General features: G+C 36.4%; 9 protein-coding genes across 14 annotated transcripts; 6 read left to right on the top strand and 3 right to left on the bottom strand.

Moving 5' to 3' along the window:
• Positions 1-13,051: 13,051 nt before the first annotated feature.
• LOC108757675 (alpha-2-macroglobulin-like protein 1) lies at positions 13,052-28,996 on the top strand. 2 transcript variants are annotated; one of them, XM_018502167.1, is made up of 25 exons: positions 13,052-13,299; positions 14,001-14,173; positions 16,625-16,866; positions 17,448-17,564; positions 17,640-17,806; positions 17,882-17,990; positions 18,361-18,594; positions 18,961-19,203; positions 19,978-20,309; positions 20,471-20,832; positions 20,990-21,141; positions 21,227-21,383; positions 21,632-21,776; positions 22,012-22,240; positions 22,509-22,714; positions 23,533-23,882; positions 23,962-24,206; positions 24,276-24,527; positions 24,899-25,291; positions 25,451-25,685; positions 25,767-25,939; positions 26,195-26,381; positions 26,868-27,212; positions 27,740-27,964; positions 28,052-28,996. In XM_018502167.1, exons 1-25 carry the CDS (start codon positions 13,211-13,213, stop codon positions 28,249-28,251), a joined length of 5,562 nt encoding a protein of 1,853 aa, XP_018357669.1. In that variant the 5' UTR covers positions 13,052-13,210; the 3' UTR covers positions 28,252-28,996. The 2 variants fall into 2 exon arrangements, with proteins under 2 accessions (XP_018357669.1, XP_018357667.1); XM_018502165.1 differs by having other exon boundaries at positions 13,211-13,299; positions 26,195-26,573.
• An 89-nt stretch (positions 28,997-29,085) lies between these two features.
• Positions 29,086-37,206, bottom strand: LOC108757677 (MTSS1-like protein). 4 transcript variants are annotated; one of them, XM_018502170.1, is made up of 13 exons: positions 36,483-37,206; positions 35,421-35,482; positions 35,098-35,171; positions 34,847-34,931; positions 34,650-34,741; positions 34,279-34,565; positions 33,881-34,180; positions 33,515-33,643; positions 32,985-33,141; positions 32,600-32,899; positions 32,385-32,524; positions 31,798-32,156; positions 29,086-31,642 (listed from the first exon to the last, which is right to left on the bottom strand). In XM_018502170.1, exons 1-13 carry the CDS (start codon positions 36,552-36,554, stop codon positions 30,937-30,939), a joined length of 2,763 nt encoding a protein of 920 aa, XP_018357672.1. In that variant the 5' UTR covers positions 36,555-37,206; the 3' UTR covers positions 29,086-30,936. The 4 variants fall into 4 exon arrangements, with proteins under 4 accessions (XP_018357672.1, XP_018357673.1, XP_018357674.1 ...); XM_018502171.1 differs by having other exon boundaries at positions 32,985-33,054; XM_018502172.1 differs by lacking the exon at positions 33,515-33,643.
• A 599-nt stretch (positions 37,207-37,805) lies between these two features.
• Positions 37,806-47,984, bottom strand: kz (putative ATP-dependent RNA helicase kurz). Of its 2 annotated transcripts, none has more exons than XM_018502563.1 (18): positions 47,818-47,984; positions 43,317-43,455; positions 42,973-43,152; positions 42,617-42,901; positions 42,169-42,547; positions 41,802-42,037; positions 41,316-41,667; positions 40,977-41,229; positions 40,718-40,901; positions 40,357-40,589; positions 39,788-40,011; positions 39,364-39,609; positions 39,103-39,292; positions 38,789-38,929; positions 38,516-38,719; positions 38,191-38,409; positions 38,016-38,113; positions 37,806-37,897 (listed from the first exon to the last, which is right to left on the bottom strand). In XM_018502563.1, exons 2-18 carry the CDS (start codon positions 43,389-43,391, stop codon positions 37,821-37,823), a joined length of 3,576 nt encoding a protein of 1,191 aa, XP_018358065.1. In that variant the 5' UTR covers positions 43,392-43,455; positions 47,818-47,984; the 3' UTR covers positions 37,806-37,820. The 2 variants fall into 2 exon arrangements, with proteins under 2 accessions (XP_018358065.1, XP_018358066.1); XM_018502564.1 differs by lacking the exon at positions 47,818-47,984 and adding an exon at positions 47,417-47,538 and having other exon boundaries at positions 43,317-43,423.
• Positions 44,883-46,268, top strand: LOC108757881 (uncharacterized). Its single transcript, XM_018502565.1, has 3 exons — positions 44,883-45,412; positions 45,508-45,865; positions 45,932-46,268. The coding sequence occupies exons 1-3, from the start codon at positions 45,026-45,028 to the stop codon at positions 46,108-46,110; spliced, it is 924 nt and encodes a 307-aa protein (XP_018358067.1). The 5' UTR covers positions 44,883-45,025; the 3' UTR covers positions 46,111-46,268.
• A 1,511-nt stretch (positions 47,985-49,495) lies between the features above and the next one.
• GatC (glutamyl-tRNA(Gln) amidotransferase subunit C, mitochondrial) lies at positions 49,496-50,421 on the top strand. Its single transcript, XM_018502571.1, has 2 exons — positions 49,496-49,595; positions 49,689-50,421. Exon 2 carries the CDS (start codon positions 49,894-49,896, stop codon positions 50,404-50,406), a length of 513 nt encoding a protein of 170 aa, XP_018358073.1. The 5' UTR covers positions 49,496-49,595; positions 49,689-49,893; the 3' UTR covers positions 50,407-50,421.
• Positions 50,387-51,481, top strand: DNApol-gamma35 (DNA polymerase subunit gamma-2, mitochondrial). Its single transcript, XM_018502569.1, has 2 exons — positions 50,387-50,948; positions 51,030-51,481. The coding sequence occupies exons 1-2, from the start codon at positions 50,409-50,411 to the stop codon at positions 51,462-51,464; spliced, it is 975 nt and encodes a 324-aa protein (XP_018358071.1). The 5' UTR covers positions 50,387-50,408; the 3' UTR covers positions 51,465-51,481.
• A 472-nt stretch (positions 51,482-51,953) lies between these two features.
• KdelR (ER lumen protein-retaining receptor) lies at positions 51,954-53,849 on the bottom strand. The gene is made up of 3 exons (XM_018502570.1): positions 53,556-53,849; positions 53,231-53,420; positions 51,954-52,331 (listed from the first exon to the last, which is right to left on the bottom strand). Exons 1-3 carry the CDS (start codon positions 53,644-53,646, stop codon positions 51,974-51,976), a joined length of 639 nt encoding a protein of 212 aa, XP_018358072.1. The 5' UTR covers positions 53,647-53,849; the 3' UTR covers positions 51,954-51,973.
• Positions 53,850-55,348: 1,499 nt separating this feature from the next.
• Positions 55,349-63,736, top strand: RpII215 (RNA polymerase II subunit RpII215). Its single transcript, XM_018502380.1, has 7 exons — positions 55,349-55,426; positions 56,599-56,868; positions 57,171-60,701; positions 60,833-61,221; positions 61,337-61,455; positions 61,652-61,843; positions 61,939-63,736. The coding sequence occupies exons 1-7, from the start codon at positions 55,349-55,351 to the stop codon at positions 63,078-63,080; spliced, it is 5,721 nt and encodes a 1,906-aa protein (XP_018357882.1). The 3' UTR covers positions 63,081-63,736.
• Positions 63,737-64,315: 579 nt separating this feature from the next.
• Positions 64,316-67,797, top strand: mah (solute carrier family member mahogany). The gene is made up of 9 exons (XM_018502382.1): positions 64,316-64,791; positions 65,260-65,380; positions 65,472-65,584; positions 65,796-65,928; positions 66,000-66,134; positions 66,287-66,396; positions 66,651-66,857; positions 66,940-67,255; positions 67,404-67,797. Exons 1-9 carry the CDS (start codon positions 64,659-64,661, stop codon positions 67,795-67,797), a joined length of 1,662 nt encoding a protein of 553 aa, XP_018357884.1. The 5' UTR covers positions 64,316-64,658.
• The last annotated feature ends 1,913 nt before the right edge of the window (positions 67,798-69,710 follow it).

Raw genomic sequence — 69,710 nt, 5'->3', positions numbered from 1 at the left:
CAGCATTTTTTTTTTATAGTAAAAGATTAAAATTGAAAATATGGTGTGCTAACTTTGTGAATTTAGCACACGACACTTTCCCTCTAAAGTACAAGAAGAGAAAAATATTTTCACTTTTGGCTACGGTTCTCGTTAGTACTATTCGAGTTGAATACCAATATATACAATTTAAAAACAATTTGGAACAGTTGCTAATTTTGATATACTTGAAATGTAAAAGAAATCACATTTTGAAAAAAGTGTCATGCTGACAATTTATCGCAATTCCAGCGACATTTTTCGTTAATCCTTGCAGAATTTTTTGTTCTGCAATCATTTTTAAATAAAGTTCCAGCTGCTACTTTTTTAATTTTGATTTTTTAGTATAAAATTTTTTTTATTTTTTTAAAGAACTCTAGAACTATGAAATGTGCTACTGGAACTGTCATTGTTTTTAAAAACTAATAAAATGTTGTGCTAACTTCACAAATATACAACAACGCTGACAAGAGAAAATAAAAGCGGCAGGAATTAATTTCGAATACCATGATTTAACGATATTGTCGTCTCCGTTTTCCTTTCCCTTTGACTTTCTATCTCCCAATTTTCTTCCATTACGTTTCAGAAACTACGTCACGCAAAAGGTAAGTCTCTGCAGAACTTTTCAGTGAAATTAAAGGTATATATATCTAAAATGATAATTTTCTTATTTTGGAAACTTTGGAAAACACTATTGATTCGGAGAAAATGTAATGTAATGCAGTTTTCAATAACCAAAATATTTAAGAAAGTAAAAAATAATTGGGAAAAAAATTGGACGCTCCCCGACACGAGACGAACATTCGAGCGTTCCGTTTTCAGCGGCTCACCCGGTATTGCCGGATTATCGCGCGAAAAAAAGGAAGTCAGCCAAGGGTTTCCGGGGGAATCGCGTCTCGCTTGCGGTTTGCGCGAAGGCGACGTGACGAAATCGAACTTGCGAACCTCTAGCCGTTCCGGCCTCGACCCAGCGGGATGAAATTGCATATTTAAAGGCTGCAGTTGCGAAACGTCGACAACTCTTGTACGATTTCCTCGTGCAAATTCGTATCCTCTTTCCTCCCCCTCCCGCCACCCCCCCTCCTCCTGTTCTATCCGCTTGTCTTTCCTCGGGGAGGTCGAATTATATGACCGCGGCGTTCTCTCCGCTCATTCTTTTCGCTAATGATCGCTATTCAACCGTCCTTGCGGAAACGCAACGTGGCGAATACTGCGCGTGGCTCGCAGTTTCGCGAAAATTTATTGTAAGCATTTCGCGGACGGCAAAATATTCCTGCGCAGGAATATTTTAGGGGAGCGCGAACGTAGTATTCCCGTAAACGCGAAATCAACCTGAAATATAAATGTGTATCAAGAGAAGAAGATGAAAAGGCACAGATTTTTTTTGTAAACACGTATACAGTGAGAGCAAAAAGTATTCGTACAGCGAAATTTTTTATTAAAAAAAGTCTTATTTGTAGAAAATAAACATTAATTAGCAATTTTATACAATGAATACATTCTGTTCTAATATATAACATACAAATGAGCTTCGCATGCATTTCTGATTTTATAAGCTGAATTCCTCGACTACGAATACTTTTTGAGCAACCAAACAATGGAATTTTTAATTTTCGCTTATTTTTCAGATGATATATTTTTTATAATTAATACACATCTTTTTGGTATATATAATTTTAAGAAACATACAATCTATTTTATACTTTATGAATAAATTGTTAATTACCCAGCAAAAAATGATTATCAATTAAACGTCGAATCGACGTCGAATTAGTGTTGAAATCATCGTATCGATATCGATTCGACATCAATTCGATGACTCATTTCTAGCTGGATAATATTTAATTTTTAAAAAATATGGTTTTTTTAAAAAATACTTTCTCTGTACGAATACTTTTTGTACTCACTGTATGTATTCTGTATACGCATCAGATGTTTTCGCAACTAGTCGATTATGAGGCATTTTCGTGAAAAACTTTGGTTTTCATAATTAAATAAGTCTGCTATAAGACTCTAATGAGTACAAATCTAAATACTAAATATCGATTATTCGAGTCGCATTAGGTATCTTTTTATAAACAAAGTTAATAAATAAAATTAATTGATTCGACTGTTAATGTGGTCATCGTCAATGATATAAACTAAATACGAATAATTGATGGACTATTTAAATCGAGACAATATATATTATTACACACAAAACCGAGTGCACGGTAGTTCCTCTTTATGCATTGTGTATTCAGTAGTTCATACAAAATATATAATGTGCAAACCAGCAAAAAGTCTCTTGATGTACAAATCGTCCCACTTCAAAATGTATGACTTCAAAACCATTCAATTTTAATATTTTCTGTGGCGCAATTCGCATTATTACATGATATCTTGCTAATTTGACGTATATTAATCCCCGTACGTGATGTATATTAACCATTTTTACTTCGTCCGTCTGCAATCTGGCCTTTTTCCAGTCCAAGCTTTATTTTTATTATTCTAGGCTTTCAAAAAAATTCACGGTTACTTTTCAACAACTCTGTTACTTTACAAACTCGAATGTTAAAGTCTTTATTGAATAAAAGTTAATTTGAGTAGAAACGAGAGCGAGAGTTAATTTGAGAGTTAAATTTCACTCTCAATTTTATGTATATGAAAAAAGATGCAGATTGCAAAAAAACGGAGGAATAATGTAACAATACGTATTTACACGGGATTATCGAACGCGCGTGAATTTCGGCGAGGTCTCGCGATCGGTTTCGCCCATGTGATCGGGAGGAGTCGCGATATGGACCGGGCGATGTGATGCAACGCAACGCGATGCACAGCACGTGCGCGTGCTCTCGAGCTCTCACGACACCATCGATCGTCGTCTCTCTCTCTCTCCTTAAAGGCGAAAGAAGGCACCATTCGATTGCATCTTCAAGTGCAAGGCGAGGTGGTCGTCGCTCACCAGCCACGGCCGGGCCGCGTGCAGAGGCGAGCATATAAATCAATACGAGAACAGCCAATGTCACTCCCGTGAGGCTCAAAAGCAGCCGAAAGAGGAGACGTTATTATACGGGGTGTCCCGCGGTAACCGCATGTCCCCTCTCGGTCAGACACACTTCCGAGTCTGCATCGGAATATCGAATTTCGCCGGGATTGAGCGAGCTTTGAAAAAAAAAACTTGCCCGTTCCGTTCGATATTAATCGTCGGAAAAAATTGCGTCGTCGCGAAGAGAGTATAATGGATTGAAATTGTTTTATTAAAAGTTTATTATATCCAAGTTAAAATGAAGTACATATTTTTGTTGCATCTATAAAAATACTGACACTATATGTATATAAAAGAATAAAGGTTATAAACAAACAAATTAAAAAATTCCAATAGAGCCCAGAACTGACATAGGATGAACGTGTGCAGAAAGAATTATTCGACGTTAAATACAGATGTTTTCGACCTCCAGTTTGGGTCTTCTTCAATATAACGCTGTTATAGCTAAATAGCAATTTCGCTCTACAGTAAACCACTAAAATTGTCAAACTGAATAATTACAAAACGGCCTTTATTGGAATTTATTGGAATTTAAAAAAGAATAACTGATATGATACAATACATATAATGTTGTAGACACAAAGAGTATATATATATTTTTTTAAAAATAAAATCAATATTAATTCTTCTTTATTATTTTCATTGAGGAAAATTTACATAGCATTTACTTTTTTTTTAACTGAAATATCGCTTCGATATAGCAGATTTATGTTTCTGGCTACCTTTCGTGGATTTTCAAGCCCGTCCTTGCCCGATCGCGAACAATACGCTAATAAGAAGCTCCACGCGTTGTTAGATGATTTATGTTAATATCGTTGACCGAGTGTTGTAAAATACAAGGTGTCCCAGAACTCGTGACCTTAATTTCAATGACAAATTTCTCGACCGATCCGACACCGATTCTTCTTTACGCGGAAAATTCCGTCGCTCGTGTCGAAGCTTGTTTGTCCCGCGAGAGTAAAGTCCATATATGAATAAACTTGAATGGATTTAAAAAAAGATATTTCGTGTTCTTTAATTACAATCTTTAGTCGATAACTGTGGAACGTCGTGCTGGAACTTTCCGTGCTTCGACGAGTTGAGGAAAAATTGCTTGTAAATCATTCGGATCAGATTCAATGATGAAGATAAGCCCAGGGGTTCTCTGCGACACTCCGTGCGTACGTCAGCACGCGCGTCATTGCAATTGATTCGACGTAAGCGGGCATAAAAGGTGCGACTAAGATACTCGCTCGAGTTACGACGACGACGACGACGACGACGACGACGACGCGATGATAAGCCAGCGCAAGATAATTGCCCAAGCGAGGCTATTCTTTACAACGATTTGTTAGAAATCCTAGAATAGCCCGTTTAATTGCCTCCCGTATAGCTGATCCTTACGGTCTGCGACTTCGCCGGCAACCGACAGCCCGGAGCTATTTCGCGTAAATAATTACGTCAATCCATCTTTGTTTTATCGACGGTTCTTTAATCGAAGCGAGAACGCGGTGATTTTATAAAATGCATATAGAGATTTGACAAGTCGCTGCGAACGTGGTGCGTATTTCTAAGAAAGTTTTGCAAAATTGTTTGTTGAGGATGGAAAGGTTTTTATCGCGATAAGATATTTTTATCACATTGTTCTCATAATTAATGATTTCGTATTAGTACGTCATTCATTCTACGAGACAGAACATTATTTTTGCAATCGTATGACTTTCAGAATATTTCCCTAACGTCACACACGTTCTCATAAATCATATACCATCAGCGAGAGATATCGTGTACTCGTAATAATATACAATTTTGTGAGCATTACTAGTAGTAGGTAAATTAATATGTAATAACGCATGATATACGAGAAATACATCAATGGGAATATATACGATACGAATATCAAGCGACAAGTGAATTTTAATAGTAATTAACGTGCTTTGGAATTAGTTTTGCGCAAGCGTTCTATTTTTACGTGCTATTATATACCCGCATAGGCTATATTATTTCACGTACTGCGAAATATTTCGTTGAGAACGTAAAACAAAGAAGAAAGCGCCGAGAGACGTGCCGAAAACGATTGCGCATGTTTAGTAATTAATAGAAGTGCATATATACTGCTGGATATTGTTTGATATCCAACGGTCTATATGTACTTTGATAATGCTTCATTAAGTAATAGTAATCCGATCTCGAGTTAAATAACAGTTTGTTATTTTTAACTTTCATCTGTTGTGTCAAAATGTAAATTAATCCATCTCTGCGGTTAGTTCAAAGTAAACATCATGCATATTAACATACGCACTTAGTATAAGTAATAAACTAAATTTGCACAATGACTTGATGATTTAATTTATTGTGACAATTTGTCCTACTTTTTTACTACGCTGGTAAAAGCTAGAAAGTGACCGAAACCACGTGTTTTATCATGTGACGAAATTAATTTTTATTATATAACCAAATGTTAAACATTTTAAACGTCGGTTAAATATAGGTTTTTGTAATAATATTTAGCACCCTGATAACAGCGCCAATTCCTAGTAGCTCTAATTTCTTCATTGTATAAATTTTGTTAAAATTAAATTTAAATTAAAAATATATTTCTTTTTAATTAAATTGATTAACTCCATTATTTTAGTCAAACTAATGTTGGGTAGGAGTAGTGGCGACCTAAAGAAGTGATTGAAAATAACTCAAATTGAGTGCAATTTGACGTTATGAATTTAATAGTGTACGAGGTAATTACGTTTTTCACCGTTGAGCGGCGTTCACCTTTGACCTTGCGCAGAGTTTTATATATATACATATATATATATATATATTTATTTATTTATATTTATATGTAGAGTACAACAGCCGGTCGGAAAAGCACGCGAATTTTCTCCAGCATATTTCCTCGGAAAATATTTTCCTCGCGTCGCCGACGTCGATGGAATTATTCTCGTGCGCGTCGCTTTGCGACTGTCCGTCAATTCTTTTTGTCTTGCTTTTTCCGCGAAAATCACGTCGCGACGCGTTAACGCGACGGGAAATCCTGATACGCGATAAGTGGCAGGAAAACGTGCGGTTTTCGAGCCGACGAGTTATTGGGTTAGCTCGTTCCGCGTGGAATTTTTCCCCGACGACGAATTTGCGACGAGGACCCTCGATAGCGAATCACGATATGAAAGACGCCGGCGTGATTTGGGCAGTGGGCTCCCCATGCTCGCCCACAATGGCATCCCGCACGAGGGATTTCACGGTCGACGAAACGTTTTTCAAGCGGCTCTATTTCCAGTGTGGCCCAGGGCCACGGCCAATGGCGGGGGTCTAGAAATATTTCGACTCGAGTATCCGCCTCTATTGGTTAAAAGCCACGGAGGACGCTTGGTGAATCTCAATGGAGATTCGATGTTCTCGAGCTCCTCACGCCGCTCTTTTTCAAAGACGCTTAACGCCGAGCCTCGGAAACGTTTCACAATAGCACGGAATTATATCTTAGTAAACCCAGATAGCAGAGAATTCAAAAAGAACTCGAAAAGAATTCAGTCATTAATTCTGAGTTCACTTTCAGATGCAAAAAAATTCTTTTTGTGAAAACTTCTGAAAAGAATTCTTTTTACATCTGAAAATGAATTCAGAATTGATGACAAATGAACTCTTTTGAACTCTCTACGTTATTTGAAAAAGATAATGTGTCAATAAAAGTAAACGTAAATTAATTTTTTTAATAATCAGTTATTTTTCTGATTAAGGCCTGTTTCTATCAATGTAGATTAATTCTAATCTTGATTTAACTTACTTTTTATCTTTTCTTTGTGTTTTAAGAATTAAGAAAAAATAAAAAATTACTTAACAAATAAATTAAAGAGATTAAAATTAATCTACAATGATAGAAATGGTCATAAATTAGATAGTAAGATAAAACGCTAATTTCGCGATAATTTTTTCTTAAAATTATATCGCAGTAATGTAATAACGAGTCGTAAAACTGTATAGATTATTTTATAATTATTAAATTGTGAATACTTGAAAGGCGTTAAAGAATCCCGAATTACACAGAAAGAACAGTTTAGTATCTAAAAATTTGAAATATAAAAAATTTTGCTTAAACTGATTGCTAGAATGTCAAAACTTTTGCAACATTGCAAACTCAAGCTTGAATTTCCCATATAATTGTTTTGATAATCTCATAACATTATTTTCTGTATCTACCTATTTTTAGATCCTACAGTAAAATCATTCTTTCCGTGTAGCGTTTAGACAAAAACACACACACACACACATACAAAGAAGTATTTGAAGAATTAAATTATCTCCAGATAAAAAACAATAATTTTAAGGTACATTTGTTATTTATTACCTATTGAGCCAGATATGATACGTTGCTAAATTAACAAATCGACTGACAATACGTTCGGCGATAATCGAAGCGAAACTGTGATATCGGCACGTAACGATTGCAACAGCAATGAACAACAAACGATTTCAACGCTTCACGAGAGGCACTTGTAATTGTTCGCGCGCGTGATCCACTTTTCGACCGTAACAATTGCGAAAAATACACGAAGTGGCTCGACCGATAGCGATCCGATATCTGTCGAAGAGCGATGCTGCGGTTTTCGTAAACGATCGAAGCAGCGATTTGATCAGGGTATATTTAATGTAATCCAACTCTCGAATAGAAATTAGAAACGATCTAAACAATGAAGATAATCGGTAAATGGATTGCATTATATTTTCAATATAATTTCTGATATTCAAGATAATAACAAAAAAAAATATCGGACCATGCGATAGAAATAAAGTTTAAAATTTCCTTTTAAAATTTCATTCTAAAATATTATTCAAAATTTTCTTCTGTGGAAAGGTAATCTAATCCGTTCTTCTCCGATTTGTGTAATGTCATTGACGATCAAACCGGTGGCGACGATCGCAAATTTAATTAGACATTTAGTGATAATTATAACTGCATGCCTTTCTGAGTTAAAGGATCAATGACGGAAGGCATCGTTGTGCCCTCTCTCGGAGAAATCATATGCTATGAATCATATTCTTTAATATCGTTGGATAGTAGCAATCGTATGTACCGACGAACAGTTATTAAGTTCCAGGCTAAATATTTCTTATACGACAAAAATATACACCTCAGGTAATAGATTTCTGAAAAAGTAATTATATATATATACATATATATATTACATATATTATGCTATTATATTCATTTTTTATTAGATAATTATTATATTAATTAATTTTACTTATATTATTATATAAATATCTATTATTCTGTTACATTGTCCATTTATATATTTTCATTATATATTTGTTATATTATATTTATTAATTTTTTTATTACATTATTATATCAAATGATTTTATTTATGTTATATTATTGTATTTCTATTATATGTCTATTCACAAATCCATTACTCAAGGCTAAAATAAAAATTTATTCACTTACCGATATGATGCGCATCGGCGGAGTTGTAGCACGACGTTAATCTGTAACACAAGAGATACATTCAAATTATAGCAGTGCTCCAAGAAGTCAAAATTTAAAAAACTATTGAATTTTTTTTACTTTCATTGTTTTCGAGCAGATATAAAATAATTACACATGTTTCAAAAAAATCATCTTTTACAAAATTATAGATAAAACAAAATCTCTCTTTCAAATATAAATATAATAAATGCACTCTTCAAAATTTTTAGAGTAAATCTCACTTTGAAGAGTGAAATCTTATTCTTAAAGATTGAAAATTGAGCCACTCTTTTTCAAGATTAGCTCTTAATTTTCATTTTTTAGACTGAGATTCCACTTGAAGAAATTTAGAGAATTTAGAAAATAATGACTCTAATAATCAAAATAATCAAAAAAAGGTATAGAAATGAAAAAAAATCTCTTTCTCTGAATTCTCTCGCGCAAATAGGAACAGATAATTAATCGCGAATTAAAATAATATAGAATATTAGAGAAAAAATATATTTAATAATAAAAAAATCACTCACCCAGGATTGCTCCGCCGGCACCTGATTCCTCCTCCTCTCAGCTTCTCGGAGATGCGTTCTAAAACTCGACTCGCAATCAATCCGAGTATGATTTTATCCTTATTGTTCACCGAACGTTGAACAAGGAAAAAAGATACTCGGAGTTGAGACAGAGCCGAGTTTTGGAACACATTCCAGATTGCCTTCGCATGGCACTGTCCAAATATGGCGACCGCGCAGTATTCAAGCAGAACAAGTCATGATAATATCAAAATTATGTTAAAATGAATCATAACTGATTGAAAAAACTTTTAGTGATCATTTTGGCATCATTTTGATATCATGGTGACTCGTTTTTTGGATGCCAATTGTGTACTTTATAAAACAAGGTAAAAATTCAAAATCGAACAGACTCGTTATATATTAACCAACGAAATTATAAATATTCTAGCGAATTTTCTCACGCTTATTATTTTCACTTCATTTCAAGATACACAATCAATCATCTGCTTGATACTTTATACGACACTCCCGAGAATCACTCGCATTAACTATAATAACAATTACGATCGCGCGACACTTTTCACGACACTTCCACACGCGACGAGATTTCAAGACAACAGAATATTTCACGACGAATTCAGAACAACGCGCGAGATCACTCACATTGACTTGTAATTAATTATACGATCGTGCGACACTTATCGCGACTTAAAATAAGACAACGCGAGAACACGCGAGAGAAGTATGAAAAACGCGGGAATCGGGATCACTTTCCGTTTGCCGAATCGCCGCTGCGACACCATATAACACGACGAGACTCGAAGGGAGCCGAACGAGGCCGAACGAGGCCGAACGGCGCGACGGCGGATTTGAAAATTTGGTGACGCGCGACCAACTTCGTACCGAAGCCACCGCTGCCGTTTTCGAGCGCATTAAAGTGCAATTTCATGCAGTGAAGAAAGCTGGCTTTTTACCCCCACTCCACTACAATCAAAGCAGCGTTCAAAAGCTATGCTCACTCTTCTCCTGCTTCCTTTTCATGGAGCGTATCTTCGCTAGCTTTAATTTTCGGGTATTGCCAAAAAAATTATCAGCCATAATCGTTAAAAACACACTTAATCACACACTTAATGACACTTAATTCAATATAAAATAAAATATATTTACGATAATATTTATATCGCTATATTCTACAAATGAATATATGATATGACCCCGTATTTATAATCCGTTCTTATTAAACACTAATACGGCCTTCTGATTGGTTTGTGACTTCTTAAGACCGTACTTAAGACGGTCTTGAATATAAGATCTGATTATGAATACCGGCCCATGGCCAGTATTCATTGGGCAGTATTCATAGTTCGTTCTCATTTCAAGACTGTCTTATAAGCAATGTCTTAAAACGCTAATATGGCCCTCTGATTTGTTCGTGACTTCTTAAGACCATATTTAAGATGATCTTGAATATAAGATCTGATTATGAATACCGGCCAATAAGTCTGCTCTTTTTCGAAGAATTCTAAGCTAGTTCTGAAATAGTGCAATAAATTAAAGTGAAACAAACTATAGTTATCTCTCTATAGTTATCACTATAACTTATTGCTCCAGTATTCAGTTCAAAACTCGGGGAAAGAACAGACCTAATGATCTCTCTCTCTCTTTCTCTTTCGTCGAGTATTCATTAGGGGTGCGTTCCATTTAGCTTTACTTGATATTTGCAGCGTATATAGCAGATTTTATCCTTGCTTAATATTTGATTTGAAACAAATAAGGATAAAATAATACTCGCGAGCGTTGCGAACATCAAATGAAACGCACCCTAGATATGTTTTTTGTTCTTGAAGATTGTATTAGAAATTTCTTTTTCTTTTGCCAAATATTAAACATATATCTATTGCACTTTAAGTATTTAAGTTCCAGAAATGTATATTAGTCCAGCTATGGAAAATCTTATGTTACCTGTTAAGAAAATCTTTTAATCTGTTAACCGCGCAACGCGCAACACATTTATAAATACACACATACACGTATTTTTAATTTATAAGATTTTTAATTATAGAATTATAAGTAGATAGAATATTCTCTCCCTTTCTCTCTCACACACACATTCTTTTAGCCAGGATATAAATCGATAAAGATCAATTGTTTATTATATATATGATTCGTTATTTAATTTGAAAATTTTTGTTAGAAGAAGACTAATTTATTATTGCATAGTTTATTATTACAGTATATCATATATCACGGTTGTATAGCTACGAAATGTAATTGCATGCGCGATATGAGAAAGAAACGGAGGCGAAATATAATATTGTTTTCTATATTTTATCAGTACATAGCGCGGTAACATTTCCCTATAATCAGCATTTCTACAACGTGAATCTATAGTGATTATGTACTCGTAAATTTTTTCTTCCTTTTACATTCCATACGTACATATATATAATAACATTAATAATATTCGTAAACTCACAAGTATTGGCGTAAGTAACTTGTAATTTCAGTTAAGTAACTTGCAGTTTCCCTAATTTTTTTTAGAAACGTATTTCTGGAATTGCATTATCAATCTTAATGACAGGCCCTGTTCGTCGAATTATTTGAAACTTGATGATCAATTTATTTATAACGAGATAAGTATGCGCTCCTGCGTCACAGATTTTCCGCTTTCAACTTCCGTCTAATTTCCCAATAAACGCTTAATCGAGCGGTACCAGGAATGAGAGAGCCGAGATCATGAGAGAACGCAAACTCGAATATGATAACCCGTAGACACGACGTCTCGGCGATACGGCGAGGGTTATCAGAGTTACGAGAGTTACGTTGAATCGTCGGAAAATCTGGAATAACACTCGCGGGAGTTTCACATCACGTTATCATTAGACGTAGCAAAATACGATCCCAAGGCCAGGAGACGAATATGTTTGCGAGGATCTTTTTGGAGGCGCGTGTTTATTTCTATTATAATTATACTGACGTAAACAAGATAGCAATTAATCTCTCAGCTGATTATTTAATTCCTAGAAATTAAAGTTAGAAAAATTGTTGGAATATAAACGCAGGTATCTGTGAAATCTCTCTGGGAGACATTTTTGTTTTTTATTTATAAAACTATTTTCTATTTTATTTTATTTTTTCAAAGAACGCACCTTTTTATGAGGGATGAGATATCAAGAGCAAATTCTTGAGCAGAGCAAGTTGGAAGTAAATTGTTTTCAAAATGACGCTTTTTAATTTTTTTGCAAAGCCTGGAAGAGCTCCAGAGATATGAAACTCGTCATTGAAATGAGAAAGGATAAGGAAAAAGCTCGTGAATCTGCAATTCTTAGGATAACATAGAAAACATGTTTGCTGAAATCTTGCAAAAGAAAAACAATTCTCAGATTTTCCAAGTATTTTTGTTTAAAATTTCAAATATAATTAGTAAATTTTTTAAATACAACTTTAAAATAAATTGGAGTGCAAACAGTGCAAACAAATTACATATTAAAAATTAGAAGACAGCAATTTCATGAGATGTCTATCATTTTTTATAATTGGAGCCGCAACGGCTCCTATAAACGCTACAATTATAAAAAATGATAGACATATCATTGACATTAACCTACAGAATAATGTAAAACCATTAATTTATATACTGTAAGTAAAAGTTTAATTAGTACTATTTAAAGAAATATGTATTAAGATTTAATAAATTTCATTTTATTATATCTAAAAATTAAGCTAGATACAGATCTAAAAATAATTTTAGGTAGTTAGACCATCAAAATAATAACATAGAAATTCCAACTATAACGAGCAACGCTGTAAAAAGTTGACATTCTGGCAAATAATTTGAGCGTCCTGCAGAATGATTTTTGTGCAGATTTTTCAGATAGTAAACAGTCCGAGAAAAGGACGCTGATTGTTAGAATCGCACAGTCGGTGGTCTACGACGTGGATGGTTCTCGCGATTTAATCCGCGCCCGTAACCCTTCTCCTCTCTTTGCACAGGCTCAAGGGGTTAATGATAAAAGTAGCCGGCACGAACATCGCGCCTTCAGTCGGTCCGCAGCCTCTCTGTTGGCTGTTGTTCCCCTGCCGCTCTCTCAAACGTTTTTCTCGCGAGGAGGAGGAAGCGCCTCGAAGCGTGCCTCTCGTTAATATGCCTGTGACGATCTAAGATTTTCTCGCAAATCACGAGTACACGCGACGAACAGTGTGAATCCTCAGACAATGATGTATAAGCTAATCGTTTCTTGTGCATTTCTCTGCCTGTTCTATCCGCGCCTTCGGCCCTGCGAAGCCGGTGCGACTGCCAATCGGTAAAGATACCCCTTGGCACTCTATTTCGCGAAACTAACGTTTCTTCTCTCGATTATTCTTTTTTGTATCGATTACCCGCGGATATCGGACTCTCTTGCAGATTCTCCGTTATCGCTGACTGACCGAGAATAATATTCGCGATGCGCATTAATTTAATAATAGCCACATCGATTTTTCCTCGCGATAAACTTGAGAGTATAAGATGTCGTTAAGGAACTAAGCTATGAAATAGATCTTTTAAAGACAGTTCTACATAACAGATTTGCGAGATTCTATTCGAGAGATGTTTAATATCTGGTTAAATTAATCTTAAAGTGAAATGGACTTCTGAACGTATCTTTGATGTTTTGTAAATACTATCGAATGGAGGAACTTTGAGTTGTTCGAGTAATTTTGGTCACCCTATCCAAGGAACACACAAAAGTTAACAAAAAATAAAAAAGACTTAATTTTTATTCTTAACATTAATAAATAATCAAATTTTGTAACCAAAGATTTATTTTGACTTTTATGATGTCGAAATCATTTTGATTTTCTCTTGACTTCGGTATAATTACAAATATCACACTTTTTAGTGATCTATAAGGCAGTTATGATTCCCATTGATCTCGTAAAAGAAATTCTTTACAAAATTCCCCCGCAAAATCGATATTTATTATGTTTCTCGCTCTTGTGTGGTTTAACCGGCTTGTTCTTTTAGAGGATATGTATTCACTGCACCAAGGAGATTCTTGGCCGGCGAAACCGAGAGTGGCTGTTTGTCGCTGCATAATCTCGAGCCACCGGCACACGTTATCCTGGAGCTGCTATCTCCAGCGGGTACGAGCGCGGAAGATGAGGTACTAACCAGGACGAGTGGCGTCGTCAAAACAGGTAAGTTCTTCTTTCTTGAATTCTACAATTGATCGATGACACCGTTTGATTTCCGAATGCTCGACAGTTTTAACTGACTCAAATGATTTCATGGTATTGTTCTCAAAACATACATAAAGATAACCCAAAAAAAAATATTCTGCCATTTAGCGGTTCCGTGTTAATGTCAGAGGATTTTCCATTTATATATGACCTCAAGAGGATACTCTATAAAGTAAAGGAATTTTGTATAACCATGAAGTACTGGATTTAGGATTGCAATCCTCTCAATACTAGAAAAATGTCTTACATGTACCGACATGCACGCGTACCACGTAAATGACAAGCTTCTTCTAACAAATAAGCGTGCCGCTAGTATTTTGTATATCCTCTTATTTCAAAAGGCTATTTGAGTTATTATAATAGAATTTTTTATAGAGGAATTTATTTTTGATCATAACTCATGTGTCCTCATTTTTATAAATGAATACGCGTTATAAATATACGCACCTGATTAATGTAAGATTAATGTAAGATTTTTTGCTTAGAGGAAATACTAAGAGGAATTCCTCGCTTATCGGCAGTTTTTTTTTTTTGGGTGGACAAACGTCAAGTAATATACGATAGAATTCTAGCAAATTTTATGGAATTGGCAAGTCCATATAGGGACAGACACCCACTTATGTAAAATGTACTTAATTTTTCTAATAAATGAGGGATCGTCGTATAGTTATATATTATAAGATACTTTTCACATTGTGTAAAATAAATCTATAAATTACATCAAACATCTCAATAAAATTTATTTTAGCGGTGACAAAATTTATTTTACTGTGCGGTGAAAAATACAAATATATATAAAGTCTTGATAGTTATTTGAGTTTATAGTCTTGAGAATAGTACGACTTATTTTATTATAAGGTAATAATGACATGAATAGATTTATTATAATTGTAATGTACTTTTTTACTTTACACCTCCTATATTTTCACTTCTAGGCAAATAAAGTTCATCATAAATTCGGCAAAAATTACCAGAATATTTTCATTAATTTTATAAGGTAAAAATTGTTCAATTTTTCTCCTTGTATAGGGAATTGGCAAAATGTGAAGATACAATTTTGAATTTGAATACCTGAGTTTTTAGAGTTTTTAGAGACAAAGATTGTTTTTCACACTTTTTGGTTTTTTATATCTCACGATCTCTGGACTTATACGTTCTTCTATTCCTCAGATACAGAGACTCGCGATGGCGAATTTACGCCCGAGGATAATCGAATATCCGAATACGACCCGATGTGTTATCGCGCACGCGACGCGATAACGCATAATCGTCGAAAATACGCGTGGATTCCTGTGTTGAATTCAGGGACGTAGCAATGGGATAACAAAAGAAAACATCGAATAATGGCCAATCTTTAAAGAACGGATAATGGAGAACTGATAATTCAAACTTTCACTCTACCTTTGATAATTTCGTCAAAGATATTCAAGTTTCTCGAGATTACAGATCGATGATATTCGAGATTATCGAAATATTTCTACCTAAAATTGTGAATACGTGACGAGGTTGCACCACGTTCGAGTGGGGTTCCAAATTTCGCACTAATAAATTTACGGTCATGAGAAAGTTTAATGGAGAATTTATTTTCGGGCCTCTGGCTACGCTCCTGAATCGCGTCCCGGTCTTTCCTCCTTCTTCCCTCGCAGCTCGAATCGGACGCTTTAAACAAATCATAAATTGAAATTGTCGCCGCTTCCTGCGGGGGAGCTAAATGAGCCGAGTCTCTCTCCGAAGGGGAAATAAGCAATCGCTCGGGATCACATGGGAAACCCATCTGCATTGTTATTCACGGGATGCACAACAAGTATAGGACTTGATCAAGGTCCGAGTTTATCGTACGTTTATATGATTGATGCCGCAGACGCGCGGAAAGATTTGTCGATGAATCGCTAAAAAATATATGATTAGTAAACTTGTAGTAAATTACAGAGCGAAGACTCTTTATTGTAAAGTAATCTAAAGTGTATTCTAAAGTCATCTAAAATGTTTTGATAATAAATATCTTTTCTTTGCCTTTCAACATATATCTTAGACTTGCTGTACTTAGCGAAATAGTTCAATTTTACGGTGCATTTATATAACTGTTCATATTTTTATATTTAAGCATCCGTTAGATAATAAAAATAAACTATTTTTTATTTTATATATATATTAAAATCTTCCCTAAACTTGATTATTTTTAATTCGAATAATTCAAATTGCGTCAACGTATAGTTCAATCGCGGTTGTCGACAACATGATTAATTAAGCAAATCAACTTATGCAATTTATACACGCCATTATCTTTATACTATTAACTATTGCGACTGTCATTAATTTTATTCTTCTTTTTTTCATTGCTCAAGTATTTGTAGTTGAAAAGTAGAAGGAAGTAAATTCAGCCATTGGTTTTGTTAACGTTTACTATAGGAATAGAAACATGTCTGGAATTGGCAGTACCTTTCACGAAATACTTCAATGGACGACTACGATTGAAGATAAAATTCGACAAATATCCCGACTACGTCGTGGAAACGGAAAAAGAAGTTTATATCGAGCATGATTCCCTAATCACGTTCGTCGAGACAGATAAACCTGTCTACAAACCTGGGCAAGATGTGAACATTAGAATCCTTATGCTCAAGCACGACTTGAAGCCTTGGAAGAAAACGGTTCGTCGCTCGTTACCAACATAAGTATTAATGCAATCGTAACTAATCAGTAAAGTAATAACATACCAGGATCGTACAGAAAGTAACGGCCAATATTTTTTTATAAATTAGGATTTTTTATTATTGAAAAATCAGATATAATTCTTAATCTACCGACTTTTGTTTATTTTTCTACATAATTCCAATTTTTTGGAAACGTTTTTCTTTTCTAGAAGCTTGAATATTTATTTATAGCATAAAACTTTATGAGGAAATAATTGATGGAACAAAGTTTTACATTACAAAGAAATATTTAAACTTTCAGAATGAAAAAAATGTATACAAAAAGTCGGGATTATGTAGAAAAATAAACAAAAAGTTAAGATAATATAATTACATATTAAGATAATGTACTCGATATTTCAATAACAAAAAATCTTAATTTATAAAAATTGTTGCATTATTTTCGATATGACCCTCGTAATATATATGTTCTACTCTAAGGAGGGACAATTTATTCATACAGAACTCTAATAATAGAATCGGCTGGAAAGAAGAGAAGAGCTCTCATTTAATAATATGGAGCTTGCCTCTCTTTCTAGATACCTAAAGTATGGATTGAGAATCCATCCGAGGTGCGAGTGGCGCAGTGGGCCAACGTCAGTACTGAAAATGGAATGGCGCAATTAAAATTCGCTCTATCCCCGGAACCAAGCCCGGTAATGTGGTCCTAAACAAGAGCACACAACGAGAGTACTATAACGATAATGCTAAGGATGCTGTTTGTGCTACAGGGTACCTGGAAGATTAAAGTGGAGAAGAGAAGATCGCAACCGCAACTGATCCATACAACCGTATTCGAGGTGAAGAAATACGTTCTTCCGAGATTTCAAGTGACCATAACTTCACCGGGATACATTCTCGCGGATGCGGAGAATGTTACGTGGAACATATGCGCAAAGTAAATGATCATTTTGATAATCAGCGAATTGAAGCATTTGCTGCAGCGTATCTGCATGACACTGTTTTATTACAGATACAGTTATGGCAAGCCGGTCAAAGGTAAATTGCTTCTAAAATCGACGCCTCAAATACCGACATGGAGAAGGAAACCCAATCTCCCAGAAATACATTACGAAACGGAGGTCAGTAACCTTCGACTGTTGGTTGACATTAATGTTTATTTTATCTTTATTAGAAAATTTACTACTTAAACGACTCCAATCGTATCATTATAAAAATCAAACTTCAATATTTTACAATTATAAGTAGAAATTAAATCGATGAAATAAATCAAATGAAAGAAATAATCTTAGTTTCGATCGAAGCGCAAAATCTTAATACTTAATGATATTCATATCTAAATTTGCATATATAAATATCACCTATTTGATACTAAAATCCGCTTCGATCGAAAACATCATTTATCTTATTTGATTCAATATTCTATAGACATAGTGCGATATGAGAGATTCGGTGTCCCGCAATAGATTTAAAATTATCTGATCGTTACAGCTGGATTCGCCGGATGGTTGCACCGAATTTGTATTATCGGGCGCGGTGCTCGGACTTGCTCAATGGAAAGTGGCACCAAATAACATCGTCCTCATAGCTAACTTTACCGAGACTGGTACCGGCATAGTAGAGACAAGCATTAGCCGGACTGTGGTCGTGCATCAGGCCTTAAAACTGGAGTTTCTGCCGTACACACCAAAATACTTTAAACTAGGCTTGCCGTATCATGGAAAGGTAGATTATTGCAAATAATCGTTTCAATTTCTTGCGTACTTATAAGACGACTTATAAGTTTATCAGGATTCAAAATTACTTAAATATTCGCTATATGCAAAAAATTAAAAGAAAGAGTTTTATTTACTTTAAAAACACCCGTTAATTTCATAATTATTCATGGCCGAAGAGGAGCTAACAATAAATGAAGTTTGAGACAGTTCGTGTGTTTTGATATCTTTTGTAAAGTGAACGAAATTTGTATTATTAGTCATCTAATTGATTCGTTTGAAATTTGTTTTATTCCTTTTATTTCTCAGGATTTCCACTTTTGCAGCTAAATGAAAGTATGCTTTTTACGGAATGCGAAATAAATCTCTTTTACAGTTACGCGTCTCGCGGCATGACAATACCCCGGCACCGCACGAGAAGATCCAGCTCTGTGTGCGAGTACGCGGTAAGGACGAGTGGCTTCGCGTAGTAGTTGAATGCCGCAATTTCACATCTTCGTCTGACGGTTTTGTTGACTTTGTCGTACCACCACCGCACAGAAACATCGTCCTGCTGAGTTTCGTCGCAACTGGTATCGACTATCCCACGAAATACTACTCGCCGGACACACGTTGGCGAGTAAGTTTGTGAACAGTCATTACATATTATATTTAAAAAAAAAAGATTTAAACAAAATACTTCATCTTTAATTACTTTTTAATAATTTATTTGATTAATTTAAAAACAATTTATTCTAAAAGAAAAGATAAAGACACAATTTTTGAATATTTAAAAACACTTTGTGCAAGCATAAAGTCGCATTTGCGAATTTATAATTTATCGTCAGGGTTGGATAAGTTAACCTTTTTTTTTAACTAAATTAAGTTAAAGTTAATGACCTTAAAAATTTAACTTACTTAAAGTACGAGTAATTCAATTAATTCATAATGAAATCAATTAAATTAGAAATTAAGTTAATTAAAAAAAAGTAATTGAAAAGTTAAAAGTTAAATTTAGTCCGAACAAACAACTAAAAAGAAAGAAAAAGAAAAAAATTTGATCGTTTTACATAATTTTTTGTATTTTTCCTTTTTCACATAATATATATTAAAGGATCACTGGTTTTTTTGTTGTTTACATTTGTTGTTTACTGACGATTACATGATATAAAAGACATAAAGTTACGAAATTATATACTCATTATCCCTTTGTATTGTGTCTAAGGGTTAACTTAAAACAAATCAAAAATTAAAAGTTAATAGTTACCGATAAAATATAACTAAATTAAGTTAAAAAATTAAAATTCTAAAATGTAACTAAGTTAAGTTAAAATTAATTAACTTTATAACTTAATTATTACTTAACTTTTTAATTTAGCCCTACCCAACCCTGTTTATTGTAAATCGCAATTAGGTTTTCATGGATCAACCATCAGCACATATCGAAGTGAATCCTTGGTACTCACCGTCAGACAGCTATTTGGCGGTAGCCCGAGGTTATCAACCGATTGTTTGCGGCGAAAAGTACTCATTCAATGTTATGTATACGGTGCCGGCGAAAAGTAAAACCAACGAGTCCATTTCCTTCCATTACTCGATCAATTCTAAGGGGGACCTGTTAATATACGGTCATGTAAAACACCGACCGACTAGAGATACGGTTTTGAATTACTCGGAATTCCGGAACTTGTTAGGAGCCGTCGAATCACCAGGAAATAAAACAGATCAGGGTACAATTGCTCACAGGTAATATTCCAATTGGCAAAGTACACTCTCTTCCATAGATTCTTTTCACTTCACGTTTACTTTTGAAAACCTTTGAATGTGTGCTTCGAATTGTTTTATTTATTTAAAAAAATAAAAGTATAGGATCGTAAATTTCTGACATTGATTTCTTGTTTCTCAAGATTCCCTCTCAGCGTCAAGATCACTCCGTCTATGGCACCTGTCTCCGAATTGTTGTTATACTACGTTCGTTCAGATGGTGAGATTGTTGCTACCACGTATTCCATCAAAGTGGGACACTGTTTCGAGAATAAAGTAAAGACCGCCTGGCACACCGACGCTCAATTCCCGGGAACAGCCACTCAGTATCACGTGGAAGCAGCCCCTTGGTCTCTCTGTGGCATTTCAGCAGTCGACAAGTCGACTCGTTTCTTAGCAGGAGCCAAAGCAAACCTGATTGATGCTGATCAGACTTTTGCGCAGATGAAGAGATTCCATATCGAACCGGAGCCGCGTCCTATTTGGACGTGGACTCATTGTAAAGGTATGTAAGATACATAGCGATACAGACAGTAAAAAAACAATAATGTTAGATTAATTCTTAATTCTTCTCTTGAAGTATTTTTGTAGGATTTTTAAGTTACGAGGATATCCAGTTAATGTAAAACAGTTTGTGTAATTCGGCATATAAATTCTTGCAGCTGCAACGCACGAAGAAACAATTAATACAGAATTCGATCATTTACCAATGCCCGCTTTTGAAGAATCACCCTCGTGGGAGCGTAAAAGGAGAAGAAGAACGGTGTACAACGGCGGACTTGTAAATTACGTAGATGCCATACAGGCGTTCGATGTGAGAACTTTCTGGAAATGTAAATAAATTCTAAGATTGTAAGAAAGGTAATTATATGTCCATTGGATCTTGCCCCGTATTTCAGGACTTCGGAGCTGTTGTGATGAGCGATTTGATACTTGAAACGCGGCCCTGTCTTCAACGTCGTAGAAGTAGAGGTAGAAGCAGCGTGAAGGCCACTATGATTGCAACCCCTGCAATTCCTTTCTTCTCAGCATCCGCAGACATGGAAACGGATGCTGGTGCGTTTCCAGAAAAATTGCTTGTTCATAGATAGATAGATTTTACCAAGCAAAACAACAAGTCACGATAACACGAAAATGGATGATGTTAAAATGAATCATTACTGATTGAAAAGTGACTCTTAGTAATCATTTTGAAGCCATTTTAACGCACATTTTTGTGTCATAATGACTTATGTTCTGTTCGGTTTTTTTTTAAACTGTATTTATTATATTATATATTTATCAGACGCATTATTTTTCGATAGGAATGTTTAGAGCGAAGACATTGCCTATGGCGTATCCATTATTAAACGTGGGTCCCGAGCAGGGATACGTGGATCAAGCGTCCGACCAACCTCCCCTCAGATCTTACTTCCCTGAAACGTGGCTGTGGGAATTAGTGCCTACAGGGTACATGTTTAAATTCACAGAATATATTTATCATTAATCAAAAACAATTCCGTTGTAATTGTCCTCGGCTAAGTTTTAAATTTTATTTTATTTTCTCGTTTTGAAATATACATAGGATACATTAGCAAGTTATTCTTACACTTTTTAATGTACAATTAAATAAGAAAGCATTTTCAGCTTCCGTTTGTTTGATTCATATTGCTTCATGTATACTTTTTTCCTTTACTTTTTATAGAAAAGAAGGCAAAGTGACGATAGAACGTACTCTGCCTCATACCATTACCGATTGGATCGGATACACTGCATGTGTTTCACCTACACACGGTCTCGGAATAGCACCACCAACCACCATCACGGGATTTCAACCGTTTTTCCTCGATTATAGCTTACCATATAGTGTGAAACGCGGAGAAATGTTGCGCATGAAAGTTTCTTTGTTTAATTACATGCAACACAGTTTACCGGTAAGTTTTTGACATTCATTTCATTCTTGTTCTACTATCATTCGACATTCCTAGTGAAATTTTAATAAAATTCAGAGATTATATTACAAAAATAATAAAATACACACAAATCGATTATTAACGTAGATACATATAGAATTGAAACATACTTTTACATATATTATACGATCTTTGATATTGAATAATTGAGAGATATTCATTGCACATTAAATCGCATTTACAATAACCGACCGATATGTTATAATTGATTGAGCGATGATTTTCGCAGGTCAAGATTAAGTTGGAAGATGCAACGGGGCTCGACTTGCATCTGTCGCACGCAGTTGCTTCGTTCTGTGTAAAACCACGAGACAGTGTAGTGCACGAATATATTCTCAGACCTCGAGTTCTAGGCGATGTTAATATCACTGTTTCCGCTTCGATCGATTCGGATTATGCCGAGCCATGCGGCCCGGAAGTCCTTCTATATACACGGTAAATGGCTCAATTTGAATAGTCCTGTTTGCAGTTACTAGCATTTAACAATTCTGTAAATACATTTATTCGTCGAAATTATATATGAAAATCCGGAATTTCTTTATTTATTTTAAAGAAAGTTAGTTTGAGTGTAATTTTAGACCATATCACGTATTTGCAAAACAATATAGAAATAATAAAGCAAAAAACAGCGCAAGATTATAATGTATAAAATAATAGGATACCTATCATTTAATACTCCATATTTCAGTTAAGTCAAGACATGTCTCATCTCAATATATTTTTATTAAAGTAAATTACTTTACATTGTCTTAATCTTGCTCGTTTGTTGTCTTATTATTTTTATAAAATATTAAATTCCTATATTTATTGGCTCAATTAAATATAAATTAAATTTGAATATAAATTTCGGAACTATCTTAGCCTGGCTAGTTCGCTTACGCCAATTCTTATATTACAAACTTCTTTCACAATACAAACGTTTCAACCTTTAATAAGGTCCTCCTCAGTGAATTAATTTAAATTACAGATACACACAATATGATAACCTATATTCTCCCATTCGAAGTACAATAAAATCGTTTTCCACAACATGTAGATCTCTAAGTGATCCGCTGTATGATGTTCTGCGTAAGCCAGGCTCGAATAGCCCGAAATTTATATTCAAATTTAATTTCTATAAAAATTTTTAATATTTCATCGAAAGGAGGAAAATGTGATCTTGTTAAACATGGTTTTTGGTCATTTAAATGTTAGATATTATAAATTATGGATTAAGCATCGACAGTATTTAGCAATTTATACACCCTTTTTAGGGACGTGATTGTAAAACCAATACTAGTACTACCGGAAGGATTCCCTGTAGAAATGACAAAATCTGCGTTCATCTGTCCGAAGGACTTTACCGATGATTCCACCATAACTTGGAATCTCGATCTACCTAACGATTTGGTGCCCGAGAGCGCGAGAGCATACGTGTCCCTGATAGGAGATATCCTGGGTCCGGCTCTCGAGAATCTAGATAAGCTCGTTCGTTTGCCGATGGGATGCGGCGAGCAAAATATGATTCTCTTTGTTCCTAATATCCATGTTATTGGCTACTTGGACGCTTCTGGAATTGACAATCCGGAGCTAAGAGCAAAAGCGATCAAAAATATGGAGAAAGGTACTATTCGATTTTGATCTGATTTTAATGAGCGATTAAGGATAGGTTTTTTGATATTATATTTGATTGTGTGATACAGGATATCAGCGCGAATTAATATATAGACATCCGGACGGTTCGTATTCCGCGTTCGGTCCGGAAAGCTCAGAGGATGGTAGCTCGATTTGGCTCACCGCATTCGTGATCAAATCCTTTGCTCAAGCGAAGAATATAATTCACATTGACGAACGAGATCTTAAAATTTCTGTAAAATGGATGGTGAAGAAACAATTGGAAAATGGATGCTTCCCTGTGATCGGCAGAGTATTCCACAAGGATATGAAGGTATTACATACGCAGCATTAAATCTTTCTTCAAAGAAGTGACACTTAGTACTCTTAAATGTGTTTACAGGGCGGTCTGCAAGATGACGATACTTCTTCCTCGGCATTAACGGCTTACATTCTGATCTCGCTCTTAGAATCGGGCGTGCCATTAACAGCATCACTCATTAATAACGCTCTACATTGCCTGGAGAAAGGAATGGAGAATGACGGCGGTACAACGTACACGGCAGCTTTATCCACCTATGCCTTAACGTTATTAGAACATCCGAAAGCGAACAACAGCATGAAATTGCTTATGAAACGTGCAACGCGGAACAATGTACGAATAACAAAATTTACTCTAATTTTATCCTCAACCCTCAACTAAATCTAAGTTTTGAAGCAGGCCTGTCCAGAAAACTTAGCTCGCGAGCCAAATTTTGGATAAAGCTAGTTTTAAAGTGACCTGTTTAAAATACAGAATGCAAGTGAACTTTCGCCTATAATGATTGATAGAGAAGGGTTCAAAGTTTTTTTTATCTATGATTAAAAATTTCATAGTACAGATTGTACCAATCATTATACAAAAATTAAAATACAAAAATTTTTAGTTCGGCTCTAAATCTGTTGCTGTAGTCGAGTTTATGTCAATGAAAATATATAAGATAAATCTCAATCGGTGTATCTTCATGATAAATTTTCATTTGCTAGGATCTTCTCTGGTGGGAGGATAAACATAAACCATCGCTAGGATTGAGCATCGAAATGACAGCATATGCCGTGCTGTCTTTGGTGAAGTTAGGCGGCGAGACGAACATGGTCGAGGCGTTGAAGGCAGTTCGTTGGATGTCGAAACAACGCAATGCGGAAGGTGGTTTCACATCTACACAGGACACTGTGCTTGGCCTGGAGGCGCTTACGAAGTACGCCGCTGCGATGTCGAGCAACACAACGGACCTCTCGGTGCTCGTGACCGCCGGTGAGGTGGACCAGGTGTCTAGAATGTATAACGATAATCGTATGGTCCTCACGCAGATTCGTCTGCCCGTCATACCAACGATAGTCGAGATCTTTGCCGAGGGTGAAGGCTGTGTCTTAGTACAGGTAGCTTTAAATTTGTTCATAGAATTTTATAATAAAATATTCGATATTTGTACTAAACCATAAATTCGTATAAGTATAAAGAATTTGACCGAGAAAGGAATTTCTTCTTTTACTTGACTTACTTATATTGATCTAATTTCTACTCATAATTATTTTCAGAGCAATATAAAGTACAATGTTGCACATGCGACCGGCTCTGAAGCCTTTGACCTCTCAGTTAACGCAGCTCCCGCAACGTGGCTGGACGAATGCTCCAGGCAAAAAATTACAATTTGCACGCGATATAAAATGGCAGATGGGGAAAGTAATATGGCATTACTAGAGATCAATATGGTAAGCGGATACGTCCCGGATCGTACGAGCCTTCATTCTCTGTTGGAAGATCCAGCCACAAGTGAGTGTGCAATCGAAGAATATATTAAGAGGTACTAATAGATAAAATTTATTCCCTTGTGTGACACACAAATATTTGTAGAAGTGAAACGTTTCGAGGACGATCGCGGTATCGTCACCATTTATTTCGACAAATTAATCAACCAAAAGACCTGTATATCGTTTACGGTGACCAGAGAAAATATTGTGGACAGACTTGAACCAGCGAATGTAAAACTTTACGATTACTACCAACAGGAGTTGACGATATCTAGCGTAAGTTTACAAGAATATTCTCAATAAACACCAACTAACAATGATATAATTTCTTAATTTCCTACTCAACAATATAACTATTACGTACAACGTGCGTTATATATTATATTTTATTTATATTGTTGAGCGGGAACATTTAATATTGATGTAATGTTACTGTTAGTATTTACCGGCTTGTTCATGATTCATTAAATATCTAAAATATAAATATAAATATACATATTTTATAATATATTTGCATTATACATTTTTCAGAGCTACAGTTTTGCGGCGACTTGCAGCAGTGCCACTCCGAGTGAAGAAGTGGAGGTTCCCAATCCGGTGCCGATAGAAGTACAGGAAATGGGCAAAGACACCGCGAAGAAGGATACTGTGGAAAAAGATGTACTCGAGAAAACAGCTGAAATCCCGAACGATCGAAACGGAACTGTAGAGCAGATAGGTAACGCGACTCAGAACTCTGATCTGGTCAAGCAACTCCGTGACAAAGTAACAAATGAGAAATCGGTAACCGGCATACAGTCTAGAAGCGAGGATATTTCACCGGTAGACAATTCCAATCCTAAAGTAAATAGTGACGATATCAATACCGTTACGAATGTTAGCGCAGCCAACAATAACGGCGTCGAGTCTGGTAATATGAATAGTTAATGAATATCACGTACATAGCTCGAGAGTAATGAGAACGATTTATACTGAAATCTTCTATTGAACTTATATATTTACACGATTAAATTCAAATGTATTAAAGTATGCTTCCAGTGCGCATTTCCAGTAGAAGCATATTTTAAGAAATCATGTTCAATTGCGTATAAATATAAGCTCGAAATGTTTAATTAAATTATTCTCGTTATTTTCGGGATAAATCTCTTTCTTTTTCTTGTATCATATCTTCTTCGTAATTTTCTAAATTTCCTGAATTTCTTAGTACCACAAAGAGAAACTGGAAGCGGCCAAACGCCGGACGAGCCGGACATCAATCTGAATCCCGTGTTCGACAGGCTCGGACCACCCAGCATAGATCTCGAGGACATGGAGGCACCGTTTTTAACTTTTAACAGACAGGGCCAAGATCCTTTTGCGACAGACTTCGATAGAAATCCGCTCTTCGTTGTGGTTGATCACGAACTAGCGACTCCCGAGGGTATCGAAGGACCTATACCGGTTTCTGTCAAACCCGGTATCATACATTTTGACGACAATCCTCTATCAAACATGACCAATGAAACCGATCAGAAAATAGAAGTGGATCTGAACAACAACGAAACATTACGTACGTAAATTCGAATAGACGTGAAAATTACACAAAATTGAAACCATTTTGATTTTTCTCATTCAGAGAAATTGGATATACATACAGTATAGCCCTCCCATACAGCATAGATCTTCAAGGGATGTCCTACAAACATCCAGAGGATGTTTCTACATCTTAAAAATGTTTCCAGGACGTCCCTCAGATAAAGTGTCATGGAAAATAACAGCTGAAAACTTCACTGATTCAGCAAATCTACAGTCGTAATATACAGACAGTCAATTTTCTATGTTAAAATAGCAAAGTTAACAGCTGAGTAATATTAGCGATTTGTTAAACCATCAAATCTTCTTAGTTACAGATATTGAATTCGCGCAGTAAGTTATAGGTTTGCTGTCCCACTGAATTTATTTTTTTTTCCGTGATAACTTGTTTCAATTATTCAGTTTATATTTTTTTCAAATTAGAAATTATCTTAATAGGTAAAATTAATCTTTTCCGTTATATATATAGTGATACCGGCACTCGAATAATTTTTTTTATTTCAGCACCTCTTGGTTCGAACGAGTCCTGTCCTGTATGCGCCGATGAATTACCGTCGAATATTAACGATCTTTATTGCTCCGCCAGTAGCGTCGTAAAGGCGGCGATTAGACGATTACGTAAAGCAAGGCTTCTATTAGATATGCAATCATCGCACGAAGTTACACGCCTGCATTCGATGATCGCATTTGTCTTAAGATCCAATTGTTCTTGCCCGCCTTTAGATAACCGTAAGTTGTGAGCATAATTAAGAACAACTATATACTATCGCCATTATATATTCACTATTATTATTTATAATTTGAATTATATTATAGCTGGAAGTCTAGCACTGCTGATGCACTTCGAGGACGGCGAGTTTGCTAAGCGCTCGCATAATCGATACGTCTTAGACGAACAGGTTTCTATATACGGATTACCACCGATTGGTGGTGTTCCACGTGAGATAATGGACGCTCGAGCAACGTGTGCGAATCAAGATAATAGCGCATTTCTTAATCTTCCTACGGCTGACTGATCTTCGGCGTTCCGCCGAGAATATACTAAATACAAACAGAAATAACAGAACACGTCATGTATCGCGTATCAGCGAAACTCAATCGAGAAGAAAAACTTAATCGTTTTCAGCCATACATATACAAAAATTAAATTACTTGAACTAGAATAAGATTTCTCTTGATTTGAATCAAGAAATTCATCGTTGCAATTTGATTCATTAATTTTAGCACGTCTCCTGTATGTAATTTGAAAGTAAATTTTACACAGGGTATGTAGTCGAATACACTCTGAACTTTCATCGCAAATCACTCTTCTGCATCTCCCACCGTACACATATCTCGACATCACATATTCTATGTTAAGAGTGTGCGATGAGAAAACATAATATCTAATAGAATAAAGTGTCATTTTTACAGCGAAAGTCGCGTTATATCGTTTAATTCTCGTAATTGTGAATAGCAAATAATTTACAAGTTAACAATAAACTGTAAATAAAGCACAGCGATTTATGATATAATAATTGGGTAATTCAATGAATCCATGAAATGTTAATCTTTAGTGTCGTATTTTCCATCACGGATTTTAATGTGCGAGCTATGTTTAAGCTATGTGTTTAAGGTGAGTAATAATATATCAATTTTTTGTTGATTAGCTTATGAATGAATTAGCTTGTGTAATTTTTCTAAACATTTGAAAATTGTATTTTCTTAGATAGACTCGATTGTGCAAATTTAATTCCGGAGAGCCAAAAAACGATGTTTAAACAAAAAAACAATCCTTTCTAAACAATGAAAAATTTTACAGAATCCGGTTCGAACAATTTTTACGCGTACAAGAATGATAGAAGCAAGAAGTATGAAAATATTTTGAGTTTTGAACGAATGTGTTGTATCTTTATTTGTTGCTCATGTTTGATCGCACTGTAATAGTTATTACAAATTAACAATCACCCGAATCGAATTCTCGCTACATTAAATAGTATTCCGTTATAATATATGTACGATTATTTAGTTAATAATTATATACGATTTTAATTCGTGATCATATTGTCCATTTGACATTTAACATTAATAGGATCGAGTTTGTTATTATCATGCGAAATGATATTTTAATTAAATTTAAATCCTTCGTTTGTTATATTAAATCTTGCATTTTTCAAAGGATAAGCCTCATTAAATATCAAATGGATAGATTCTCTGGAAGTATTATTATTTATTCACGCTGTATACAGTTAAATGCTTGAAATAAATAAACATATATAACTATTGCTTACTATACACTATTCATCGCGCTGGTTCGCTACAATACCATTGAGAACTTAACTACGTAAGGAATGAAAGGATGAATGTAATTGGCAGTAATAATCGGTATTCGCGCCGCCCATATCTCGCGCTAGATGACAAACACATGTTTTCGACTGCGAATATCCAAGATAGGAGTAGGCAGTGTATTACTTGCGGCGAATATGCATTGGCAAGAATGACGGAGTAACGCAAACGATGAGCATAAAGATATAGTGTGTAAAAAAAAGATTAAACAGCATGACATCTGACATTTGATAACGGAGCAATACTCGATCTCAAGGCGATCGTCCCATCGAGAGGGACTTATATTTTTCCCTTAAATTCGCCAAGAGACGCAGTGAATGTAGCTTGCAAGCGATGACGATCGTAAAATACATCACCTTCGCGAAGGCGCGACACATACGCTTATTAACATTTATCGACATTGAGAGAGATGTCGTATAATATAGACTATTAGTACATGTACCACCGATTCGTAACCGAGAGCTATATCTCGACGGCGGAGAATACACTACCAAAAAAAAAAACGGCCATCCCGACGAAGTTAAGCATGGAATACTAAACAAAACAAAAAAAAAAAGAAAGAAAGCATTTAAACTAACAAAAACAGACTCACGCCTCTCTCATATAAATATGAAAAAACTCGTAGAATACTATATGTAAGATCTTTAACAACTGATATGGATATGCATTTACAAATTTCACAATTCGAATACACAAGCTCGATATTAAATTATGTATGACTTTCTCGCGGGATTACTAGAATCTGTCGTATATTCGTTTACAGACTAAGCAGTAGCGATAATAGATCAATTAAAAAATTCGTGTCAAGCTGTGTTTTTAAGCAGAAAAAATATAGAACTATAAGACACAAGTTGTACTGGAGTATTGTCGTTGTATCGGTACGGATCTTACGAGACAATTCCCTAATCAAATCAGTTTTCTTTATAAATATTAATACGCATTATAAAAATCTTCCTACATGTTGCATATTCTTTTCGGATATTACGCTACAAATATAATTGCTATATATAACACCGTTAAACCTACGCAAAGCTATTCCCGGTCGATTCTTATTTAATTGCGCATTTAAACGCATCGTTTTATTGTACAATAAATCATATATCGATTTAATATGGAGCCTGCGTGTTATCAGGGAAATTTCAGCGGGCGGGCTAAATTACAGAGACGCAATAAACGTAACGGCGGCCTCGGTACATTTATGCATGTAATTCGAAATTGATGCATGAAAATATTAGATAAAAAATCGGAAAATACTGGTTTCTATCCGACTGATTTTTATCGTACCTTACGCGTCAATTATGCCAGAATGAGAATAGCACGTTGCTCGTAAAGCAACACATTGTTACGGACTTACGCGAAGGTCGCTGCTGTACTACTCAGTAGATTTTGGGTGCCGAACGATCGTTGATCGGGCCGCTGGTCTTCCTCAGCGGGGTACCACGTCTAATCTGATCCATGAGGGAGTCTCTCATTTGCAGAGGATCCATGATGGGAACGCGATTACCCATGATGCGCCTGATACTCGCGGATCTGCTCGTATTCCCCGCCTGCTGCAGAGCCTGTTGCTGTTGCGCCAATTTAGCGTTCAACGTTTCGAGAAAGCCGGGAGCCGCCGTTTTGACGTTCTTGGACTGTTGTTGTTGTTGTTGCTGCTGCTGCTGCTGCTGTTCCAAGAGTTGCTGTTTTCTAAGAGACTTTGGGCTCATATTCACACCCGCTGTGGCATTGCCGCTCATGGTACCAATAAGTTTAGCGTTGAGCACTGCCATGAAACCCTGGCCTACGCCGCCAGGTCCCTGTCCTTGGCTTGCAGCTTGTCCAGCTTGACTGACAGTAGTACCACTGGCTACGTTGGTGGTTTGTGCGCTGACAGATCCGCGTTCTTGGGACGACGAACGAGCAGCCGAGCAGGAACGTTCAACCGATGAACGAGTTATCTGCAGCACGGCATTATGTTGGATGATGCTCGAAGGATTATTGTGTCCCTGCTGCTGTCCAGTAGCCTTTCGTAAGAGCGACGGACTGGCTGGTGTATGACGAAGCTCGGTCAGAGTTCTCACTGTTTCGGAAACCGAGATGGATCTACAAAAAATAAAACATTAAGTAGAACTACGGACTCGCATCAAAGAAATTAAATTGGAAAGAAATTAAACTGGAAAGAGATTAAATTGTGGCATTGAAACTTTCAATTATAAAGTTTATTGTAGCTAAAAATATTAAGCAACGTCGATCTTCACCTCTGAGGCGTAGGGCTGACCGTGGGCGAAGAGCTTTCGAGAAGGAACGCAGGTGGCGGAGGAAGGTTCTCTGTCTCATCGCAAACATTCTCGCCCCGATCTTCATTAACGGATGAAGTAGGAGGTACGGTGATGACGGTGGATGTGCGTCTTGTCGGTGGTGGCGGTCTGCTCGTCTGCTGTGCAGACCCTCTACGTGTCACTAACGTAGCTGCGGCGCCAGGTACGTTCCACGTATTCTCGTTTTGATTGTGAAGCGAATGAGAGTGTGGCAAAGTATTTTGGCTTCCGTATCCACTGCTGGATTCCAAACTGGACTCGGATGTCTGACTGCCGGCGTCTTTCTCCGGGACTTCGATCTACACGATTCAGCGAAACGTAAGCAAAATTGAAAATATTTGTTTAAAATATTGTACATCTTATGCCTGTATCAAATTAAACTGAGATTGAAATTGAATTTGACTAACCAAAACAAAGTTTATTAAACTTGATACTGATTTTGTTTCTTCTAATTAGTTAATTTCTATTTCAATCTCAATCTCTAGTCTGATCTTTAGACTTTATATTTTGTCGCTGTTTTCGTATACCTTGTCAGTTCCTGGTGTTGTTAACGATGCTGGAGGAGGAGGCGGTGGAAGTTGCATCTCCTGAGCACGACTGGCAGCTAGATTCGCCAACTCGTGCATGTTTACATACATTGGTTGTTGGAGCTGATGGCTTGCCAATTCTACAGGACCGTTATAACGGTAAGTCTCACATCGAATCGTAGCTCACGTAGTTTACGTATCGATGTTAAACAAACCTTTCGCCAAATGAGCAGGAAGAGGTAACTTTGGTTTCCCTCGAGGACTACCAGGCGGCTCGTTTTTCACCGGAATCGTCGGTCGTTCCAAACTAGAACACCTATTCGGTATAGGTGGACGATTGCCGCCATTATTTCTACGAAGCTGCACCCTGGACAGCTGCTGATTCGAGGAAGAACATGAAGAGGAAGAGGAAACCGGAGAGGCAGGCTGGCTATGACAGCAACTGTTACCGTCACGATCCGGAGCTTGGAATGTGTAAACGCTGAGCGCCGGTCTTTGATGTCCCTTTTCGTACGCTGAAATAAAATAAAAAAAAAACGTAATTAAATCGGAATTGCAAATCGAATTATCATGACAAGCACATATATAAATATTACTTACCGGAGGAAATAGTATGTGGCCGTTCGTTCACCGCTCCCGGGTTTTGCCGATCGTACTGAACAGACGTTTCCTGCAAATCAGGCCAAGTAGAAGTTGTCACGGGTCGCGTTACAGTACAACCGGTACTTTGATTACTTAGAGAAGACACATTCGATACCTAAAAACACGAGCCTCCTCTTTAACCGACCGCCAACGAGAAAGAGCAGGACAAGATAGAACGTGTGAAAATGCATTCTTGAAGTTAAACTACTGAATTTTTTTAAAACTGGGAACATAAGCAGATCTAGCAGCATGATCACTAGGCGGCGGAAACTTGTATGGTCTCACACTTTGAATCTTCTATATTGTGCCATTGTGATTTTAACGTGAACATTTCATAGAAATTATGGAATTAATGTTTAATTCTAAATTGTTTTAAAAATTGAATGTTTTTTTTAAGAGCTCGTCGTTGGAGGCGACTTTCGCTGCACATCGTCCGTCCGGAGAAGACTATTCATCGTGTAATTCTACTAATCACTAAACGATTTTACCTGATGTTCGGAAATCGGTTGGTTGTACAACGTATCCTGTGATGTAAAACCGGAGTCGCGGGAACTGCCACTGGTCAAATGGCGCAACGTCGTGATGCCGCTGATGCTGGCGGGCCTGACACCAAATGGCTACAACGAGTACAACATCGACTACCACATACAATAAGCTCGGGCAAATGTAGCAATTAATTCGTGCTGTAAAATCTATATTCGTGATTACTAGGTGCATTGCAGCTGATGCACTAACGGTGTTACTATGTCATGCGGCATGAAAAAACATCTAATGGATCAATCCGTAAAAAAAACAAGGTGAGAAAAAAGAGAAAAAGACAGAAGAAACGAAAGATACTGCCGACGCGTAATTACCTGAGAAAGCGATCTATGCCACGGATGTCCAGATGGGCTCGGATGGCTTTTACAAGATCCACTACTGCTACTAGTTAGAGAACTGATCGAACACATAGAACTCTTCCTCGATCCGAGAGACAATGACGGGCTCGATGGCGGTGTAGCCAATGACCACTGAGTAACGTCGCAACCTTTTATGTCCGTTATTACCTGCTCGGATGCAGGCGGTAAATGATGCGGCGACGCGGCGTGTCTTTGCAATTGATCCGAGACTTCTTGCAGATGCGTCAATTCCATTAACATCGCTATCTCCTCATCCTAAACGGTTGATTATGCATTTATATGTGTATACATCGCCATTGTACGTCAGTTAACGAATGTATATATACGTATATATCTTTAAAATATCTACTAACGAGTACGGGTTTCAGGAATCGGGCAAGGAGACAAAATCTGCCCCTCTCTTCGAGAAGGGCCGCACGGACGGCTTTTCGTTCCGTTTCTTCTAAACTCAGTCTTTTCTCCTGAACAACCGCCGCTGATGACTCTAGCATCCTATTGAGCTCCACATCAGAACATGTCCCGTGGCTTTGAGACTGTCCTTGAACATGTAAGTGAACTTGAACCTTTCGTGCTTTCTTCTTTTGCAGACGCAGAGTATCGGTGGAGCGTTTCTTTAGCTCCGTCCTTGCCTTTTTGAATTCTAAAAATAGCGAGATATCGAATTACAGAACGACGACGCTTCTTGAAAATGTAGTTTATCAAATTACTATAATAATCGTAAAACCTTTGGCATGTTCTTTGTCTAAATTGATCAAAGACTTCTTCCAATCTTCCAATTTCTCTTGTAAAGGCAGCACCAAACAGTCCATAATAGCGCTTAAAGAAACAAACAGTAGATATGAGTGCAAAGAATATTCGGATATTAATTGAATAAAAATAAAAAGAAATTAATGAAGTTGTACACAGGATATTTTAACATACCTAGTAAATGACTTCATACGAGTTTCCACCGCTTTATGTCTCAAACATATTCGTGTCAGTGCTGTTCCGATTTCCTTAGTTGCACCTTAATAACAGTGTTATTTTAATATCACTTTATTTTATTTTTTTTTATAGTTTTATTTTATATTTTGTCCATTTTAATTTATTTAGTACAGACATTTAATAATTCAAATTATATAGACAATATAAAAGATTTATTATCATTAATTAAGTGATTAATTGGGGCTTACCTCTGGCATTAGTCGCAGCATCTGCTATTTTCTGAAAAGCCTCAAGATATGCGGAAATAGCCAAAATGGCAGCTCTGCAATAATATATGTCTCACATTAAAGATAAAAATTTCTAAGTATCCCGAATCATGCAATTTCAATATTTATTTTACAAAAAATATGCAATATACATAAAATACACATAAAACAATTGTATAAAATCTCTCTTAATGTTGAAGCTATTTAATATAAAATATGTAATAAACATATAATAAAAATGTGCTGGTGGAAAATCTGAATTATTATAAAATAAAATATATTCGAGATTATGTAAATTTCTTCACCTCAAACTTGCGTGTAGCTTTGTAGCTTTTGAAATCAAATCTTCCCAAAGTGGTGCTCCGTTCTATAAAGAGAAACAGAGTGTTATAATGCATACGAGATTTATATTTTTTTAATTAATGTCAACATAGCTCTAATATTAGTTTTTATTAGTCAAACAGCAATCTGGACTGATATACTGGTAATAGATAACATAATCACACACGCCCCTGCATATTTTTTTCAATAATGTGTGCGATATGTGTATATAAAATACTAGTTTATATAATACTAGAGTTACGATTTCTTAACACATAGCTATGATTCATAAGAGAAACTAACTCAGGAATACACAGAAAAAAATGTTTTTGCTCCTGATTTCTCAAAGCAAACATTTTACTGATTTTACTGTTTTAAATAACATTAGGATATTTTGTTTATACTTAAAAGTTAAAGCATTTGCTTTTACAAGAAGTTACAGAAATTATAAGGTATGCACAAAAGAACATCAATAGTAGAATATTAGCCTGTCCTAACAACAATGATATTTGCAAGTAAATCCTTTGAACTATAAAACAAATGCGTTGCAATAAAAACAAAAGAAATACATAAAAGGTAGGCTGTTACTTAAAAGAAACACTTGAATTCACTTGTCACAAATAGTTGCTCCATTTTTACTCATACGATCAAATACATTTTATACACACATCTTAATAAATCATATTTAAAACATTAAACATATAAAATAAAATATCCAAAATATTCCTTCTAAAAGCTCTGTAAAATCAAGAACTAGCAAATCTCCAAGAATGCTAAAATCTTGAAAAAAAAAAAGGATAATTTCATTACATGGAAGAGTGCAATAAATATAATACAATCGGGATTCTCAGGTAAAAAGGAAAAGAAATCATAGCAAAATAACATAAATCTTTAAATTCAAAATCCTCAGGAATTATAAAATCTCTAAACCAAGAGAATCAGGGTAAACATTCCGACAGACATCGGCCTAAAATACAAAAGGTGTGCGAAGCGCGAATGATGTCGAGGGCGATCGGTCGAACCCAAATAAAACGGATGTTTCTCACCTTCATATCAGTGACGATCTGCTGAAACAAACCGCCCAACGCGCTACACTCCCGCTCTATCGTCGCATCCATGTTTTTTCGTTTTCCAGAGGTTTGGCCTGAATCCAACTACTAGGTGGTACGAACGCTCTTCGCGGTGGACGCGACGAGTTCACTCCGCGTCGTCGACGCGACGGACGTTGACGGAAACGACACACCGTCGCCAGCGGGGACGTGTGGTACGGACCGTCATTTTCAACCGCGTGAGAACGAGAGACGGAGAGACACGCGCGCACACACAGGCACAGAACAGAGACAGAAAGAGGGGAGAAACCGAGACGAACGAGGAAAAATGAGACAGGGTGACAGCAACGAAGCGTGGACGCGTCCACGATTCGCGGGCCTCGTCGTCGTCGCGAGAGTAGACTTTACCAGCGGATGCGCAGGGTGAATCTCACGAATCTTATCCTCGCGGCTCGCGACGCTCTGTAAACAACACAACACACAATAGCGGTAACAGCGACGGACGACGACGGAACGCGCGGCGTGAGGCGTCCCGTACGACGCGACTGTCAACGAACGGATGGACGGACGATTGAACTCGCTCGCTCGCTTCGCGCGCGAATCTGTTTCCTCCGCGCCGCGCTGGATCGTTGCCCTCTGCGTGGTGACCTCGTTCTAGAAATCGGGATCGATGTTATTCGGTATGCGCCTAATCGTTATCCCGGAGGGAAAAGCGAGACGGAGAGGGACGGAGGATGGAGAGAGCGAGAGGGAAAAAGAGAGAGATAGACAGATGGGGAACATCTTCCGGATTCCATGGAGGCATGGAGCTTGTATACACTGTGCGGTTGGCTACGGTTGGCTAGCGCCGCTTTCGCGTGCGATTCTCGCCGCCATACTTACCGCTCCACACTTCTGATTGGCCGGCTGTCGACGCGGTTAAATCAGAAAACTACTTTCACACGAAGAATTCTGTATGATAAAAGGATCCAACTAACAATCAGAGCAAAAGAAGTTTGAATGTGTAACGAAAAAATCCATTTTTTTTGCAAAAAGAAAAAGGTACAAATAATTTTGAATCTTTTCCTTTTTATAAAAAAATTAATTTTTCATTACATATTAAAAAAATATTAATTGATAAAATATATCACAAAGATTTTTCAATTTATAAATTAATAAATCTCTCAAGTGACTCGACTTAAAAAATGACTAAGATCATTTCCTTTTAAATAGTTTTACAAGGATAGCATAATCATTAAGTTGAGACTATACTTTTCGATTTTTTCTTTTATATTATAAAATAATTTAATTACTTAAAAAACCTATATAATTACACTCCTAATGTTACATTCTTAATTACAAGGGCGGCCATAACTGTGCTGCTTCTGCATGCGCGGATTCTGGCAGCCACTTTTGGTAGGCTGACAGCAAAACTGGAATTAAAATATTTTACGTTCAATCGCGAAAATATATATAAATTTAATTATGTAAATATATAATGATATAATTATGTCTATCTAAATATTATAATATAAATCAAAATAATCTTACATTTCTTGTCCAAATCCCAGATTTCTATCAGTTTGTCTTTGGATAAGACTCCCTGCGATTGTAGCGTTTGTACTATTGCTTGAGTGCGAGGTATCAGCCTGGAAAAATCGCAGAATTGATATAATCTACCTGCTGAATCAGATGAAATTGAAAGAAAATAAAACTAATAATTTACTTGGCCCATGACTTAGTGATGCTACCGGGTGTCGTCAGCAATGACGGGACAAATCGTTTCAGCTTAGGACACACTTGACCCTCCAAGAAGAAATATGCAAACCATTTGATGCCGTCAACTGTCAACGGATGTTCTATATCCATCGATGGTAGTGCCCATCCGGCTTTTCCGAATGTACCGGACACGCGACAGATGATTTTCCCAGTTTTTGGATTATACCTGTAAATAAAAATTATATATTCCATAATAATAAAGATTAAAATCTTGATTAATAAGTAGGAAAAGCATATTTTAAAATAACAACTATATAATAAAATAAAATTACCTTGGCGGTGGATCAACCAACGGTTCGCTGAGGCGACACAACATGGGCACGAATTTCGGCAACCATTCGGGTTCTATCGCTGTGATACCTCGCATGTACATCTTATTTGTTTCATATATTTCTTGATAAACCACCCATTCCGGACTGGTTTTCCGTAGAGAGCATGAGGAATGCATGAACACAGGTTCCTCCATTTCTGGTGTTCTAAAAGATAAGAGAGATAAGAGAAAATATGCCCAATGAACTCTGAATTATCGATAATTAACAGCATACCTATAAGCATGTTTCCACTTGGACTTATCTTGATCTTCTTTTATCTCATCGGGCAAAACCTTTTTCGCGACTTGATCCGCCATACCTGCAAGAACTATCTGGCGCAGCAATTTCGCTTGCGTATCGGTCGGCAATGGCATTCTGTAAGAGTTTTTGTTGTAACAAACCTCCTAAACATATTGCAATATACATAGTCGAATTCCAATGTTCTGAACAATCAGGTCTAAGAACTTCCTCTAAAAAATTTACTGTATATAGATTTAGAATAGAGAATACTCAGAATAAGGATTTTTGTAATAAAAGATAAAACGTACTTTGGATCAATGATTAAATTTAAATTCGGTATGTTTAAATTAATCTCATTGGTAAGCTGTTGCCTAAGTTTCCTGATCTCAATCACAGCCTTGTGTCTCAAGCCATTTTCCTCGCAAAAGGGCAACAGTCTTCCCTTTGACCCTGCATACTCGGCAGTTCCGATGGCTCTTAACAAAACCATCAAATCGCCTGTACATAAACAGAAATATATATCGTTTATATTCGTTATACGAATAAAAAATAATTTCGAGATTATATACCAAGAAGCAAACTATTGCCAGTCCCAGCCCAGTAACGACGCTTTTGGAGCCATTTGCTTTTAGTTGGACCCTCCATGTCGAGTGTTTCTATCAGCACTTCTTGGACGCTTAGAGCCGCTACTATGCATATCGTGTATTTCGATAAATTATGCTGATGAGATAGTGCCAGCATTTTGCCGTAACGCGGAGATACTGGAAACGCGGCGATACTACGTCCAAGCGGCGTCACCTTCGTGTAGTATATCTCTAAACAGTAAATCATTAATTAAACAACGTAATGTTTGAATTATAAAAAGAATATTGTTTATCAGTATATTGTTTCTTATAATAATCAATTCCAAAGCAATTGCAATCGTAGACTTCAATCTTACGATTATAATTTTCGATGCTGTCTAAATGACAATAAATGTCCACATTCGATTACCTTCTTCTTTCTTCGAAGGTGGCTGTAATGCTTCAAGTATCGTGAGTCGTTTCTCTGCAGACTTTAATTGCACAATATCCGGTGGCGTGGGAAATGGAAAATTCACGACCTTATCTATATTCATTGCCTTCATCTGCAGCAACAAATCGTCCACTGGTTTTCTCTGAATCTCCGACTGACTGTATTCCTTGAAATCGTTGTTGTATACGGCCGACGAGTATAATCTATGCGAAAGGAAACGATATATATAAAAGCTTCAAAGAAAGAGATTAAGTAAACAATTTATAAGATTCATTTAAAATATAGAATTTCTAAGGCCCAGTTTCACAACTCACGGTCAACTCTTAACCAAGGTTCAACTTGTTTTTTGTCTCTCTCCCATTCTAGAATTGGAAAGAGATAATGAATAAGTTGAACCTCGGTTAAGAGTTAACTGTGAATTGTCAGACTGAGCCTAAATCTAGAATTTATTGAAATACATTTCTAAAGAAAAGTTGACCAAATCTGTAAGGTCGACCTTATATTAAAGATTTTCATGCGTATAAATTGCAGGATAAGTGTCGAGATACCTATAGCAATGACCAGGTCGAGTTCTGCCGGCTCTACCGGCACGCTGAGTGGCCGCTGCTTTGCTAGCATAGCTAATATGATATGTGCTTACACCTGTCACTTTATCGTATAGTCTAGTCTTACAACGTCCACTATCTACAACATATCTAATATTAGGAATCGTCAGCGAGGTTTCCGCAACATTAGTAGATACCACGCACAAGCGACATCCTTCTGGTGGTGGCTCAAACACCTAAAATCATTAAAACAAAAATATTTCCTCATAAAAGAAGTCTATTATTTTATTTTTTTATTTTATTACAAAGACTTGTTAATATAAAAAAAAAGAATCATAGTTAATTTATTAAACTGTATATTTACTCTGGCTTGTTTGTACCCGGGTAAGAGAGAATAAAGGGGTAAGACCCATAATGGCTGTGCGTTTGTTAGTCCCTTGAAATCAATCACATCTTCATCCTCATCTTCGTCTTCGTCCAAGTTGTCTTCATCGTCCTGTACATTGATCAAATCTTCATGCGTGTCATCAGTAGGACTTATTGAATAACTAAACATAAATATTTGTATGATAAATTTGAAAAATATTACGGAAGAGTAATAATTGTAGTTTGAATGTACATACTCATCAAGATTAATAGTTGGAAGTATAATCTGCTTCTTTTGTCTCCGTTTATTACGGCGCAAGGCTTCCTCAGCGTTGAAATCGTCGTCGGAATCGTCTTCGGAATTATCTTTTTCACTGTGTTCTTTATTCAGTGCTTCTGACGCTTCATTTTTTTCAGAGTCTTTCACCACTTTAATTTGGGGTTGTTTATTCTTTTTCAATGGAAACGATTTACGTAATTTACGCACAACTGTATGCACCTCTTGCTGACCTGCGACAAATAAATAGTTAAAATTACAGAGATTTGACTATAATAATAATTTACGAAAATAGAGAAGTTTCACAAGAATTTTTTACCCGTTAAAAATATTAATATACCGCCTTCTGGAAGGCGAGTATGTATCTTTATTGCTTTTTGCAATGCTTCATTGACATAATCCTTGCTTGTTGTTCTATTAAAATGTATCTTTACAGGAAATTGTCGTGCTTTGACTTCAATTATCGGCGGCTTTATCTTGAACAGCCTGGTGTTCTTTACAAATTCTTCCACAGACAGTGTAGCTGACATAATTATCAACTTTAAAGGATTACCGCGTTTGTTACGAAGCGGTACAATTCTCGATAATAAACCAATCAGGATATCGGTATACACGCTGCGTTCGTGTGCTTCATCAAGTATAATCACTGAATATTTTGTTAACAGGAAATCCTACAAATAAAAGAATGACCAATTTAGGTACAACATGAAATATAATAATTATATAATGTAATAATTATATAACAATGATATTATATAAAAAAATGATATATAAATTATATTACAAAATTCAATTTATTACTCACACTTTGAACCTCTTTCAGTAAAACACCATCAGTCATGAATTTGATTTTCGTTTCCTCCGTAACATTTCCCTCAAAACGAATCAAATATGAAACCTCCTTTTCAGAAAGATTCAGTTCTTCAGCTACACGCTTACTCATTGACATTGCTGCCACTCTTCTTGGTTCAGTTATTCCGATCAATTTATTTTGAGCGTATCCAGCCTCATATAAAAATTGAGGCACTTGTGTTGTCTTCCCTGATGGAATTGAATAATTAAAAAAAAAAATAATATAAAAAATCGTTTTTAGTCCAATATTACTGTTATAATCTAAGAAATTAACAGGCTTTGATATCACTACTGTATCTATTAATTATAATTTTACATACCACTTCCAGTCTCTCCAGTAATTATAATTATTGGATTCTCATTTATCGTTTCAACTATAACTTGTTCTTCCGCAACGACAGGCAGTTTCAATCTAGCTGCTTGTATTTCAGATTTTCTGTTTACAGATATAAAAACAGCTGGTGTGTGAATTTTAGGAACATTTTGCTGTCGCATTTCCACTGATTGTTTAGATTCCCGTTTGTTGTTTGATTTAGTTGAAGTTGTTTCTTTGTCTACATCTTTGGCAAGATTTTTCTCACCTTCTTTTTCATTTATTTCGGTCTTTTCATTTGATACATTAGAAGCAGTATTATCAGGAACATGTTCTTCATTTTCCTCCTCATTGTTACTATCATCTTCATCACTATTATTACTAGACTGAAAATAAATATTGTTTAATTACTTGTATAATTTTACAATTTTTCATCATAGTTACTTCAAACTTACTTCAAATCCAACTACGTTTGGATCAAGTTTAGCTTCGTCTTGTTTTATATTATTCAGAATAGCTAATCTTTTCTTCTTGCTCATTTTAATAGAGTTTATAGTTATCTTTGTCGAATCATTTTCTTCTCCATCATCCGCTTTGCGTTTTAATTTTTCAACTGGCGTCTCAAGCTCTCGAAAATGACGCTTTAAGCCCTTGTTTTGCAAGGATGTTAGACTCACATACTGTTTTAGTTCAGTAGGAGTTACTTGCACTTTTGCCAGGTCTTCTAACAACGCTGTTCTCTACAAAATAAATATTATATTTTAAGTAAAGGTTTTATGTTATGTTTATATAGAACATAAATTTAAAATACCTGTAACTTTTTTTTCTTTCGCTCAACTACTTTTTCTAGTTGTTTTCTGCGTTTCTTTGATAACAATCGAGTAGTTGCTACTTTCTTATCTATGTTTTTCGTTTTTCTCTTTTGAGAGGGCAAGACAAGTGCGTTGCAACTGTCATAATTCTCAGTGCGATGCTGAATGTCTAATACAATCTGGAACATGTATTTAATATGCAATATATTTAAAGCAACAATAAATGATTTTAATAAACTTTTTGAGCAATAGTAATATATAGTACATATTACAATCACATAAATATAATAATTTATCTTTTTCACAAAAAAGCGTAAAATGGATATAATAGTAGTAAATTTACCTCTTTAGTAGTGGAATTATCAACATCGACATTTGCGACAGCTCTTGACTTCCAATTATAACCTTTTTTCCCCATTGTTAAGACTTGACAAAGTATTTCAGTTTAACCTCGAATTTTAATAAAAACACAGTCATTCGTCCTGAAAACCAAAATCTTGAAAAATTAAAGCAATCCCTTTTTAGGTTAAGTTCTTAATTCTTAGGAAACGTGGTTTTTAGGTTGGACTAGAATAAAGCCGGAAACACAATAAAGCATAGGCAATAGGAACAGAGAATAAGAAAATGCAACCTATCAGAAAGCGTCCATTCTAGTATATATGGTTTCTGATAGGTTGAAATTTTTTATTTCCTGTTCCTATTGCATGTGCTTTTCATTGTATTTTCAGCTTAAGGATACATTCTGGGAATCGATTCTGTATCTTGAAACGAGGGAAAAATTACAAAAGTGAGCGAATTTTTTTTTTACTAGATTACTGATAATTTCATTGGTCAACACCTAGTAAATTTGCTCACTTTTGTAATTTTCACCTCGTTTCAAGATACTGAATCGATCCAGCTTTTTGATTACTTGATCCCGCCGATTACTTGATTTGCTGATTAAGGGATCAACTATACTAGTCGTTCCGTAATTTGCAAGAATTGACTTAACCGGTTGAAATTTTTCTTACGGATAAGTTTACTACTATTTCTATTTCCGTCAGATTACGTAGATCTAAAGCAGTATTCTGATTGGCTCATCGGTTTAAGTTTACACTTATTGCAACAGAAATTTTGTCTGCGGTAGCCCTAATTACAGTCGAGTATTTCCCTCATTCGATTGTAAAAGGGATACGGCATATAGTTACAGCCAATATAAATGATTCCTAACTGGTGTTGGTGAAATCGATCCTAGGTCTGGGGGTCGATTCTGTATCTTTAAACAAGGTGAAAATTACAAAAGTGAGCAAATTTACTAAGTGTTGACCAATGAAATGATCAGCATTCTAGTAAATTCGCTCACTTTTGTAATTTTCACCTCATTTCAAAATACAGAATCGATCCCCTGCTCGCTGAGCAATTGAAGATGATTGGTTTGATCCACAAGTATAAGAACCAATCATGCTCATTCGCTCGTCAAACAGACTTAGCCGCTTTGCCGACTTGAACTCACCCTAACTCACCCTTAGTGAACTAGGGATGGGCTATTGCGAAAATATCGAAATTGTCGATATTATATCAATATGTATCGCCGGTTTAAATACCGATACAACTAAATATCAGTGAACAAAATATCAATATTGGCAATCACGAATATCATGTTTTTTTAGCAAAAAAATTATAACGCGTTCTTTGTGTAATTGTATTTTTAATTAATTTTATAAGCTTAATTACATTTACATTAAAATTTTTTTCGGAACTAAAATAAACAGTTATATTTTGTATAATAGATATACACACACAACAAAATTAGTGATTATAAAATAATAGCAAATTAGTAAGCTGTGCACAATTTACGAATGAAAATATCCGAAGTTTTACTTGTATCGAATATCGATACAATGTAAACTTAGCATCGATATTTCAAAATATCGAAGTCTGAAATATCGATATCTCAACTCAAAAATATTGATATTACGGAATATCGACGCTGTATCGTCACCCCTATAGTAAGCGCAAGTGAACGTTAGAGACGTAAACAAAGCGTGTGCAAGACGAAAGGCTCTAAAAAAAATGAAATTGTCCAAATACATTCATTTAACATATTCCCAAGAGAACTTAATAGACTTTTTAGTTGAACATCATTTATTAGTAGCTACAATGAATTGTGATAATTGTAAAGAAATTATAGATTTAAATGAAGAAACACTGCTATTTGTATGTAAAAAAAAAGCCACTACTGAAAAAGAAAGTAATAAAAAAAGCCTAAACGCAATATGCAATTTTAAGAGAAATGCCACAAAGGGAACGTGGTTTGATAGGCTCGACACAGATCTGCAAACAATATGCAGACTTACAGCATATTTTGTTATGGTGCCACGTACGCGGCAAAAATTTTTGCGTTATGAAACTGGTTTATCAGTACCTACAATTAATGAGTGGATAAAATATTGCAGAGAGGTAATGTGAATATATATATCTATAATTATATATAATATGTAATATATATATAAATATGTACAGTCTAAATTGTATACATTATATTAATATGATAGGTATGTGTATACTGGGCAAAAAAGCGCAGTCAAAAGCTTGGAGGTCCAGGAATGACTGTCGAAATCGACGGAGCAAAAATTGGCCGAAGGAAGGGTTGTGACGTGACTAAAAAGATTAAAGGTGACTGGATATATGGTGGCTTCGAACGGGAAACGAAAAGAATCTTTATTGTACCAGTAGAAGTTGGAACGAAAGAATCATTGTTAAAAACGATAAAGGAATGGATAAATCCTGGAACAAGTATCGTTACACATTTTTGGAAAACTTACAATTGTCTTAACGACAAAAGTTTCAAAAGCCTGAAGAGAAAGCATGCATATAAGTTCATTGATCCTAAAGCTGATAAGATAGAAGATGGTAAATATATAAATTTGAATTTCAATAATTATATCAAAGTATTATCGTATTTATTTTGATTTGTAGACACACATATTCGAGAGATTGAATCTTGCTGGAGAGAGGTTCGAGCACATATGCCAAGACCTGCGTCCTATTCTCTTCAATGTTTCAGTGAATATCTTTTTAAACGCGTGAATGAGTTAGATGTACGTATAGAAACGTTTTTTGATATTATTGCAGAAATGTATCCACCAAAACGTTGAATTGCAACATTACAAACGTTGCAGCAACATCGTGAAATATAGATTCCATGTCTTATAGATATTATAATTCAACATTGTTTCAACATTGATTCAATGTATGTGCAATGTAGATTTAATTGATTCAATATTTATTCAACGTCCATTCAACGTCTATTTAATGTATAAACAGAGATTAAATGTAGATTTAATGTCACATTAAGTACATTTCATATTTTCAAAAAACTGAATAAATCTGCACACAAAAATTAATCTTTAAATGGTGGGAAAAATTTTAGAAATAATATTGTTTTTTTTTTATTATTTAAAATTGATTCGTCATCTACCTTTTTAAAAAAAGTACTATTTATTTATAGATATAAAAGTATATTTTGACACACCAGAAGAATTTTAAATAATAAAAAAAGAATCAATATTATTTTTAAAATTAAATTTTCCCATAATTTAAAGAATAATTTTACGTATTTATTTTATTCAATTTTTTTAAAAATAAAAAATGTACATAATATAAATGTAATTTTAAATCTTCACAAAATTAAGAATTGTTTTATGTAATTGGTTTTGCTTTTATTGATAAAGTAAATGTGTGTGGTTGCATGTGCGTGTGTGTTTTCTTAAAACTTATATTTTGTGTATTGTATGATTATTATTATACTTATATTTCGTATATTTTGTAATTATAAAACTTTTTCTTCTCTTTAAAAATATTATATTATTATAACGCATCATTTGTAACTTAATCTAAAAATACCTAAATAATATCTAAAACTTAATTTATTTAATTATTGTGTATCTTTTACTTTTATTAATCACTTCGTCGCTAATCACAGCAAGTTTTCTAAACAAAAAAAGTTACTTATGTTGTAGCAACATACTTTGCAGCTAAATAGAAAAGGGTGAGTTTATACTATACATATATGACTATACATATATGAAGAGAAATATGTCCAGAATGTAACATTTTTTCATATAATAAGATTTTGTTTTCAGGCAGTATTTTCAACTATTTATAGTAATAATAATAAAATTGTGCGTGAACATTTTGTATGTCTTGATTACTCAATAAAATTATAAATACAATTATGAGATAATTTTATAGCGAGATTCGTTAAATCGTATACATGTACCAGACGAATATTTAAATTTTCCCGAAAACAAACCCCATATGAACAAACTCTATTTTACATTTTAAACTTATGCATTATACATAACTTCGAAAACCGGTTAATCACGTGCACGCTGCATGTACGTAATTTCATTCCGAAGAGATAATAAAAACTCAAGAATACTTAAAATAAAATATACGTACTTGATGTTTATTATTTCCTGCCGTTAATAATAACCTCACGATCGACCAGAGCCAGCAAAATTCAGTTGAATTCTACACACGGAGACACGAGACACGAGACAACAAACAGCGGACACACTAGACACGATCACGATGTGTATGTCTTGATTACTCAATAAAATTATAAATACAATTATGAGATAATTTTATAGCGAGATTCGTTAAATCGTATACATGTACCAGACGAATATTTAAATTTTCCCGAAAACAAACCCCATATGAACAAACTCTATTTTACATTTTAAACTTATGCATTATACATAACTTCGAAAACCGGTTAATCACGTGCACGCTGCATGTACGTAATTTCATTCCGAAGAGATAATAAAAACTCAAGAATACTTAAAATAAAATATACGTACTTGATGTTTATTATTTCCTGCCGTTAATAATAACCTCACGATCGACCAGAGCCAGCAAAATTCAGTTGAATTCTACACACGGAGACACGAGACACGAGACAACAAACAGCGGACACACTAGATACGATCACGATGGTACCATAGATGGTACCATATATATAAGGTCTGTTTTTAAGCAAGGACAAAAATCTGATTGGTCATGCGCATGAGCATACCCTTGTCTTTTTATCATGGATGGTACCATATATATAAGGTCTGTTTCTTATTCCTGCATTCTCTGAACTGGTGCACCCGGTGCAGTAAGTTGAAGTGAAATAAATAGAAAAATAAATATACGTTTGTTCCGATTCAACTTATTGCATCGACTACACCTGTTCAGAGAGTACAGAAATAAAAAAACTAATCTATGGTATAAAAATATAAGGGCTGCGTTCGGGGAGCGCACTATCAACGCTATTTGTGTCATACTATCCTTGTTTCACGTTTAATTGATGATGAAGATAGAATGACACAAATAGTGCTAATATCGTCTCTCCGAACCCACCCATAAGGTATTCCATTGCGCATAATGGCGTCAGACTAAACTAGAACAACCAATCAAATGCTTGCCCCAAAGTTAATGGAATGCAGTATGCACATTATAGCAAATAGCTGCATTTAGAGCCCATTCTACATTAAGCCGGTTCTACATTAGTTGCAAGCTGATCGCAAGTTCGTTGCGACAGCCAATATAAAGTATTGATTTCAAAATGCAAGCTGCAGATTGGCTGTCGCAACAAACTTACGATTGACTTGCAACTAATGTAGAACCGGCTTAATGTAGAATGGGCTTAGCAGAGAAAGCAGCTTTGCGACTGTTGTAAAATTCTTCAATATGATTGGTTTATACGTTTAGATCCGTAAGGAACCAAAAGCAAGAACCAACTGTATTGAAGAATTTTACAACAATAGCTTCAGATTGGCTGTCGCAACAAACTTACGATTGACTTGCAACTAATGTAGAACCGGCTTTAGACGCAAGCTGATTCTACATTAATCGCAGTGCAGCGTCGCAAGTGTGTCGCAAGCGTTGCGGTCCAATCAGAGTCGAACTGGCTTGATGTTTATTGGACAGCAACGCTTGCGATGCTGCGATGCGACTAATGTAGAACCAGCTTAATGTAGAATGGGCTTAGCAGAGAAAGCAGCTTTGCGACTGTTGTAAAATTTTTCAATATGATTGGTTTATACGTTTAGATCCGTAAGGAACCAAAAGCAAGAACCAACCGTATTGAAGAATTTTACAACAGTTGCAAAGCTGCTTCTCTGCTGAACGCTCCATTGGAGCGTAATTTTAAGTCGCTCTACCGCTCACTGAGGGCTGCATAACTTTACGGCCCAAACATAGCATAAGGAAATAATAAAACAGTAATAAATAAGTAAGAAATATGATATTAAAAATTATCTATAATAGACAAGAGTTATTCTACATTACGAATTATAAAAAATAAACAATCATAAATTAATCCCTTTTTTGCTAATGGCGGTTTTCTTTGCTGAACACATCCAATCATATTCCTTTCTACAATTTGGGGCAACTTGGAATATCTTATATTTTTCAGCCTGTTCTAGAATAGGATCGTAAGTTGTAAAGCTGACTTTTCATACGCAGCACGCTTTTGTCTCCAGGAATTTCTCCTATAATCCTATTGGACATTAGACGTCGTATGTCGGATGTTGTACGCTATGTGAAATATGAATCCTACATAAGGAACAGCCAAAAGTGAGAATACATGCATGTGAAGATACATTACTCCTTTCTTTGCTCTTCCGCACGTCGAACTATTTGTTTTTGGCCGTATTGACCCTCCTTTCTATTTCTCTGGAAGCAGGTGCCATTAATTCAAGAACCAGAAGACGTGCACGTATACTTGAAGAAGACGAAAGGTTACAAACGTATAGTGTATCTGAAAGGAATCGAAAAAGAAAAAAAAAATAGATTCTTGGACACGCGTCGAAATCTGAGGCTTCAAAATCTTGAAAAAAAAAAGAAGTCAGATCTGATTGTCAAATCAGATTGACAAATCGTCGCCGAGTATGGCCTTGTTGCGACGAGTCAAGCCAGCATACAGACTCTTCGACGAAGGTGTTATCTTTCTGCTTCGAGGTAACGCTGTTCCATCTTTCAGAACATTTAACTCTTCGACGGTATTCGCGAGACAACAACAACAGCAACAACAATCAGAGAGCAATAACGAAGTAAAGGAGAATAATAACGACAGCAGGCTTGGCGGTGACAAGAGACCGTCTATTGACGAGGAGACGATCAGGAGGCTCGAGAGGTTGGCGCTGGTCGGCTTCGAATTCAAGCAGAGCAAGCGAGTGCTGGAGGAAGCGATAACTTTTGCCGAGCGGCTGCGGACGGCCCACATTGACGAAACGGTACGTCCGATGTACAGCACCCTGGAGAACGATTATATTCATCTGCGAGACGACGTGGTGCGACACGACGTTGATCGGCGTGAGATATTGAGGAACGCCGCGGTGCTAGAAGAGGAATACTTTGTCGCGCCGCTGATGACGAGCAAGGAGAAAGAAAGTGAGTCTTAACAATGAGTCTGGAGGCTGTACTGAAGACTGTCGGGTCGCATTTCCTCAGTTTGTCTGAGCGGATATTCTTGTACGGACCCCAGGGCAAGCTGTTGCTGAGGAATCTCGAGGAACACTGGTTCTCTCACTGCGTCACAATGCCGCATTATAACGTGTTCCCATGTGACACAATCGCAGATACATTGCAGCAACTACGGAGCAACTCGATGGACATGCTGCCATTTGCACTTGTCACACTGGGGACATCCAAGAGCGTGTGGAACGAGTCTCTGCTGTCAGTGGGTAAGGTACCATCCCACAGAATCGCCAAGATTAACGTGTTTGTTGATGCATCGGACTCGAAGGATCTGCTGCATAAGAAGCAAAGAGAGCGCAAAGTATGGTGGCGCAAACTTGCTCAGCATCCCTCGAGATTCGTCCTCGCCGAGGCAAAGAAAACGAGGAATCTGGATGTGACGGAGATAGAGGCGCAGTTTCCTTTTGGAAATATCATCGTGGAAACAATCACTCATTATCCCGGCGTACGCAAGTTGTATCCTCAGGTATAACGCTTTCTTATTGAAATGTCGGTAGTATTATGAAAGACAGAGAGAGAATTATTTAAATGGGATATTTATTTACAGACTGAAAATAATAAAGATAATGTTATGGATGTGCATATGGTTGAGCATATCGCTTCCATGGATTGGGGCTGCTTGGCATTACTCTGTGATAGCCATATGCTGGATAAATCAACTAGAGCGTATATTCATCCTAAGTTATGCCCATACAAAATCACGTTCCACATAGGGAAACAGGAAAATGAGACTGATTCAGATATAGAAGACTTGAATCGCTTTGTGCTATACTTAAACAATATGCTTAGGACGAGAGGGATCTCTACCATATTGACAAATACAGAACAAATCATAGAAATGTGCCTAATACCGTACGTCGTGTCAGTGGATAAGACTAGTCTTAAGAATGGCGTTGTACATGTAAAAAATCGATCAACGACGCTTAGTGAGGCAGTTCACATTACTGACTTGGTAAAGTATATTAGTTTGCGTTCTTTTTGAATTACCGTAGTGGTAGTTCAAACTGGATTTTTCGATTAATGTTTATAAGATATTGCTATCATGTAACTATATTTAATTATTAACTATATTTATTACTGACAGTTACAACGATATAAACTGTAAATATAAATGAAAATTCTGGTTCTATGTTCTCTCCTCTTTTATCCCTATTTTGTTTCTGAATTTGAAGATAAGTAGCTAATTCGATCTTATGTGGTAATGTACATTTTTTTGAAATGAAGTACGCAAAATAAACCAGTAAAGGCAACTTAGATTTTCTGATTTCCTGAAAAGGAGATGCAACACATGGCATCGTACGAGGGATGATGGAAGGAAGGAAGAAAGTTTGTGGAAAGGGGATGCCAGACAATTCATACTTAGTGAAAACGTGCATCGTCTTGCACATTTCACAAGCCTCCCAGGATTTCCCGAATTTATCTCAAATTGGCGATGCCACAGAGATAGTTGAACAATTCTCCGATACAAGAGGATAATACTCTCAACTGAAGCTAAGCAGGTAGTTGTAGCTTCTTGCCTTTGAGTACTTTGGTAATATAGAGGTAGAAAAAGTCACAATAGAGAACTGTCTGCACCAATCCAGCAACTATAGCAATCAAGTCGTAATGATCTTCAGCATAGTAGCGGTAAACCCAGTTAAACAGGTACAGGCCTCTGTAGGATCCCAATGCGAACAAATAATGGCTGGTAATGCTTTCTGCCTCGCCCGTTTTCGATACCAGAAACAACTGCGGTAATATTGCCACTGACTCTAGATAAATGCTGAACGTCCATAAGACCTCGACAAAGGATAGTTCGTGATTTATCAGCAGTGCTAGTATAAATGCTGGTAAAATCAGGAACTCGATCCTGAAACAAGAAAGTTCATCGTCATCACATTCCCAATGAAAATACTAACTGAGGAATATATCATTTTAGGTCTCGTCTTTTTAACTAAACTTGCACCGTTCATCTTCTTTGATTTATGACTTATGAAACTTTATGATTTATGAAACTTCAATCTCAGTTCAATTTACTTTTTATCTTTTCCTAATTCTTAAAATTAAAAAAAGATGAAAAGCCAGTTGAATTGAGATTGAAATTACAATTACATTGATAGAAATAGACATTAGGTTTAGTTCCATCAATGTAAGATTAACTTTAATCAATTTAATTTACTATTTATCTATAATATTCAATTTAATTTACTATTTATCTATGATTGTTAGAATTAGAAAAAACTAAAGAATAAATTGAATCGAGATTAAAGTTAATTTTAACATTGGTGAAACTGGATGCTCATTTCTACCAATGTAGATCAATTTTTATTTTAGTTCAATTTACTTTTTATCTTTCTGATTCTGCGAACCAGATAAGAAATAAGTTAAACTGAGATTAAAGTTAATCTATGTTGGTAGAAATAGGCATTAAAGAGAGACAGAAAAGTCTGATTGATGGAAGTTATCTGTTACTTTTAGCTCAACTTGCAGTTTTTCTCGTTTTCTTTTCAATGTGAAAAGAAAAAGAAGATAAACCTTGCAAAGTTTAGCTAAAAAGAACAAGCTTTGTTTTGTCATAACTCATAAAGTTTAATACAACGTTTTTGTTCATAATTATAACAATTACATGAAAAACATCAAAATTATTATCTTGGAGTTTATTGGTTTTGGCTTCTATAAACCAGATTAAAAGGAGAAAAGATAAATCGTGCAAGAAGTTGAACTAAAAAGAACAGGCTTATTGACAGATTTTGGAGTACTCTTTCTTACCTGAACGTGTCATGATTATGATCGTACGTAGCTTTGAACTTAATATACATCAAGAAGACCGTGGCGAGAGATGCGGCGATGAACACGATTTTCATGAATGTGTTGTACGCCGAAATAAATGTGGTGAACAGATCTAGATAACGGGTAGTATAAACAATCGCGAAGAGGATCTGTGATTTGCCGCTGATACCTGTGAACGTTGAAACATCGATAATCACTGTCTGTTGAAGATGAGCCTTTATCAGCATTCGCTGATCACAATTTATTAAACTCGTCACGAACACTAGCGTTCCTTGAACGATATGATTAAGGCGATCCGACTCACCGGCGCAGCTCCGTGTCTTCCATATCTTTACGAGTAGTATGATAATGGCTAAAAGATGCGATAGATCGCCCAGCAATCGGAATATATTCATGTTTGCGGTCGCGGGGATGTGACTTTACGTAAAAAAAACCCGCGAGGGAAGATAAAGAGCCAGCTCGCAGCTCGTTCGACAGCGGCACACAAATATGACGTGGCTCTGGCTGTGGTTACAGCAGATGGCCGACCCCCCGGAATCAGATTGAACACTCCGGTCCCGATGTTGACATCGAGCCATTAGGAGAGCGAGAGAGACATCTGGAGAGGGAGCCTGCGTCGTGCGATTTTTTTGCCATGCGAATTGACGAATCTAGGGGCCGGTTTCACCAACGCCGATCATGTTTAATCGTAATTAACTGTCAACTGCAATTGGTCGATTGTACTAAACAGCAAACGCGATTGAGCAGTCAACGACCAATTAAGCTAACTGGCGTTAGTGAAACTGGCCCTAGAAATTCTGGAGCGAATTTAGTAATTTATCAGTTTGATCTAGTGGAGAAAGTATTGATGCGACTCACCGGCAAACCACGTTAGTCAAAAATTTTGCTTTGATTTGTGATTCGCCGATCGAATAATAGCGGTTTCCACTGGAAAAACTAGTCCAATATTGAATCTCTTTCACCAACCTTAAAATAAGTTAAACTTCGGTTAAAAGTTAAGCGGGGAGCACAGACTCTTGCATAACGCATAACACGTAATGCATAAGAATATGTACCAATCGAAGTTCTCCGTTTCTTTCCTTTCCATGTAATAGAGAACTCTGGTTGGTTTAATTTCTTATGCCTCATGTGTTATGCGTTATGCAAAAGTCTGTGCTCCCCGCTTTAATCATGAGTTGGACCTAAAATGAGCCCCATGAGGTTATCGCGACATCAAAGAACAGATATATAATTAAAAGAGTTAAATTATTTATTAACACTGAAAATGGGTATTAAATTCAATTACTCCAGTGTGCTCTAGTTTTTCAATGGAAAACGCTGTGCAATTAAATGCAAATCAATTCATATATTTTTAATGTTATTAATAAGTTTAACCCTTTAATTCTTCATTGTCACAATAATCTCTCTCTCTCTCTCTCTCTCTCTCTCTCTCTCAACCTTAAAAAAATTAAACTATTTATCGACGAAGTGGAAAAAGTACGAGCAACACAAACAGATCTATGGTCCGTTACGCTGTTCCTGCACTAGACTGTTCTAAAACTCTCTCGCTTTCGAGAAATATCAAACGTATATCTGTCTCACTTTAAGTTCCTAAAGTGTACACTAGTTCAGCCACAGAAACCAGACGGACCAGACGTCCAGACCTCTACATTTTCATCAACGATCAACCTCAGCTGCTCAGCATTGATCAGATCTCCAATTTAACCTCAAAGAAGAGTTATTTATTATTCGATTTGAGACCTCTGCTCTCCGAGGAGGTTATTCGTTGGATCATAAGATCCGTTATTTCTGCATAGTACTGTGACTCTAAATTTAAGTTGGAAAACCTCAATCAAGGGGAAACCAAAAGAAGAAGAACGATCAACCTCGTATCCCGCTCGAGCAGCGCGCATGTGCAACAGATTCGCTTCATAACACCAGTGGTGGGGCTCAACGTTTTTCTAACGGTAGTGGAACGGAGGGAACGGTGCCCGGTGGTGGAGGGCAGTGCAGAGCTGGGATTGCTGGGAAGTCATAAGTTCTGCTGACGCAGGTCATCAAGCAGGCGTTGGAAATGGTCGCAGGACTTTTGTGCGAGCTCCTGTAAACCACAGCAAAATGGCGACGTCCGACTCTAAAGCATCTTTGCGGACGGTGAAACGCGTTCAATTCGGGATTCTCTCGCCCGATGAGATTGTAAGTATGATAACTTGCAATACTTCCGAGGCAGAATTCGCGAGAAGTGGAACTCCTTCCAGGAATTACATGGCGCAATCTCGCCCAACGTCACGTATCTACTCGTAGCACATCGATCTCTCGCGGGTTTAAATGTACAAACGTAGCTTCCTCGACAGCTTTTACGTCGAAACATTTCTCGTAGATGTTATGGGACTTATGACAGTTGATTTCGTTGCTACCTGCGATGTCTAATATATAAAGAATTAAATTGCGCGTAGAATATTGATGATGTAGTATTAGTGCCTTTATGTGTATGTGACTGTCATACTTTTGTAATGTTAATTATTGAGAAGTATTACTAAAAATGAAATTATAGAAAATATATCGGGGAAGAAAATGCGAATGTATATAACGAATATAAGCGATTGTATTTATATTTAACGTGTTTATTTAATCACTACTTGTTTTGATTATAAGAAAACTGTATGATGCCAATGAAGATTTTTGAAGTACTTATATTTTTCATATGAGGCTTCCTCAAAATACCAATTACTTTGTTAATCTGATTTTACATTATCAAAATTTTCAAGCCTGTTTATATTGGCTACAGAATACAGAGATTTGTTAATTTCTGATACCTATTCTGTATATTTTTAAGCTTATTCTACAATGTGCTTTTTGTTTTCTGTTTCTCGCGTTCTGCTATTTTTTACATCTTGTCTTTTTGTTTCTTATCCGATTTTTTTGTTTTATGTTGCCTGAAATAAAAGTAAACGAACTTAGAAAGAAACAAGAAATACGTAGCAAGAAATTGTCGATAAAACAGTTGCAAAGGAGAAAAAAGCAAGAAACAGGAAACAAAGAGCACATTGTAGAATAGGCTTTAGCAACAGTGCCAATGTCGTTATATTTAGGCCTATTCTTTTTAGCTGAACTTATACATAGTTCATCCTTTTTCTTTTTATGTTGAAGAGAAAATATGTATACAAAATAATTTACATATATAAAAACATAAAATATACATAAAGAAGATAATATCAACTTATTTTCTCTGTATAGAATATATAGACAATAGTTAAATGATCTGTTTGATAAAGTATTAAAAAGTTAAGATCTCTTATAATGTCTATGTAATATCTCGATTAAATTAAAATTTTTTATAAAATACGAGTTGTTATACTTTTGCGTAGCGTCGTATGTCAGTCACCGATGGCGGCATACGGTTTCCCGAAACTATGGAGGGCGGCCGCCCTAAACTGGGTGGTCTTATGGACCCGAGACAAGGTGTTATCGACAGGAATTCCAGGTGTCAAACTTGCGCTGGCAACATGACTGAATGCCCTGGTCATTTTGGTCATATAGATCTAGCAAAACCAGTATTCCATGTGGGATTCATTACAAAAACTATAAAGATATTGAGATGCGTGTGTTTTTACTGTTCCAAACTACTTGTCAACCCTGTAAGTATTTATTATTCAAGATGTGCTATGTTTATAAAACCCAGAAGTTTTTGCATTAATTGACTTATTCATATTCTGTATCTTTCTAAAAATTTATAATTGTAGAGATTTAAAATAGATTAATGAATTGATTTTGAAATAATGAAATATAATTATACAGTAATAATAGGAAATCTTCTATATCTTCACAAAGATTGATAATAATCAGTTTATCTTATTGTTAAGTGTGTTATCTTTAAATGACATCAAAGAGAAAGTTAAAAGAATTCTTCAGAACATTAATCCTTTCCTGCTATTTTCAGCATAATCCAAAAATAAAAGAAATTGTCATGAAGACGAAAGGACAGCCGCGGAAGCGACTCGCATTCGTTTATGATCTATGCAAAAGCAAGAACATCTGTGAAGGTGGAGATGAAATGGACATTAACAAGGAGAATGCGGAGAACCAGCCCCAAATGGACAGAAAACCAGGTCATGGTGGTTGTGGTAGATATCAGCCTAATCTTAGACGGTCTGGGTTGGATGTCACTGCAGAGTGGAAGCATGTTAATGAAGATTCACAAGAGAAGAAGATAATTCTCTCGGCTGAGAGGGCCTGGGAGATCTTGAAACACATTAAGGATGAAGAATCTTTCATCTTGGGCATGGACCCGAAATTTGCACGACCAGATTGGATGATTGTCACCGTATTGCCGGTGCCACCATTATCTGTTAGACCTGCGGTCATTATGTATGGTTCTGCTAAGAATCAGGATGATCTAACGCACAAACTGGCAGACATTATCAAATCAAACAACGAGTTGGTACGAAATGAACAGTCCGGCGCAGCGGCACACGTAATTTCTGAGAATATAAAGATGCTACAGTTTCACGTGGCGACGCTCGTCGACAACGACATGCCCGGTATGCCTCGGGCGATGCAGAAGTCGGGCAAGCCGCTCAAAGCCATCAAGGCCCGACTGAAAGGAAAGGAAGGCAGGATTCGTGGAAATCTGATGGGTAAACGTGTAGACTTTTCTGCGCGTACTGTTATCACTCCTGATCCCAATTTGCGTATTGATCAAGTAGGCGTACCGCGCAGTATAGCGCAAAATCTGACATTCCCCGAGATCGTAACGCCCTTCAACATCGATAAAATGCAGGTGCTAGTCAGGCGTGGCAATTCGCAGTACCCTGGCGCGAAATACATAGTACGCGACAACGGCGAAAGAATTGATCTGCGCTTCCATCCCAAGTCCTCGGATCTGCATCTGCAATGCGGCTACCGAGTGGAACGACATATCCGCGACGGTGATCTCGTAATCTTCAATCGTCAGCCTACTCTACACAAGATGAGTATGATGGGTCATCGTGTTAAGGTGCTTCCGTGGAGTACATTCCGCATGAATCTAAGCTGCACATCGCCGTACAATGCTGACTTTGACGGGGACGAAATGAATTTACACGTTCCACAGTCGATGGAGACACGCGCGGAGGTCGAGAACATTCATGTGACTCCACGACAGATTATTACCCCACAGGCAAATAAGCCGGTTATGGGAATTGTACAGGATACTCTGACAGCAGTCAGGAAAATGACCAAACGCGATGTGTTCATTGAAAAGGAGCAAATGATGAATCTACTCATGTTTCTGCCTAGCTGGGATGGCAAGATGCCGCAACCGTGTATCCTGAAACCGAAACCGCTATGGACCGGCAAGCAACTGTTTTCTCTTATTATACCAGGTAACGTGAACATGATACGGACGCACAGCACACATCCTGATGAAGAAGACGATGGGCCATACAAGTGGATCTCGCCGGGTGACACAAAGGTAATGGTGGAACATGGAGAACTTGTAATGGGTATTCTTTGCAAGAAGACCTTGGGTACCTCAGCTGGTTCTTTGCTTCATATTTGTATGCTCGAGCTGGGCCACGAAGTGTGTGGACGCTTTTATGGCAATATCCAGACCGTCATCAACAATTGGCTATTACTAGAGGGTCATTCGATTGGTATTGGCGACACTATTGCCGATCCGCAAACATATTTGGAAATCCAGAAGGCGATCAAGAAGGCCAAAGAGGACGTGATAGAGGTGATTCAAAAGGCACATAACATGGAACTTGAGCCTACGCCTGGCAACACGCTTCGTCAGACTTTCGAGAATCAAGTAAACAGGATACTGAACGATGCTCGAGACAAGACCGGAGGCTCCGCTAAGAAGTCCTTGACAGAATACAATAATTTGAAGGCCATGGTGGTGTCAGGCTCAAAGGGTTCCAACATCAACATCTCTCAGGTTATCGCTTGTGTAGGCCAGCAAAACGTTGAAGGTAAACGGATACCCTTTGGTTTCCGTAAAAGAACGCTGCCACATTTCATTAAAGATGACTACGGACCAGAGTCCCGTGGTTTTGTTGAGAATTCGTATCTCGCTGGTCTCACGCCCTCCGAGTTCTACTTTCACGCAATGGGTGGTCGTGAAGGTCTTATTGATACCGCCGTAAAGACGGCTGAGACTGGTTACATTCAGCGTCGTTTGATAAAAGCTATGGAGTCTGTGATGGTGCACTATGACGGTACCGTGCGTAATTCCGTTGGTCAATTGATTCAGCTGCGTTACGGAGAGGACGGTCTCTGCGGTGAGACCGTCGAATTCCAGAATCTACCAACAATCAAGGTGAGCAATAAGGCTTTCGAGAAAAAATTCAAATTTGATCCCACCAACGAGCGATACCTACGGCGTATATTTAACGAGGACATTGTCCGGGAGATGATGGGCTCCGGTGAGGTGATATCCGAACTAGAAAGAGAATGGGAACAGTTGAACAGGGACCGCGCTGTACTCCGTGAGATCTTCCCAAGCGGAGAATCCAAAGTCGTACTGCCCTGCAATCTGCAGAGGATGATTTGGAACGTACAGAAGATATTTCACATCAATAAGCGAGCGCCGACCGATCTTAGTCCAATGAGGGTGATCCAAGGCGTAAAGAATCTTCTGGAAAAGTGTATCATTGTCGCCGGGGATGACAGACTGAGCAAACAGGCGAACGAAAACGCAACATTACTGTTCCAATGTTTAGTAAGATCGACTTTATGCACTAAGTGCGTCTCCGAGGAATTCAGACTGTCCAGTGAGGCCTTCGAGTGGTTAATTGGAGAAATCGAAACAAGATTCCAGCAAGCTCAAGTATCACCCGGCGAGATGGTCGGCGCATTGGCGGCGCAATCTCTCGGCGAGCCTGCCACTCAGATGACCCTGAATACTTTCCACTTCGCTGGTGTATCATCGAAAAATGTAACCCTTGGTGTGCCTAGATTGAAAGAAATTATCAACATCAGCAAGAAGCCGAAGGCGCCGTCACTCACAGTATTCCTGACGGGCGCTGCCGCGCGTGATGCCGAGAAGGCGAAGAACGTACTTTGTCGACTGGAACACACAACGTTGAAAAAGGTGACGGCAAACACGGCGATATACTACGATCCAGATCCACAGAACACAGTAATTGCAGAAGATCAGGAGTTCGTCAACGTGTATTACGAGATGCCAGACTTTGATCCCACAAAAATATCGCCGTGGTTGTTGCGAATTGAGCTGGATAGGAAACGAATGACTGACAAGAAGTTAACAATGGAACAGATCGCGGAAAAGATCAACGCTGGCTTTGGCGACGATTTGAACTGCATATTCAATGACGATAACGCCGAGAAGCTGGTACTGCGTATCAGAATAATGAACAGTGACGACAATAAGTTTCAGGATACAGATGAGGAGACCGTTGATAAGATGGAGGACGATATGTTCCTTCGTTGTATTGAAGCCAACATGCTTAGTGATATGACTCTACAGGTACGTTGGACTGTAAAATAACAATGCCAATTACGTTAGTCTTTTGTATCTTTGCTTAATCGCTGTTATTAATTAGCTTAATGTAGTTATATAAAGAAAATTTGTTTTTTACGTTTTATTTAATGTTTCAGGGTATCGAAGCTATCGGTAAAGTTTACATGCATCTGCCACAAACAGATTCTAAGAAACGCATTGTTATCACGGAAACTGGCGAATTCAAGGCCATCGCGGAATGGCTCTTGGAAACCGACGGGACGAGCTTGATGAAGGTGTTGAGCGAGAGAGACGTCGATCCTGTGCGGACGTTCAGCAATGATATTTGCGAAATATTCCAAGTGCTCGGCATCGAAGCCGTGCGAAAATCAGTAGAAAAGGAAATGAATGCTGTGTTACAATTCTATGGTCTTTACGTCAACTATCGACATCTTGCTTTGCTTTGCGACGTCATGACTGCAAAGGGTCATCTTATGGCGATAACACGTCATGGAATCAATAGACAAGACACCGGTGCTTTAATGAGGTAAACGAATCTCGTCTTTTTTTTTTATTGGGATATTTGAAAGATTTATGTATATTTCGCAATGATAGATAGAAGGTAATCGGTTAAAAGTTAATAAGAATTTAAATTTCTTTAGGTGTTCCTTCGAAGAAACGGTCGATGTATTGTTGGATGCTGCGTCTCACGCAGAGGTAGATCCAATGAGAGGAGTATCCGAAAATATCATAATGGGACAACTTCCTCGAATTGGAACAGGTAATGCGCGATGTATACAGATCTTTTATAGAATAAGAAATATTACAAGTATATTATGCAAATTGTATTCTAATTTATGTTCGCAAATCTGTTTTGTAAAGAAATGTAAAGAAAATATTAATATCCTTAGATTAAATTTATGGTCTGCAAAAATTTAAATAATGATACAATATCAATAACTATGTTGTGTGTTTAGGATGCTTTGATCTATTACTGGACGCGGAGAAATGTAAATCTGGTATCGAAATTCCTATGGCAGTTGGGGCAGGTATGATGGGAACAGCGGGAATGTTCTTTGGCAGCGTAACTGGCATGTCCAGTATGAGTCCTCAAATGACTCCTTGGATGGGAGCTACTCCTGGTTATGGTGCGTCGAACATGTCGCCAGGTAAGCGTTGTGTAATTTCAAAATAAAATAAAAAATCTAGTTTCTGCGAAATGTATACCAAACAATATTAACAATTGTAATCTTTCGTTTTACAGCTTTGAGCAGCGGTATGACGCCAGGTGGTGCATGTTTCTCGCCATCGGGAGCATCGGACGCATCGGGCTTATCGCCGGCATATTCTGCTTATTCACCACAACCAGGAAGTCCTGGCAGTCCAGGTCCAAGTATGAGTCCATTCCCAATGTCACCTGCTGGTGCGGCATCACCCAGTTATTCTCCAACGTCGCCAGCGTATTTACCTACATCGCCTAGCATGACACCGTCGAGTCCGAATTATTCGCCTACAAGTCCAACATATTCGCCGACTAGTCCAAATTATTCACCCACGTCCCCAAGCTACTCTCCGACAAGTCCGAGTTACTCGCCAACCTCACCGAGTTATTCGCCAACAAGTCCGAGTTACTCGCCCACATCTCCAAGTTATTCGCCAACGAGTCCGAGTTACTCGCCTACTTCGCCAAGCTATTCACCGACCAGCCCAAGTTACTCGCCTACGTCACCAAGCTACTCGCCAACTTCGCCGAGTTACTCGCCGACGAGCCCGAGTTATTCACCAACCTCACCGAGTTATTCCCCGACAAGTCCAAGTTATTCGCCCACGAGCCCAAGCTATTCGCCTACGAGTCCGAGTTACTCACCAACATCGCCGAGCTATTCACCAAGCTCGCCCAACTACACACCTGCTTCACCCTCGTATTCGCCCACTTCACCCAGTTATTCGCCAAGCTCGCCGCAATACTCGCCTGCGAGTCCAAGTTATTCCCCCAGCAGTCCCAAATATTCACCGACGAGCCCGAGTTATTCTCCTACCTCACCGTCATTTGCCGGTACATCGCCGCAATACACACCTGCGAGTCCTACATACTCGCCAACCAGCCCGACATATTCACCTACAAGTCCGTCGTACTCGCCGAGTTCGCCGCAGCATACTACATCTGGCAGCACCCGATATTCGCCCAGCAGTCCGAACTATTCGCCTACCAGTCCAACGTACTCGCCCACAAGTCCGCAGTACTCGCCGTCAAGCACCAAATATTCGCCCACAAGTCCTACATACACGCCTACAAGCCCGAGTTATTCTCCGACGAGTCCGACGTACTCGCCGCCTGTACCGGGATACTCGCCCACGAGTCCCACATACTCGCCAGCGTCACCTGCTTACGAGACGGACGACTAATTTTAAGTTTTTCTGTCGTAAATTGTATTTAGGTACTTATTTTTTTAAATAAGTTAATTATAAGTCCGATCAATTGTAATTACACATAGTTGCAAATAAACTAGACGTACATGTTTGTTAAGATATTTCTTATGTGACCTATTTGGTACTTAGGTTGAATATAACATGATATTTATTCATCATGTCAAAAATTTAAGAAATTAAAAGAAAATTAAAAAGAAGGAAAAAGATATAATTAACTAAAAATATAGTTGATAATTTCTCGGTTGTTAATTACAATTGATATATAGCACGCAGATTATGATGCGTTTTCGCCACTCGTACCAGGGAGGTTGTGACAAATATAATGACAAGAGTGAAGTACATATTACGGGAAGTGAGTGTTATAAACGTATATGTAAGAGTATCTTAGGGACCAGGGAATTTTGTAAGTCAACAATCGATAAAACCAATGAACTACTGAACGAGGACTACTGATGCAAGAAATGTCTAAAAATTCAGGGAGAGCATTTGTATATGCGTCTTTATTACAACTATTACGATTATTCTCGTAGAGCTATATCTTTAGCATCTAGCAAGCTGCACGATATCAAAACTATATTTTATCGATATTTAATCTATTGATTAAGTATCGAGATCTGTGATTTTTATTTAAAAAATGCGAAAATAAAAATCTTAATTTATTAAAGTGAAACTATTGCTATTATCCATCATTAATATTTGTGTTTATTTTATTACAACAATGATTATTTTTACTCGCTCGGAATATATCAATACACAGCGTTAATGTTTTTTACAAATAAATCCAAAAATACATATAGAAAGAAGTTAATAAAATCGCTGACAATATTTTGAAAGTATATTGTAATGTAAAGTAGTAAATAAGGATATGAAGCTCTTAAAAAGTGATCTAAATCGAATCAATGCGGAAATGTGAATGATGTAAGTGCCCAGTCGACTAAAAGTAAATGTATAACATCTATGTTATAATTTCGCACTCACACACAATATAAGTGTAATATATAATATCGCATAACAGTTATACATTTTAGTCAACTGGATGGACTTCTCATCTTGGAAATTCATCCTCTTAAATTTTCACATGATATTAAAATTCAATTGAATCTGAAATCCACAGGATAGAAGAAGAAGAATAGTTATACATTGTTGAAAGTAAAATTATATAGATGTTATATTACTCTTAGTTGGTTTCAGCTGAGTGGAAGTATATAATTACTTGATATAACATTTTTTTTTACTGATAAATCGTTTTTAAAATAAATAATTGTGATATCAAGAACAGCAATCCCTATAAATATTAGTCGAAGTAAAGCATAGTATTTCAAGTTCTATCCCTTTATTGTCTAGTTTGCTCTATCGACAGCTTGCTAAATACGAAAGTCATATTACATTGTAGGTCTTCCTACAGCTCTCCCGCTCCAGCTAAGTCACTCGTGTTCGATATCGGTATCGGATTACCTTGGTGCTGTGGTACGGTGCGCACCGTGACGAAAACCGGTCCAGATTCTTACTACGAACATCGTGTGTCTTAGTACCGCGGCATTGCAAGTGAACAATATGAATCCTGCAAGTGTAACGTCGTGGAAAAACGGAAATTCGGGGCTGTCGTTGTTCTTTGCTACTCTGTGCGTCATTGATATTTTCGGCGTATTCCCGATAATTGCGTTACCACGATCGATCGTCCAGTGCGGTGAGATCTCACTGCAATTTTTTATCAAAATAAGAGAAGTTTCTGATAGGCGACTACATGGAATATTTTACAAGAAAATCGAACACCCTGAAAAATCTGTGATTTTTCCCAACTATGAATTTGAAATATTTGTCAAAGTTAAAAAAGAGATTCGTATGAGAAACTCTTTATAACGAAAAAGAGGCTTGATTGGTTGCGACAAGTGTTTATACAATGTATATTTGTGATGACGTTATACGTAGCGATAAGTTAATTTTAATTAATAAAGAGTATCTCGTGTAATGTTTCTTGTTTCTTGTGTTAATCTAGCAATAAAAGCACCAGCATAAATTGTTCGTTTGTTAATATTCCCTACATTCCATTCGCGTTGATGAACCATGATATCTTTGGAATTAAAAAATTATATCAGATATGTATGTATACATTAATTAAAAAGGATAGAAAAAATATATGTGTACTTATTGTTAGGGTTGTACGGAATCCCTTTGGTGCTCGTTGTCTTTGGTTTGCAAATTTACACGGCCATTCTACTGGGGAGATCATGGATTATCGCGACTGCTCTGGATCCGCAGATTTCACAAAAAAATCGGTATTTTTATTACTTATTTCTTTCTATTATATTTTTTAATGTTTGTCCAATAAGAAGATGTAGATTCTAAATTTCGATATTAAAATTGCAGCTATCCTCTCGCCGCCGTGACAGAATTAACGATGGGACAGCACGCACGGTTTATCGTCACTTTGTTTTTGGATTTAACAGTTTTTGGTTGTGGCATTCCGAATTTGTTAGTCGGTAAGTAAAAAGGCACCTTATAATCATGCATTAATACTAAGAATAGTAATTTTTATTTCGTTCTAAAATGGTCTTTGGATTTAACATCACAGTTAATTGAATAGAACAAAGAAGATATCCTTTTAATAAATTGTACTTTTTGATAGTAGATATTCTCCTGGATATTACGAGATATATTCTGTATAATAGCTTTACGCAAATGATTTCTTAGCTTCGCAGAATTTGCACCTGTTCGGACTTAAGGTATCAGGACAGCGTTTCGATCTTTCTTTCTGTTATTGGCTGTTAATAGTCGGTCTTTTACTTTGTCCGTTAATGTGGCTGGGCAGTCCGCGAGACATGAAGTAAGTTCAATTGTTTTTCATTATTATAACTCGTGTATTTCGATGCTAAGAAATTTACTAAATTATTATAGATTGGTCGCAATGTGTTCTAGTATAATAGTTACTTTAACAGCAATATTAATATGGTGGAGCATTGTAACTGACGACCGAGCATTTAATGTTACACCAATTACCACTTCACCGACATGGGATAAATTTATTTCCGGGTACACGCAGTTCCTGTATTACAAATACATATTTAAAATGAACTTTTTTTTCACATTTAAAGTACTATCGTAAAATAATGTATTAAATATAATTTGTCAAATTAAATGATACATTAATTGACTAATTAATAATTACTTGGATAAATTTTCAGGTACGGTATGCTAGCTTTTCAATTCGACGTGCATCCTACTTTAATGACCGTACAAGTTGACATGTGTCGTCCTCGAGACATCGATAAAGCCATCTTCTTTTCTTTTATAGGTAAGAAACAACGAAAATAAATCGTTTCTTGCCTTTTATTTCTATATATATTTCGAGGAAACCGCCACACAATTAATTAAAAATATTTTTTCTATTTCTTCTATTTTGTTAATATAATATAAATGTAATATTAAATCATCTCAAATCTATTTTTTCAATATTGAAATAATTTTTTATGATCCCAAGCAAAGCCTATTCTTTTTTGTGTAACTGCTAGTGTACTTCTTATATTAATTTCTTTTTGCAACACACAGCAAGCGGATCGTTGTTCATCGTTACTGTTTGTTTGGCCGCATGGAAATATGGTGGCAATATAACTGCCAATATTCTGGAAGCTGTGCCATCTGGATCGGTTGCGAACATCGCTATTCTATTAGCCGCTCTTCAATTATGCTTTTCCAGCGTAATCGGCTATTCGGCGCTTTTTCAACATCTGGAAGACCAATGGAGCATACACAGAAGTATAAAAGGATCATTTATTTATTTATAAATTAATTGATTTAATTAAAGCCACAATTAATTTATCTTTTTGTTATATTCAAGCTTTCGGATGGAAACGATGCGCCATGAGATCAGCGGTGGTTTTTCTCAGTGTGGTTGTAGGCGAATCGGTACCGCGATTTGACATCGTCATGGCTCTAATTGGTGGATCGTTGACCGGATCATTGGTTTTTGTTTTACCACCTCTGATATACACCCGAGCATTAGCTTTGAAGAAACAGTCGAATCATGCCGAGGAACAGATCTATCCAGGTTCTCGCAAAAGATTCAATGGCGAAGAACAGTACTTGATGGATCCTGAAGCTCATTCCCGTTCAATTTACTATGGTTTCTTAAGTGCCACGAATAATTCTCGCAGGTATTGAATAATGGGTGTTTAGAGAGAGATATATTTAAATACATTTCTTTTTTAGTTAATTCTATGTAAATTGAAAAACTTACTTTTTCAAACACCTTAAATCCATTCTCAATTTGCATTTACTGCTACAATATTGAATTTTTAACAGCTATACGTATCTCTATTTCGATAATTTGGATGAAGAGACAAATTCACATTCGAATGAATTCGACGGTTATTACAAGGACGAACATAAAGATGAAGTCACTCAAATTCCAATGACTAGTACTTGTCAGGAAGATCAGCCACTCCTTATAGATGCCACAGAGCCAACCAAAAGTCGAATCAGGAAGTTTATGAATGATTCGCAAGAACAGACCGCAGGAACGGTTGTAAAGAGGAAAAATGTATGGAATCTGGAAAAGGCAATTAATTACTTCGACTATTTTATAGTAACGATAGGTATAGTAATCACGCTGTCTTCGACATATGTCAATATTTGGAATACTATACGTTATGTGCGTTTTACGCCACCGTGCATCATTAACGCTACCATGGGATAAACCTTCATATATAAAATGTTTCATATATACAGGGTGTTTGGAAATTAGTGATAAGTCTTTTGCACAGGGGCAGAATGGACTAAACTGAGAAGAAAAGTCTTCTACATGCGCTTTATAGTGTATAACCCTTTTCCAATTAATCTGTAATAAAATTCCAATTTGCGATTAAATTAAAAATTCAGTATTAAAAAATTCTATTATATACGTATTGATAAGATTAAGTTTCTACTTGTCTACTCATTGGTCAAATAATATTTGTAAGTTTTGATATACTTTATATAATGCAGAATTGGTTTTATTTCTCCAGATACTATACGATACATTGTATCGTACTCGATAACTATATCATTCTTCGCTAAGCCTTTAGGAGCGCTCTGTCGATTGCTGTCGTGATGCACTTCAACAGATTAAATAGACAACGTTTGCATCTTTTCTGCACTTCATTTTTCCATTGTGACAATAAAGATGCAGGACATACTACTAGAGTACCACCTTTATGACCTGTCGTAATCACATGTATTCATCTTATTAGATTTATTATATTAAGTACATTTATATATAAGAATTGTCATAATTAAATTTATGCCGAATATAGTCTCACAATTTAAATGAATTAAAGTTAAGAAAGCAAATATTTTCAAAAGAGATATAAAAAAGCAAGAACTTGTTTCTATGATAAATTCTATAAAATTCTATAAAATTTTTATATCCATGAAGATCTATTCCGTATGGCATCATGAGTGCGAGCGTGGCGTAGCAGGCAGCGCACGAGACTGCTATGGCAGAGATCCCGGGTTCTCAATCCCAGATAGAACCGAAAAACTTTTCGAACGCTCGTAGCTCCTCTCGGAAGGCAATGGTAATAAACCGAGTATCTTTGCCAAATACACTTCTCTAAACAAAAATCGTTGTTTGGATTGAGGGCAAATGCAAAGCAATAATTTTCGATAATGCTGATCATTGCGAAACAATAATAACATTTGATAATGTTTATCATTATTATCGTTTCGCAGTATGTACAGCCTTGTCGAAAATTATTGCTTTCACTTGCAAAATTTTTTTTGCAAAATTTTTTTTTGAAAGTTTTAATAGCATGGTTTAGTCAATAAATTAATATATATTGCAATATAATAAATAGTTTTTACTTTATCACATAACATTCTCTTATTTATTTTATCATATTTATTTCCAGTAAATTTTGATGATACTTTTTTGTTAATTATGTGTTGCGCTAGCTACATGCTGTATAAAAATTTGTTTAAAGCATTTAATTCTCTTACCATGGAATTAAAAAATTAATTAAACATCATTCATCCAACATACATTATATAAGTATCTAGATTGATTTGAAATTTTATCACAGAGAAATTAGGCGAGTTTAAGACGATAAAGCGGCTAGGCCGCTTATCTGTGGACCAATCGATCAATCATGATCGATTGGTCCACAGATAAGAACTAATCATGCTTATTCGGCATGGCAAGCATGCCTAGCCGCTTTATCGTCTTAAACTCGCCTAATTTCTCTGTGATAAAATTTCAAATCAATATAGATACTTGTATAATGTATGTTTTAACTGTGTCTGATAACTTGTATAGAACTGTGTCTGATATAGTTTAACATTCTTAAATATATGTACCACAAACATATTAAATATAAGAGAGACAAAAATATTAATAATATTAATAACACATGCAATATTAAATTAACCAATATGAATATTTCAGACCGTTTGTCAAAAATAGATTATGTAAAGCTTATAAATTGTAACGGTAAAAATAACTGTACAGATATATGGAGGGGCGTGTTTGGATTTCCATCCCTGGTGCTCCCCAAATGCAACGTCATCTTTATTTAATGTTTGGTAAACAATAAGGATGGAGTGATATCTGGATTGCATTCGGGTGCGAATCCG

Source organism: Trachymyrmex cornetzi, unplaced genomic scaffold (genome assembly GCF_001594075.2).
Source record: "Trachymyrmex cornetzi isolate Tcor2-1 unplaced genomic scaffold, Tcor1.1 scaffold147, whole genome shotgun sequence".
NCBI lineage: Eukaryota > Metazoa > Arthropoda > Insecta > Hymenoptera > Formicidae > Trachymyrmex > Trachymyrmex cornetzi.
This window is presented reverse-complemented; position numbering and strand designations above follow the sequence as displayed.

Excerpts from the sequence above, each read along its gene's own strand:
- kz (XM_018502563.1), bottom strand. The coding sequence starts at position 43,391 with ATGGGGAAAAAAGGTTATAATTGGAAGTCAAGAGCTGTCGCAAATGTC. Across the intron at positions 43,153-43,316 it reads ATAATTCCACTACTAAAGAG|ATTGTATTAGACATTCAGCA; the intron begins GTAAATTTACTA and ends TACATGTTCCAG. Across the intron at positions 39,293-39,363 it reads TGGCAATAGTTTGCTTCTTG|GCGATTTGATGGTTTTGTTA; the intron begins GTATATAATCTC and ends GTTTATGTACAG.
- RpII215 (XM_018502380.1), top strand. The coding sequence starts at position 55,349 with ATGGCGACGTCCGACTCTAAAGCATCTTTGCGGACGGTGAAACGCGTT. Across the intron at positions 61,222-61,336 it reads GACACCGGTGCTTTAATGAG|GTGTTCCTTCGAAGAAACGG; the intron begins GTAAACGAATCT and ends AAATTTCTTTAG. Across the intron at positions 61,456-61,651 it reads ACTTCCTCGAATTGGAACAG|GATGCTTTGATCTATTACTG; the intron begins GTAATGCGCGAT and ends TTGTGTGTTTAG.
- LOC108757881 (XM_018502565.1), top strand. The coding sequence starts at position 45,026 with ATGAAATTGTCCAAATACATTCATTTAACATATTCCCAAGAGAACTTA. Across the intron at positions 45,413-45,507 it reads GGATAAAATATTGCAGAGAG|GTATGTGTATACTGGGCAAA; the intron begins GTAATGTGAATA and ends TTAATATGATAG. Across the intron at positions 45,866-45,931 it reads AGCTGATAAGATAGAAGATG|ACACACATATTCGAGAGATT; the intron begins GTAAATATATAA and ends TTTGATTTGTAG.
- DNApol-gamma35 (XM_018502569.1), top strand. The coding sequence starts at position 50,409 with ATGAGTCTGGAGGCTGTACTGAAGACTGTCGGGTCGCATTTCCTCAGT. Across the intron at positions 50,949-51,029 it reads TACGCAAGTTGTATCCTCAG|ACTGAAAATAATAAAGATAA; the intron begins GTATAACGCTTT and ends ATTTATTTACAG.
- GatC (XM_018502571.1), top strand. The coding sequence starts at position 49,894 with ATGGCCTTGTTGCGACGAGTCAAGCCAGCATACAGACTCTTCGACGAA.
- KdelR (XM_018502570.1), bottom strand. The coding sequence starts at position 53,646 with ATGAATATATTCCGATTGCTGGGCGATCTATCGCATCTTTTAGCCATT. Across the intron at positions 53,421-53,555 it reads GAAGACACGGAGCTGCGCCG|GTATCAGCGGCAAATCACAG; the intron begins GTGAGTCGGATC and ends CAACGTTCACAG. Across the intron at positions 52,332-53,230 it reads CATAATCATGACACGTTCAG|GATCGAGTTCCTGATTTTAC; the intron begins GTAAGAAAGAGT and ends TTCTTGTTTCAG.
- LOC108757677 (XM_018502170.1), bottom strand. The coding sequence starts at position 36,554 with ATGGATGCGACGATAGAGCGGGAGTGTAGCGCGTTGGGCGGTTTGTTT. Across the intron at positions 35,172-35,420 it reads AAGCTACACGCAAGTTTGAG|AGCTGCCATTTTGGCTATTT; the intron begins GTGAAGAAATTT and ends ATATTATTGCAG. Across the intron at positions 32,900-32,984 it reads GCCACATACTATTTCCTCCG|CGTACGAAAAGGGACATCAA; the intron begins GTAAGTAATATT and ends ATTTTATTTCAG.
- LOC108757675 (XM_018502165.1), top strand. The coding sequence starts at position 13,211 with ATGATGTATAAGCTAATCGTTTCTTGTGCATTTCTCTGCCTGTTCTAT. Across the intron at positions 19,204-19,977 it reads CGCCGGACACACGTTGGCGA|GTTTTCATGGATCAACCATC; the intron begins GTAAGTTTGTGA and ends AATCGCAATTAG. Across the intron at positions 21,142-21,226 it reads ATGCCATACAGGCGTTCGAT|GACTTCGGAGCTGTTGTGAT; the intron begins GTGAGAACTTTC and ends CCCGTATTTCAG.
- mah (XM_018502382.1), top strand. The coding sequence starts at position 64,659 with ATGAATCCTGCAAGTGTAACGTCGTGGAAAAACGGAAATTCGGGGCTG. Across the intron at positions 65,929-65,999 it reads GGCAGTCCGCGAGACATGAA|ATTGGTCGCAATGTGTTCTA; the intron begins GTAAGTTCAATT and ends AAATTATTATAG. Across the intron at positions 66,135-66,286 it reads TGGGATAAATTTATTTCCGG|GTACGGTATGCTAGCTTTTC; the intron begins GTACACGCAGTT and ends ATAAATTTTCAG.